Source organism: Zea mays, chromosome 2 (assembly GCF_902167145.1).
Source record: "Zea mays cultivar B73 chromosome 2, Zm-B73-REFERENCE-NAM-5.0, whole genome shotgun sequence".
NCBI lineage: Eukaryota > Viridiplantae > Streptophyta > Magnoliopsida > Poales > Poaceae > Zea > Zea mays.
This window is the reverse complement of record NC_050097.1, coordinates 78,405,701-78,477,789: the sequence shown is the minus strand read 5'-3', so window position 1 is coordinate 78,477,789 and position 72,089 is coordinate 78,405,701.

The following is a 72,089-nucleotide window of genomic DNA, read 5'->3' as shown; positions in this document are numbered from 1 at the left end:
TTTCCTCCAAGGCAATTGTCTTTCATGTGACGAAGCTTATAACAAGAGAATGGAGGCAAGAACAAGACCATATGTGATAATAGAAGGGGAATTGTATAAACATGGAGTTTGTTCACCACTCCTCAAGTGTTTATCAATAACTGAAGATATGGAATTAATGAAACAGATACATGTGGGTCTGTGTGGATCTCACATTGGATCTAGGCCCTTGTTGGGAAAAGTTTTTCGACAAGGATTTTACTGGCCGAAGGCAGCTTCGGATGCAGCAGAATTAGTCCAAAAATGTGAAGGCTGTCAAAAATGTGCAAGAGACCAGAAGCAACCTTCATCTCTCACTCAGTTAATACAGCCCACTTGGCCGTTGCAAAGGTGGGGCCTCGATTTGCTAGGCCCACTTCCACCAGCACAAGGAAATCTAAAATATGTTGTGGTGGCGGTAGAGTATTTTCCAAGTGGATTGAGGCGAAGCCTTTAGCCACAATAACTTTGGTCACCGTCCAGAAATTCTTCTGGCAAAACATTGTTTGTCACTTCGGAGTGCCGAAGGCTATTACTGTAGACAATGGAACACAGTTCGATGCTGAAGCTTTCAAGGAATTCTGTGAACAAATTGGCACGAAGATTCATTTTGCATCGGTCAGACATCCGGAGTCAAATGGACTTGTTGAAAGAGCTAATGGCATTATAATGACGGGAATAATGAAGTTAATCTTCAATCAGCCCAGAGGAAAGTGGCCAGATGAATTGATCAAAGTGGTGTGGAGCCACAACACAACAATATCAAGGTCAACAGGTTTTACAGCATTCAAACTGTTGTTTGGTGACGAAGCAATAACCCCAGAAGAAGCTAAGGCGGGGTCAATAAGAACAGTGGCTTCGGCAGAGTACGAAGCTGATTATTCTATGGCAAAAGATGCTATAGAAGGGATTAGGCTTTAGGCCGTCGAGAATATCAATAAATATCAAGCCGAAACAATAAAATGGCGTGACAGAAAAGTTCGGCTAAAGAACATTAAGCTAGGGCATTTGGTACTTCGGAGAGTGGCCAACCCAGATACAGTAGGCAAGCTACAACTGAAGTGGGAAGGACCTTTTCTGGTAGTATCTTCGTCAAGACCCAGTTCTTACAGATTGAAGGATATGTACGGCAACGACATTCCTAGATCTTGGAATGCGGATGAGCTTCGGCGATATTATGTCTAGCTTGATGTAATGTTTTTATTTTTCCTATGGCACCATTTTCCTTTCCAAAGTGGGAGAAAGGTTTTTAATGGGGCCATAGCATGTGATTTCTCTTTTTCTTATTCAGCTCTACGAGAGCAAAATCCCCCAAATATGTAAATGTAAAAACTGAGCATGCACCATCGAGTGCAGGGAAAAAGGAAAATACAGGGAGAAGCTCGAAAGTCGTCCCTAAAGGGATGCAGAGCACGACGAAGCTACAAAAAGTTGTTCCTAAGGGAGCGCAGCGTAAGTTTTCTGCTCAAAAATCGTTCCCAAGGGAATGGAGAGCTTACAGCGAAAAGCCAACGCTGATATCGCTGAAATTTAAGGCGAAGCGCGAAAAGTCAACGCGAATACCACCGAAATAGAAGGCGAAGAAGTTCAAAAGACGTTCCTTAGGGAATGCAAAACTTACACCGAAAAATAAATGGTGCAGCCGAAAAATAAACGGCAAAGAGATTTCAGTCATTCCTTAGGGAATGAAGGTTGTGGATGAAGCTTCAGATGTGTGTGTTTGGGCATTCATTTGCACGACACATTACATCATACATTTGCATTCATAAACATTCATTTAGACATACATAGGATCATCATCATCATAACATACAGACACAGGCAGATGCTTCGGCTATAAAGATAAGGCTTCGGCAAAAAGAAAAAGAAGCAGTTTCATGCTTCGTTGTGTACGAAAAGAAGGGAAGTTGTTTTTCGCCTTCGGCTCAAAAAATACTAGTTTTGTCCACATCAAAGCAGTTCATACATGGACGAAAAGGTAAAAATATATTACAAGGTATGCACAAATTTATAGAATCAGTATTTGATTCTTAAATTACAAATATTTTTACAACGATATTACAAGATTTTCTCTAGAATTTTTTCAGCAAGGTCTCCAGCTTTGACATCATTGAGCTTCGGATCATCTGAGCTTCGGAACACTTGTCAAGCTTCAGCTCATTGTTCCTCAGCATCATCATCCTGTACATATTAAAACGGTATGAGAGAAGTGCAGAGTTCAAGGAGAAGGTAAAGTAACATGCACAAATTTTTTACCGGCTTAAGATGGCTTCGAGCTTCGTCGCCAGCCATTTTTCGCCCGCCTTTTACCCAAATTTGAGTTATGAATCTATTTCCTATACTCCGAGCTAGGCTGGGGATATCAATTAAATCTGCCGGTGATAAGCTAAAATTTGGTTTGTTGACAATTTTTCAATGTGTACAGCCAGATTTCATAAAGGCAACAGATGTGCCCCGACAAGCTAGCAGAGCGCAGAAATCGGCGTGTCCAGCTATAACTTCGTCGAGTGCATCAACTTTGCCCTCAATGTGTTCGAAGGTTTCTGGCAGGTTTTCAACCGAAGGACTGAATTTCTCAGCGCTGGCTCCAACCGAGTTGAAAACCTGCTTTAGCCGCTGCAGGCATTGGTTGCCGAAGTCTACGCATTTTTCTTGATGTTCTTTCAATGATTTTCGTAAATTTGAATTTTTTCAGCTTCAGCTTCGAGTTTGGCTTCAAAATTTTCTTTTCCATGGAGAGTTCACTATTCAATCTAGAAATTTCGGCCCGGGCCTCCGCCAGTGAACCTTCCATGGTTTGAAGTGCGAAGTCTTTTTTCTCCAGGGTAGCCTCATGTTCTTTAATCTTCTTCTCCAGGCCCTCAATTATAATTTTGTTCTTTTTGTCCTCGAGGTCTTGTTGCATCCTCAGGACTTTGCTCAGCAGTAAGCTCTGATAAAATAAGCTTCATCAGAAAACAATCTTCATATCAAAGCAATAAAAAGTTAAGAATTTAACCTTAAAGTTAGCATAAAATAGGCTACCGGCGATATGCTGCCGCCGGTACCTGCTGAGGTCTGCCTCAACCTTCGGGAGGCCAACACTCTTCGATAGAGTGCCGACAACCTTCGCCCCAGTGTGGTCCCGAAGGCATCCTAAGCTTTCTTCGTTGACTCCCCCGAAGAGTAACGCACCTGATCTGTACCCGCAAGATATAGCATACTCTTTCAGTTCTTCTTTTTTAGCCTTTGACAATTCTTGCCCAAGTATATCTTGGAAATTGAAGTCATCTTCTTCCGAAGTATCCTCGGCTTTCTCCTTTCCTTTTCCAGCCACTGTGCCCGGGATCTCTTCAGCGGCTGTAGCAGCTTCTTCCGTGGCCGCATCCAGAAGCATGGTATCAATTTCAGAGAGTGTGGCCTCTAGATTTACATTTTGAGTGGTTTCAGTTTCGGCACTTTCGGCTTCGGTGGGTGCAGCTTCAGCAGCAGCACTACTCTCAATAGCTGGAGTCTTTGACGCCGATGCCAGCGGCGGTGTCTGCTCGATAACTTCAACTACATGAATAATTCTTTGTTTTTTCGGCTCATCTGGCTTCTTCGCTACCGAAGGCACCTTTTCCTTCTGAAAAATCTTCGTCAGATGTGGCCCTAGTGGACTTAGCTTGACAGGCAAAGATTCAGTCATTACCTTTAAAATTTATTCCACATCGGCAGTAGGAGGTGTTGAACGAGCTTCATCCTCAATATCAGTCGTTTTTCGCTTCAAAGCCACAGCTTTCCTTTTCTTCGAAGCAGGTATCTTCGGCTCAGGACTTTTTTTTTCTTCAAAGTTTCTTCATCCTTTTTCACCAATTTAGCAGCTTCTTTATCCAGAACGCTAGCAACTCTTTTTCTTTTTTGTCCTTCGGCACCTCTGTCCAATCGCTCATAGTGAGGATACTCAAAATTCAGGGCATTCATCACCCGGTTCAACCTCCGTTTCGGTCGAGTGCCTAAGGCTGCAGTCATTAATTGATCTTCTTTTTTAGAATAGTTACCAAGGATTTCGTTGCACATAACTTCAATCGTGTCTAACCATTCTTGGCAAGGTTCTTTGAAGTGTTTCTTGAATTTATAGTAATAGGGCAGCCGAACAAGTTCCTTAGCTTTCTTTTCCCCTTTGAGCTTCGGCATGTCCCATTCTTTCAAAGTTGGGAATACCCTAAAAGCTAAGAATTATTGCACCAGATCCCTAGTACCAATGTGCTCCGCAATAACTCGAAATTCGCCGAGTGCAACTTGGCATGGACTCTTCGGTTTCATGTCGCACCGGGGCCTAGTCTCTCCGAAGATTAATTCTAATGGGCTTTGAACCAGCTTCTCCTTTTTCTCATCAACTTTGACATAAAACCATTCAGTCTTCCAGCCAGCTGGCCATTTGGTACTATAGCTGATAACTGGAGACTTCGCATCTTTGCGATAAGCAAAATTGTAGCAGCCAAAGTTCTCGTGCAGCCCATCTTTTCTAGCTTTTCTCTAATAATGAAGCTCATGTGCCCGGCAGAAGCCTTCGGCAAGCAGTTCTGCCCCCTAGCTTCGGAGAGCCCAGATGTAGAGGCTAAGCCTAACGATGGTGTTAGGAGTTAGCTGATGAAGATAAATCCCAAACTTCTCCAAACATCCACAATTATCTCATTCAAAGGAAATATTAATCCTGCTTTAAAGAAGCTTTTAAAGACTACCACCTCATCCTTTTCTGGCTTCAGAGTAATTTCATCTCCGCCAAAGCGAATCAACTTCTTTTTTGCTTCACTGAAATAGCCTAACTTCATCAACTTAGGCATATCATCTTCGATAACAGTGGACCTCCCAAACTCCAGGTGGATGGGTTTAGATGGCAGGGCGCTATAATCATCTTCAGATTCACCTTCCTCAGCATCAACCTGCTCAGCTTCAGTGGCAGGTGCACCTTCGTCAGAAACGTCCTCCGGCACTACCAGCCCCGACCGTTTCATCACTTCGGAAATCGGAGCGGTTTCAGCAGCTTCGGCTTCTTCTCCGTCACGTGTAACCCTGGCAGTGGAACGTACCCTTGCCATTTGATGATGAATTCCTTACAATTTTTGATCAAGTTGTTGACTTTTTTAATTTTCCCGAAGCTCTTCCTCTTGTGTCGAAGCAAAACCAACAGCAGTACTTCGGTTGAGTGTGATGAACAAGCTTCGGCTATGGTCAAATTTTTGGTAGTAAAACAGTGCAATAGCAATGAATGTTGTGGTAACTTCACACCTACCCGTCTGTTTATATAGTGCCGCAGGTGGGAAGGTGAATCGTCAAGTCTTCCGCACTGGACGAACAGTCGCCCGCACCCACTGAATGGTGGGCCACAGAACCCGAAAAGGTGAATCGCCAGGATGTGCGTACCCGTTGCATGGTAGGACCATTTCACGCTCGGAATATTGTGATCATTTCTCGGCAACGAGCTCAGGGAAGGTGTTTTTCGGACCTTCGACATTCTGAAGCCTTTGAGATTTTTTCACGGATCAAGCTCGTTACGAAAAACGATCTAGCACCGCGAATGGGCTACTGTTGGGGGTATGCTTCATCGCCGAAGGTCCCATAAGAAGAAACACCTTCGGAAGATTGACACAAAGCCGAAGCTACCAATCAGAAGGCTTCGGAGTACATTTCCAAAGGCACCGACTTAAAGATGAAATGACCAATCGGACCATGATAATTTGTATTATGATTGTAGACCTTTGTAAAGGGCATGAATGTAATTCCCCACAGGCTGCGTCCTATGCCTATAAATAGATGAACAGTACCCCTGTACTGTTCACGCTATCCTGTAATTGCTCATGTGTCACACTTGGATCTTTGCCTTCTGTCAAGCCGATGGTATAAATGTAACTAAATATTATATTTAATGTTCAAGTTTACATAATGATAATATATGAATAACATTATATGTCTGTTCATATAATCTTTCATGTTTCATATGTTTCATCTTTCATTATCTTATAACCGTGATGATGAAGGTATGTCCTTCATGACCTTCGTTTGAAGATCGTTATATCCTAAGGGAAATAATGCTTCGATGGACAAAGGACTTTAACATTTAACACTTTGTGTTGCCTTGTTCTTGATTCATAGCATTTGAGAACAAGTCCCCAACAAAATGCAATTGCAATAGCTCAAAAAAAACAACCGTAAGTCGATGGCGCGAAAAATATTTTGTCACAACCCTCATATATATACGCAAAACACAACTGCAAAGTGCCCCCCACAGTTCAGAAGGTTTCGCTATTCTAGAGAAGGGAAGGTGTTTTTCGGACCTTCAGCAAAAGGCCTTCGTTCATTTTGCAGTGTGAGTTTGTTACAAAGAAACAAACTAATACTGTGAGGGGCTGCTGTTGGGGGCCTTCGTCTTCCGAAGGTCCTCAAAAACACAGACTAACCATTGGTCAGCAACATATTTGTCAAGCATTACAGGAAGCTTCGGAATCATATCACCTTCAGTGTAGAACGATGGAAGAATAACGAAGGTAGCTTCGTCATAATAACAATGTGAAGGTGGTGCAAGGAGAAGGTGTTATCATGAATACTGAAGGCAGAAGGCAATGTTATCCCCATACCATTTGTAAATCTTGTGTGTAAGTCTTGAGGGTATAAATGTAATTTTGTATGAAGTTATATGATTCCCTATAAATAGATGAATAGTGCCCTGCATAAAGTACCTTTTTGGAGGATTGGACAATCGAGATGTAATTCTCACTACAACACCTTCATTGTAATTCTCTCTGAAGAACCGAAGGTATAATTGTAAAGTTAATTTACAAATGGGGAACATGTTATTAATATATCTCAATTGAGCTATCATATTTAAACTATTTTATACCTCTCACATATTTATTTATTCATACTAGTAAACTATAATTTATTCATCTAATAATTAACCTTCGTCTACGAAGGAATTATCCCGAAGGGATAACTCCTTCGTGATGAAGGTTGTCTGTCTTTTTAATACTATGTTGCCTTGTTTTTGATTGTGTATAGAAATCGAGAACGAGTGGCCAACACATACGATCGGAGTAAAAGCGGAATGAGTTACAATAAATTAATATGCATTCATAGGTACAATATAGAAAGAGTCATTATTATAATATACGGGTACGAGTACTACTTAATAGATCACTAGAAGGTAGGCACCTTCCATAAGTTTTATTTAATTTCCATCCTCCTGCTTCGAGACGATCTTGCAACAGAAGCAGCAAAAAACTGCAGTGTCATCACTTACAACAACATGGGTTCAAAAACCCTAAGTACGGAGTGTACTTTCACAAGTCTTACCTGACTAAAAGAAAACACTCTCAAGGATATGCTGGCCTTTAGGAGTCAAGGTAAGGTTTAGCAAGAACCAATGACTCAGTTTGCATGAAGCTTACTAAAGTTGGTCCTTATGGATTCATTTTACTTGTCAGGTTAAGTAGTTACCGGAATCTAGATTTCTTTTCTAATCTAGATCAAGCACTTGGCCTATACTAGCCATCTTTTATTGCACCCAGAGTTTACTTATCACTACGGTGTAGGGCAATGACCAAGTCTTCATATCCAAGAAGTAATGGCGATCCGAATCGATTAATACCTAGTTGGGGATCTCCAACCACACGACATATGTAGCACCTAACCCTTGCATATGTCAACTCGCACCAGGGTTTCTTAAGACCAAAACGGGTTCTCGCTACCTGAGAGTACAGTTAGTCCACCGTCCAGCCTCTTACCACGGAGGGTACACACTACTCTCACCATCTCCCATGCCAGTGCAGGCGAGCCGTTCTGGTATTGGTCCAACCGAGGCAAAGCTTACCCATTACGAGGCATGGGGCCAGTTAAAAAGGTCCTTGATCAACAAGTGTACATCAATTCTGTTGGGGGCCTTCGGCTTCCGAAGGTCCTCAAAAACATGATTTGACAATGTTTTCCAAGTATGCGAGCAGGTATCTTCGGAATCAGGTTTCGGGTATACAAGAGCATGGTCAAGACGAAGCTTGACTAGGACGGAAGGCGATCATGACGAAGGATAAGACGATCATGAAGCTATGCGCAGAAAAGCTTCGGCATGACGGTAGAAAAGGGGAACCGACTTAAAGATGAAAAGCCAAATTAGACCTCGAAGAATTACTATAGAGTTATTGATAAATGTAAAGGGCATTAATGTTATTTTACACGGGCCGCGTCCCGTGCCTATAAATAGATGAACAGTACTCCCGTACTGTTCACGCTGACTTGGCATTCGCTTTTTGCATCACGCCTGTACCTTTACCTTTCATCAATTCAAAGGTACATTTATAATTTGTTTCTATGAATTTGATAATAAAAAGAAGTTAATTGTGTTCTTCTTCATCATCTATCGAATTTACTAAGGTCTTTTTCTCGTAACCTTCGTCCTGAATTCATTATATCCAAAGGGATATAATGTTTATAAGGACGAGGGACTTTAACATTTAACACTTTTTATGTTGCCTTGTTCTTAACTTTTAGTATTTGAGAACAAGTCCCCAACATTGGCGCCCACCTCCGGTGAACTCACTTCCATTTCTTGAGCTTTGAATATCTTCGGCAAGCATCACCTTCGTCATGCCGCCGAAAAAAGCTTCAGCTACAGGGGCTGTCACTCTGCAGCCGCTGGACCCCAATCAGGACGTCCTTTCTCTTTGCCCAAGTATATCTTGGAAATTGAAGTCATCTTCTTCCGAAGTATCCTCGGCTTTCTCCTTTCCTTTTCCAGCCACTGTGCCCGGGATCTCTTCAGCGGCTGTAGCAGCTTCTTCCGTGGCCGCATCCAGAAGCATGGTATCAATTTCAGAGAGTGTGGCCTCTAGATTTACATTTTGAGTGGTTTCAGTTTCGGCACTTTCGGCTTCGGTGGGTGCAGCTTCAGCAGCAGCACTACTCTCAATAGCTGGAGTCTTTGACGCCGATGCCAGCGGCGGTGTCTGCTCGATAACTTCAACTACATGAATAATTCTTTGTTTTTTCGGCTCATCTGGCTTCTTCGCTACCGAAGGCACCTTTTCCTTCTGAAAAATCTTCGTCAGATGTGGCCCTAGTGGACTTAGCTTGACAGGCAAAGATTCAGTCATTACCTTTAAAATTTATTCCACATCGGCAGTAGGAGGTGTTGAACGAGCTTCATCCTCAATATCAGTCGTTTTTCGCTTCAAAGCCACAGCTTTCCTTTTCTTCGAAGCAGGTATCTTCGGCTCAGGACTTTTTTTTTCTTCAAAGTTTCTTCATCCTTTTTCACCAATTTAGCAGCTTCTTTATCCAGAACGCTAGCAACTCTTTTTCTTTTTTGTCCTTCGGCACCTCTGTCCAATCGCTCATAGTGAGGATACTCAAAATTCAGGGCATTCATCACCCGGTTCAACCTCCGTTTCGGTCGAGTGCCTAAGGCTGCAGTCATTAATTGATCTTCTTTTTTAGAATAGTTACCAAGGATTTCGTTGCACATAACTTCAATCGTGTCTAACCATTCTTGGCAAGGTTCTTTGAAGTGTTTCTTGAATTTATAGTAATAGGGCAGCCGAACAAGTTCCTTAGCTTTCTTTTCCCCTTTGAGCTTCGGCATGTCCCATTCTTTCAAAGTTGGGAATACCCTAAAAGCTAAGAATTATTGCACCAGATCCCTAGTACCAATGTGCTCCGCAATAACTCGAAATTCGCCGAGTGCAACTTGGCATGGACTCTTCGGTTTCATGTCGCACCGGGGCCTAGTCTCTCCGAAGATTAATTCTAATGGGCTTTGAACCAGCTTCTCCTTTTTCTCATCAACTTTGACATAAAACCATTCAGTCTTCCAGCCAGCTGGCCATTTGGTACTATAGCTGATAACTGGAGACTTCGCATCTTTGCGATAAGCAAAATTGTAGCAGCCAAAGTTCTCGTGCAGCCCATCTTTTCTAGCTTTTCTCTAATAATGAAGCTCATGTGCCCGGCAGAAGCCTTCGGCAAGCAGTTCTGCCCCCTAGCTTCGGAGAGCCCAGATGTAGAGGCTAAGCCTAACGATGGTGTTAGGAGTTAGCTGATGAAGATAAATCCCAAACTTCTCCAAAACATCCACAATTATCTCATTCAAAGGAAATATTAATCCTGCTTTAAAGAAGCTTTTAAAGACTACCACCTCATCCTTTTCTGGCTTCAGAGTAATTTCATCTCCGCCAAAGCGAATCAACTTCTTTTTTGCTTCACTGAAATAGCCTAACTTCATCAACTTAGGCATATCATCTTCGATAACAGTGGACCTCCCAAACTCCAGGTGGATGGGTTTAGATGGCAGGGCGCTATAATCATCTTCAGATTCACCTTCCTCAGCATCAACCTGCTCAGCTTCAGTGGCAGGTGCACCTTCGTCAGAAACGTCCTCCGGCACTACCAGCCCCGACCGTTTCATCACTTCGGAAATCGGAGCGGTTTCAGCAGCTTCGGCTTCTTCTCCGTCACGTGTAACCCTGGCAGTGGAACGTACCCTTGCCATTTGATGATGAATTCCTTACAATTTTTGATCAAGTTGTTGACTTTTTTAATTTTCCCGAAGCTCTTCCTCTTGTGTCGAAGCAAAACCAACAGCAGTACTTCGGTTGAGTGTGATGAACAAGCTTCGGCTATGGTCAAATTTTTGGTAGTAAAACAGTGCAATAGCAATGAATGTTGTGGTAACTTCACACCTACCCGTCTGTTTATATAGTGCCGCAGGTGGGAAGGTGAATCGTCAAGTCTTCCGCACTGGACGAACAGTCGCCCGCACCCACTGAATGGTGGGCCACAGAACCCGAAAAGGTGAATCGCCAGGATGTGCGTACCCGTTGCATGGTGGGACCATTTCACGCTCGGAATATTGTGATCATTTCTCGGCAACGAGCTCAGGGAAGGTGTTTTTCGGACCTTCGACATTCTGAAGCCTTTGAGATTTTTTCACGGATCAAGCTCGTTACGAAAAACGATCTAGCACCGCGAATGGGCTACTGTTGGGGGTATGCTTCATCGCCGAAGGTCCCATAAGAAGAAACACCTTCGGAAGATTGACACAAAGCCGAAGCTACCAATCAGAAGGCTTCGGAGTACATTTCCAAAGGCACCGACTTAAAGATGAAATGACCAATCGGACCATGATAATTTGTATTATGATTGTAGACCTTTGTAAAGGGCATGAATGTAATTCCCCACAGGCTGCGTCCTATGCCTATAAATAGATGAACAGTACCCCTGTACTGTTCACGCTATCCTGTAATTGCTCATGTGTCACACTTGGATCTTTGCCTTCTGTCAAGCCGATGGTATAAATGTAACTAAATATTATATTTAATGTTCAAGTTTACATAATGATAATATATGAATAACATTATATGTCTGTTCATATAATCTTTCATGTTTCATATGTTTCATCTTTCATTATCTTATAACCGTGATGATGAAGGTATGTCCTTCATGACCTTCGTTTGAAGATCGTTATATCCTAAGGGAAATAATGCTTCGATGGACAAAGGACTTTAACATTTAACACTTTGTGTTGCCTTGTTCTTGATTCATAGCATTTGAGAACAAGTCCCCAACAAAATGCAATTGCAATAGCTCAAAAAAAACAACCGTAAGTCGATGGCGCGAAAAATATTTTGTCACAACCCTCATATATATACGCAAAACACAACTGCAAAGTGCCCCCCACAGTTCAGAAGGTTTCGCTATTCTAGAGAAGGGAAGGTGTTTTTCGGACCTTCAGCAAAAGGCCTTCGTTCATTTTGCAGTGTGAGTTTGTTACAAAGAAACAAACTAATACTGTGAGGGGCTGCTGTTGGGGGCCTTCGTCTTCCGAAGGTCCTCAAAAACACAGACTAACCATTGGTCAGCAACATATTTGTCAAGCATTACAGGAAGCTTCGGAATCATATCACCTTCAGTGTAGAACGATGGAAGAATAACGAAGGTAGCTTCGTCATAATAACAATGTGAAGGTGGTGCAAGGAGAAGGTGTTATCATGAATACTGAAGGCAGAAGGCAATGTTATCCCCATACCATTTGTAAATCTTGTGTGTAAGTCTTGAGGGTATAAATGTAATTTTGTATGAAGTTATATGATTCCCTATAAATAGATGAATAGTGCCCTGCATAAAGTACCTTTTTGGAGGATTGGACAATCGAGATGTAATTCTCACTACAACACCTTCATTGTAATTCTCTCTGAAGAACCGAAGGTATAATTGTAAAGTTAATTTACAAATGGGGAACATGTTATTAATATATCTCAATTGAGCTATCATATTTAAACTATTTTATACCTCTCACATATTTATTTATTCATACTAGTAAACTATAATTTATTCATCTAATAATTAACCTTCGTCTACGAAGGAATTATCCCGAAGGGATAACTCCTTCGTGATGAAGGTTGTCTGTCTTTTTAATACTATGTTGCCTTGTTTTTGATTGTGTATAGAAATCGAGAACGAGTGGCCAACACATACGATCGGAGTAAAAGCGGAATGAGTTACAATAAATTAATATGCATTCATAGGTACAATATAGAAAGAGTCATTATTATAATATACGGGTACGAGTACTACTTAATAGATCACTAGAAGGTAGGCACCTTCCATAAGTTTTATTTAATTTCCATCCTCCTGCTTCGAGACGATCTTGCAACAGAAGCAGCAAAAAACTGCAGTGTCATCACTTACAACAACATGGGTTCAAAAACCCTAAGTACGGAGTGTACTTTCACAAGTCTTACCTGACTAAAAGAAAACACTCTCAAGGATATGCTGGCCTTTAGGAGTCAAGGTAAGGTTTAGCAAGAACCAATGACTCAGTTTGCATGAAGCTTACTAAAGTTGGTCCTTATGGATTCATTTTACTTGTCAGGTTAAGTAGTTACCGGAATCTAGATTTCTTTTCTAATCTAGATCAAGCACTTGGCCTATACTAGCCATCTTTTATTGCACCCAGAGTTTACTTATCACTACGGTGTAGGGCAATGACCAAGTCTTCATATCCAAGAAGTAATGGCGATCCGAATCGATTAATACCTAGTTGGGGATCTCCAACCACACGACATATGTAGCACCTAACCCTTGCATATGTCAACTCGCACCAGGGTTTCTTAAGACCAAAACGGGTTCTCGCTACCTGAGAGTACAGTTAGTCCACCGTCCAGCCTCTTACCACGGAGGGTACACACTACTCTCACCATCTCCCATGCCAGTGCAGGCGAGCCGTTCTGGTATTGGTCCAACCGAGGCAAAGCTTACCCATTACGAGGCATGGGGCCAGTTAAAAAGGTCCTTGATCAACAAGTGTACATCAATTCTGTTGGGGGCCTTCGGCTTCCGAAGGTCCTCAAAAACATGATTTGACAATGTTTTCCAAGTATGCGAGCAGGTATCTTCGGAATCAGGTTTCGGGTATACAAGAGCATGGTCAAGACGAAGCTTGACTAGGACGGAAGGCGATCATGACGAAGGATAAGACGATCATGAAGCTATGCGCAGAAAAGCTTCGGCATGACGGTAGAAAAGGGGAACCGACTTAAAGATGAAAAGCCAAATTAGACCTCGAAGAATTACTATAGAGTTATTGATAAATGTAAAGGGCATTAATGTTATTTTACACGGGCCGCGTCCCGTGCCTATAAATAGATGAACAGTACTCCCGTACTGTTCACGCTGACTTGGCATTCGCTTTTTGCATCACGCCTGTACCTTTACCTTTCATCAATTCAAAGGTACATTTATAATTTGTTTCTATGAATTTGATAATAAAAAGAAGTTAATTGTGTTCTTCTTCATCATCTATCGAATTTACTAAGGTCTTTTTCTCGTAACCTTCGTCCTGAATTCATTATATCCAAAGGGATATAATGTTTATAAGGACGAGGGACTTTAACATTTAACACTTTTTATGTTGCCTTGTTCTTAACTTTTAGTATTTGAGAACAAGTCCCCAACATTGGCGCCCACCTCCGGTGAACTCACTTCCATTTCTTGAGCTTTGAATATCTTCGGCAAGCATCACCTTCGTCATGCCGCCGAAAAAAGCTTCAGCTACAGGGGCTGTCACTCTGCAGCCGCTGGACCCCAATCAGGACGTCCTTTCTCTTAGGGAGGCCCGAAGCCAGAAGAGGAAGGCCACCAGTCCAACGCCTCCGGAGGACGACTTGGACCAGGAAATCCAAAACCTGGAGATGCTCCATCAATAGGTGCAACGAAAGAAGGAGAAGATGGCTCGTCTAGCTGACCTTCAGAGGCAGATAGATGAAGCTTCGGAAGAGGTTCGTCATCTTGCTCAAGATGACCAGAACCGAAGGCCTCCGCGCAGAGAGCTTCATCAGGAGGGCTTCTACAATGAGGACGACTGGTATGAAGGTTTCCATCATGGAAATTTTGCTTTTGATGATGCTTCTCCTCTATCAACAGAATTGCAGGCTACACCATGGCCCTAGTCTTACAAGCCACCCCAGCTCCCCATGTATGACGGTCATTCAGACCCGAAGCAATTCTTGATCAGCTATGAAGCAACCATATCTTCGTATGGTGGCAATACTGTAGTCATGGCAAAGTCTTTTGTCATGGCCGTCAAGAGTGTCGCTCAAACCTGGTACTCCTCTCTTCGGCCAGGGACAATCACCTCATGGCAGAAGCTGAAGGATATGTTGATAACCAGCTTCCAAGGGTTTCAGACGAAGCCAGTTACCGCTCAAGCTTTATTCCAGTGTACCCAGGACCACGAAGAATACCTTCAAGCGTATGTTCGAAGGTTTCTGCGTCTGAGGGCACAGGCGCCAATAGTGCCCAATGAAATTGTCATTGAGGCCATGATTAAGGGACTTCGGCCGGGACCTTCAGCGCAATACTTTGCCAGGAAGCCACCACAAACTTTGGAGAAGCTGCTCCAGAAGATGGACGAGTATATTCGAGCTGACAATGACTTCCGCCAAAAAAGGGAGGAAGCATTCAGGTTCTCTGAAATGACCAGGGGCTTCGGAGGAAGATTTCATCCGAGGCACGTCAGGTCAATTCATAACTCTACTCAAAGTGATGATAGAGGGAGCCAACAGCAAAGGCCACAATACTCCTCGCAAGCTTCGGGGCAGCACCAAAGCTTTTTTCGGCCGCCAGCGCCAAGGGGCAGAGGCTCCAGGGGCTTCGGGGGAAGATTTGGGGATCAGCCAAGAAAAGTTTACTGCCTATTCTGTGGTGAAGACAAGGGTCACACCACCAGGATGTGCCATGTTACCATCCAGAAGCAAAAGGAGATAGCAGAAGCTGCAGCACAACAGAGTCAGCCGAAGCAGGTCATGCATACTGCTTCGTACCATTTGCCTTACATTCCAGAATATGTAGGCAATCACCCTGCAGCTTCTGTTGCTTCGGCAAGCCAACCCCAAGCATCTTGGCAACAGCCTCCACCGCCACCACCAACACAACGAGGTCAGCAGCCAGAAGGGAGTCAGCACACTCACCTTCAGCGGGACTTCAGAGAAGAGTCCGAAGCTCGCACAGTCAATAGCATTGTGCCAGAGTCGAAGCACATTTGCTGACAAATATCCTACCTCGACAGCAACTTTTCGCATTTTCACATTAAGTATTACTTTCTTTTTCATAAGGAACAATTATGGGAAGTCTAAATGTCTTTTATCGTCTTTCAATTTCTTGTAATAGTTTCGCTTTTTACCATAATGAAAATACATCTTCTCCATAGGCCTAAGTTCCCGAAGTATGAGAATTTATGATGGCAAGGAGGATCTTCGAATTATCAAAAATTTGTTTTAAGGAACGCAGTGCAATTTTTTTGAAGCAGCAAAAAGTCGTTCCTAAGGGAGCGCAGTGTAAGTTTTCTGAGCCTACAGCGAAAAATAAGCGCTGATTCCGCTGAAAGTAAAAGGCGAAGAAGCTCCTAAGGGAGGCTTACAGCGAAAAATAAACGCTGATTCCACTGAAAGTAAAAGGCGAAGAAGCTCCTAAGGGAGGCTTACAGCGAAAAATAAACGCTGATTCCGCTGAAGTAAAAGGCGAAGAAGCTCCTAAGGGAGGCTTACAGAGAAAAATTAATGTCAACCTTCGGCAAATATCATTTTGCACAACATTACATCATTACATCATTGGCATAGCATAACATCATACATCATAGTGCATCAACAACGCAAGAAGGGGGTCTCGATATAGATATTCGAAGATTGTTTTGAAGAAATAGTGACAAGGCACAAAAAATAGCCGTTGAAAAGTTATACCATCATCAAACTCTGAAATGGAAGGATCTATTGATTATTGATTTTACAAGGATTGATTATTGATTTTTACGAAGCATGAAAAGAAGGGAAGGTGTTTTTTCGCCGAAGGCTCAAAAATGGTACGTATATGATGTTTCATGCATCGTCAAAAATAGAATTACAAAAAGCTAATATGCTATATCCAAAGTTACACAATGTTACACATGATTCTCAGCAAGCATTACAATATAAATGTTTTTACAGCAGCATTTAATCTTCCTTTAAGACTACTTCTGCAGCTTCGTTTAGAAGCTGATCAACAACTCTATCCATGATGGCTTCGGCCATTTGTCTAATTTCGTCATCCCCCTTCATGTGGGGGCCAGGAGATAGCTCAGCAGGTTCTGAGGGAAGAGAAGATATGGATATATTACTATTACAAACCATGAAGAAATTTGAAATCAAAAGTTACAACGAAGAGCCAGTTATCACTAATTAATACCTATTTGCCCTTCGGGCTCTGAGCTTTTCTCAGCAGCCTCTGCTACCTTCCTAGCATCATGGATGCCTTTTTCGCTTTTTTGAATGATTTCTTGGGCCATTTCTCGGCCGCCATTGTCCCAGATGTCGGTGAAAATTTTTCCACCGACCAGGCTTGCTTCGGCCGAGGGGTCTTTTATATCTTCGGAAGACAAAGCAGTTTCGGATTGCGCTAAAGATTTCACATGCTCACAGCCTTTTCTTTCCAAAACAGTAGCAATCCCCCTGGCGCCCGAAAAAGCACATATGTCACCGCGGCTATTCAAGATTTCCTCGAAGGTCTCAGCTTCGTGACTGATCCATTCAATCGGGCCTTCTGGATTCCCCCTTGTGAAATTTTCTTCGCTAGAGAATGCGCCAACGCTGGCGAAGCTGGATTTTATCTTCTTAACACACTCTATGGATTTGTCATAGCACCTTTTCTTGGATGCATGAAGCTCTTCAACATTTATTTCCAAATGATTTGCCCATTGATCACTAAGTTCTCGTTTTGTTTCTTCAAGTATGCGTTCTTCTTTAGCTCTGGCCAGCTATTTCCGAAGATCCTGAATTTCGCGTTTTTGGGCTTCAGCTTGAGCCTTAGAGGTAGCTTCGTCTTCCTTTATTTTATCCACCAATGTAAGCTGAATTTTATCTTTCTCCAAAGCTTCGTTCCTTAGATTAATAACCTCTGTTCGTAGGTTGTTGAAAGCAATATTATAGCTCTCGTCTTCGGCATTCTTTTGCGCTCTCAAAGCGTTGCTCAGTATTAAACCCTATATGAAAAAAGAATTAGTATAAGAATAAAAGAATGATTCAAAAATTACAAATTTCCAAATATACAATTCTCATACCTTCAGACTATTATATGCAAGGCTATCTGCAAGATCGTCCTTCGTCATAGCGCAGAGCCCAGCTTCAAGCTTCGGAAACCCCATACTTCTAGCCATCTCTCGGCAGACAGATAATTCTTTGTTGTCTGGGAGGCAGTATAAGAAGTCATCTTCATCTGTGCCGTTGAATACTAAGGCCCCTTTCGGATACTTCAGTTCTCGGGCATAGTGATTAGCTTCAAAAATTTCTTCTTCAGATAATTTCTTCCCCGAAGCATGTCACACAATATAATCAAGTACTTTGGAAGATGCTTCGGGGGCAGCAGCGCCAGTTTCTTCAGCCAAAATTTGTTCTGCTATTTTTGTTTTTTCGGCTTCCAAGGATTTCGCCTTAGCGGGCACTGAAGGCCCGGCTTCAATTTCAGACTGTTGCTTTGAAGCTTCGGCGACAAAGGCTTCAGTATGTACTTCGGAAGTTTTAACAATTTTCTTTGGAGGTGTGCTTGAAGATTTGATTGTCTCTATAACATCTAGCACATTAACCATCCTTCTTCTTTTAGGGGTCACTGGTGGACCCTTATGGCTTTTTGTCGTCTCAGTTTCTGCCGAAGGACTCAAGACTTCTGATGTCCTTATTTCTTCAGCTCTCGGTTCTTCTAATTTTTCAGTCGCTGGCACTTCGGCCAGCACTTCAATATTTGGCAGGGGGGTTGGCTCTTTAGCTTCGATGGCCGAAGAGGTCTCACCGGCAAATTCAGGCACTGTGGCCGGTTCAATATAACGTGGCCGGTGTGTGAGAACCTTTACCCTTTTCCTCTTCGACGCCGGCTCACTAGGAGCGGCTGAAGCAGTTTCCTTCGCAGAGGATGGATTATTTCTTTTTTGACCCCGCGCTGGATAGCGGTAGTCGGGGTAGACAAACCCAATTGCATCAAATACTCGATTGAGCCTCTTCCTCTTTCGGCCTCCAAAGGCCGCTGATAATGCAGTATCTTCGGCCTTTGAGTATACACCAAGCAATTCATCACTGATGGCCTCAATACTTTTTAACCAGTCATCATCTGGCTCAACGAATTTATCTCCGTATTTAAATGTGTATTTCAGCCTGACTAGTCCACCTTCGTCAGTTTCTTTAATGGTCTCCTTCGGCATTTCCCATTTTTCCACAAGTGTCCATACTCTGAAGGCAATGTGTTCTTGGACCAAATCCCTTGTCCCAATAAAAGAGCAAACAACACCGAAGGCTCTCTGGCATTCTTCGGCTGCTTCATTCATTTCCACCTTCGGCCTCCGCAGGCCGAAGCGTTGCCAGATGGGACGCATAATGATACTTTTAATATCTTCCCGTGATTTCAAGTCATTCTTCACGTAAAACCATTCCGTCATCCAGTCGCCGGGCCACCTCTTTCGAAAGGTTGGCACGGGGCAGCTTGACCCAGACCGGGAGCCGAAGCTGTAGCAGCCAAAATTGTTGTGATACTGTTCTTTACCCCAGGGCTTTGTCTCGTACAATAACTCATGTATGTTGCAGAAACTTTTCGCGTTAGGTTCCAAACCTTGGCTTCTCACGGCCCACACAAAGATGCTCATCCTTATGATTGCTTTGGGGGTAAGTTGGTGAAGGTAGATTTCAAATATCTTCAGTATTTCCACAACAAAACTGCTTAAGGGAAATCGTAGTCCAGCTTTCAAGAAGCTTCGGAATACCACGACTTCATTTTCCTCAGGAGTCGGACAAGTCTTCTCTCCTTCATCAGCCCTCACAACGGACAAGTCCCGAAAATATCTGCCCCTCATATTGACAAGATGATTTTCTTTAATACTTGATTTACCAAAAACCGCATGGCTTGGTCGCCAAGGTCGATCTTCGGAGTCTTCACCACCACTATCCACATCATAACTGTCACTGTCACCAGTATCTTCAGATAAACCCTCCAAAATTTCTTTAGTAATCTTCTCTGTATTAGACTTTGACATTGATTGAAGAAAGCCCAGATGCATCTCCTCAGAAAGACTTAGCTTCGAATCACCAGCAGCTTTTTTATCTTCAGACATCCTTGCAAATGCTGAGAAGGTGCTCTCGAAACCAAAGCTTAAAAATCTAAAAAGCCAATCAAGTGTTGTTGCGCGCAGGCTAAAAGTTGTGTGAGTAAAAGCAGTTGGCAAGAGAGCGTGCCAAATAAACTCGTGATGAGCTCTTATTTATACACATAGTGCGTTGAAAACTGGAGGGTCCCGCTTGTCAAAGACTGTTGCTATTCTAGCAAAGAGAAGGTGTTTTTTCGGACCTTCGGCTTAAGGCATTCGTCCATGTCGCAATATGAATTTATCATTACAGCAAATTAATATTGCGAGGGGCTACTGTTGGGGGCCTTCGGCTTCTGAAGGTCCTCAAAAACATGATTTGACAATGTTTTTCCAAGTATGCGAGCAGGTATCTTCGGAATCAGGTTTCGGGTATACAAGAGCATGGTCAAGACGAAGCTTGATTGGGACGGAAGGCGATCATGACGAAGGATAAGACGATCACGAAGCTATGCGCAGAAAAGCTTCGGCATGACGGCAGAAAAGGGGAACCGACTTAAAGATGAAAAGCCAAATTAGACCTCGAAGAATTACTATAGAGTTATTGATAAATGTAAAGGGCATTAATGTAATTTTACACGGGCCGCGTCCCGTGCCTATAAATAGATGAACAGTACTCCCGTACTGTTCACGCTGACTTCGCATTCGCTTTTTGCATCACGCCTGTACCTTTACCTTTCATCAATTCGAAGGTACATTTATAATTTGTTTCTATGAATTTGATAATAAAAAGAAGTTAATTGTGTTCTTCTTCATCATCTATCGAATTTACTAAGGTCTTTTTCTCGTAACTTTCGTCCTAAATTCATTATATCCGAAGGGATATAATGTTTATAAGGACGAGGGACTTTAACATTTAACACTTTTTATGTTGCCTTGTTCTCAACTTTTAGTATTTGAGAACAAGTCCCCAACAGATTCGGTCCTTAAACAACTCAAAGAGAGACACTACACCGAGACCTCCTTCTCATGCAAGTCACCCATCCGGTCTCATCTTTATCGTTTATAACCCAAAGTTTGGTACCTGACAGAGGTACACCATCATAAGTTTTCCTTTGTAAAAATTGCCAGTCCAGTGTGAAGCATCACCTTTTTAAAAACAAAACATTTTGTTTTCTAAGCAAGACTAAGCATCATTAAAACTTGTTTGAATAAATCAGGTAACAAGGAATGGTACTCAATTTCTCAAGGAAGCAAATGCAACAATAGTTTACCACACAATTCCTATCACCTAATGCAGCATTCAAAGTTGACAAAACTTTAAAATACAAGGAAAGGTAAATGCACCGGGGCTTGCCTTGTGTTGTAGGAGTATCTGCTTCCTCACCACAGATGTCAAAGTAAAAGTTGTTCTCCACGGGAGGATTCTCAGTCGGAGGAACAACTTCTTCCTCTACTATAGATTCTTCTTCGGGTTCTATACGAAACTGTTGTGGGACTTCGTCTTTCGAAGGTCCTCAAAAAACATGATTTAACAATGTTTTCCAAGTGTAATATATGTAAAGGTACCTTCGAACTCGGAACGAAACTATACACAATATGAAAAGCATGGTTAAGACGAAGGATGATGCAGCTCCGAAGCTACGCGCAAGGCAGCTTCGACTCAGTAGCAGAAAAAGGAACCGACCTAAAGGGGAAAAGGCTATCTAGTCCTCGTTGGATTGTCCTTAAGTCAATAGTAAACATAAAGGGCATGAATGTAATTTTACACAGGCTGCGCCCTGTGCCTATAAATAGATGAACAGTACCTCCGTACTGTTCACGCTGACTTGTATTCATTCGTGCGTCACGCTTGGACTTTTACCTTCTGTCAAGCCGAAGGTATAAATGTAATTCAATATTGTTTCTGTTTATCCATGTTAATATAAAGTAGATATATTAACAATGTCATATGAATATTCATGTTGTTTCTTATATTCCATATGCCTCTTCTTTCATTTAACATATACTGCGATGATGAAGGTATGTCCTTCATGACCTTCGTCTTAAGATCATTATATCCTGAGGGAAATAATGCTTCGAAGGACAAAGGACTTTTAAGCATTAACATTTGTGTCTCCTTGTTCTTAATTCATAGCATTTGAGAACAAGTCCCCAACATTGGCGCCCACCTCCGGTGAACTCATTCGACCACCTTCAGTAAGTTGTGACCTTCGTCATGCCGCCGAAGAAAGCTTCAGGGCTAGGGGCTGCACTGCAGCCACTGGACGTCAATCAGGACACGTTGCGCGAAGCCCGAACTCAAAAGAGGAAGGCTACAAGTCCAACACCCCAAGAGGAGGAGCTGGACCAAGAGATAAGAGATCTCGAAGCTATCTATCAACAAGTCGAAAGGAAGAGAGAGAAGATGATTCGTCTTTCCGATCTTCAGAAGAAGATCGATGAAGCCGCTGAAAAAATACGTCATCTTACTCAAGATGACCAGGACCGAAGACCTCCACAGAGAGAGCTTCGTCAATATAACTCCTACAATGATGATGATTGGTATGACGATTTCAATCATGGAAATTATGCTTTTGATGATGCTTCTCCTCTATTAGCAGAGCTGCAGGCTACCCCATGGCCCTCATCATACAAGCCCCCTCAGCTCCCCATGTACGATGGGCACTCAGATCCGAAGCAGTTCCTGATGAGCTACGAAGCAACTATATCTTCGTACGGGGGCAATACTACAGTCATGGCGAAGTCCTTCGTATTGGCAGTTCGGAGTGTGGCCCAGACATGGTACTCCTCTCTCCGACCAGGGACAATCACGTCATGGCACAAGCTTAAGGACATGCTGGTCACCAGTTTTCGAGGGTTTCAGACGAAGCCAGTTACTGCTCAGGCCTTGTTCTAGTGCACTCAAGACCATGAGGAGTACCTTCAGGCATATGTCCGAAGGTTCCTGCGCCTGAGAGCACAAGCGCCTACAGTGCCCAATGAAATCGTCATTGAGGCCATGATCAAAGGTCTTTGGCCAGGGCCTATGGCTCAATACTTCGCCAGGAAGCCCCCCAGACTCGGGAGAAGCTGCTTCAGAAAATGGATGAGTAAATCCGGGCTGACAACGACTTCCGCCAAAGAAGGGAAGAAGCTTACAGATTCTCTGAGATGACTAGGGGCTTCGGAGGAAGAATCCACCCTAGGCATGTCAGATCAATCCACAGCTCTAGTCAGAATGATGACAAAGGAAGCCAGCTTCAGAGGCCACAGCACACCTCACAGTCTTCGGGATACCAGCAAAGCTCCTTCAGACCACCAGCTCCAAGGGGCAGAGGCGGCAGGGGCTTCAGAGGAAGATATGGGGATCAAGCCAGAAAAATTTATTATTTATTCTATGGTGATGACAAGGGCCATACTACAAGAACGTGCCAAATCACTATTCTGAAGCAAAAGGAGATTGCCAAAGCAGAAGCTCGGTAGAATAAGCCGAAGCAGGTCTTACACACTACTTCGTGCCACTCTCCTTACATACCAGAATACGTGGGCAATCAACTTGCAGCCTTTGTTGCTTTCGCAAGGCATTCACAGGCTTCTTGGCCTCAGCTTCCACCGCCACCACCACTGCAACCTACTTATTCCCGAAGTCAGCGGCCAGAAGGGCGTCAACACTCCCAACCACAACATGACTTCAGGGAGGAGTTCGAAGCTCGTACAGTCAACAGTACTGTACCAGAATCAAAGCACATATACTAAGCAATATCCTGCTTCTTGAATAATTTTATATTTTAGGGTATTTTTGCTTTTTGAATAAGGAACAAGCCATGAAAACTTAGTTTTAATTTCTTGTTATGATTTTGCTTCTATCAGAATGAAATATATCTTCATCACAGATTTACGAAGCTCAAAAGTCGTTCCTAAGGGAATGCAGAGCCAACATAAACGAGGCTACAAAAGTCATTCCTAAGGGAGCGCAGCGTAAGTTTTGTGCTCAAAAGTCATTCCTAATGGAATGCAGAGCTGAAATTGCCGAAGCTACAAAAAAGTCGTTCCTAAGGGAGCGCAGCATAAGTTTTCTGCTCAAAAGTCGTTCCAAAGGGAATGCAGAGCCAAATACCGCGGAAATATAAGGCGAAGAAGTTCAAAAGTCGTTCCTAAGGGGATGTAGAACTTATACCACCGAAATAGAAGGCGAAGAAGTTCAAAAGACGTTCCTAAGGGGATGCAGAACTTGTATCACCGAAATAGAAGGTGAATAAGCTCAAAAGTCGTTCCTAAGGGGATGCAGAGCTTGTGTGTTCCAGTGTGGGCGTGTGGGTGTGTGTGTCTTCGGCATTCTCATCATTTTACATCATATCATCACATCATTTCGCATAACATTACATCATGCATCATATTGCATCAACGGCACAAGAATTGAATATGAAGCCAATCCTCGACATATGCTTCGTCAAAATGAAAATGTGCTAAGGCACGAAGTAAGCTTCGGGAACTACAAATGTATCAGCGTTGTCACAAGAAGGGATTTCTTTCTTTACGAAGCATGAAAAGAAGGAAAGGTGTTTTTTCGCCGAAGGCTCAAAAAACGGTACGTGTGCAAGTTTCATGCATCGTAAAGAAATAAATTACAATAATTTACATATTCGATTCAATGTTACATACATCAAATGTCACATATTTTTGTTACAATAGAAGCATAATCTTACTCAAACTGTTTTTTACATTCTAGCTATTATTACAATAAAACCTATTCCTCTTTAAGAACTTTCTCTGCAACATAGTTCAGTAATTTGTTAATGACTTCGTCGATAATGGATTCAGCCATGTTTATGATGTACAACACTTCCTTCATCTTTGGATCTGCTAGGGGATCGTACAGTTCTGGCGGCGGAGATAGTTCAGCTGAAGTAGGAAAATTGATTAGTTCGAAGCCACAAAAGCAAGCACCAAAGTTAAAAAAACCAAAAAATAGTACCTATACGCCTTTCGCGTTCTGCAGCTTCTTCAGCTTGCTTTGCTACTGCTCTGGCGTTATAAGTGTCTTTTTCACTCTTTTTTATAATCTCATGGGCCATCTCTCAGCCACCATTCACCCAGACTGATTGTAGAATTTTCCGCCCATCAAGGTTGCTTTAGATGAAGGATCCTTCGTGTCATCTACGGAGAAGGCGGCTTCTGCCTGAGCTATGGTTTTAATGTGATCGCATCCGGCCTTCTCCAAGATGGCTGAAATTCCTCGCGCACCGGAAAACGCGCAAACATCCCCGCAGTCACTCATAATTTCTTCAAAGATTTTGGCCTCTCCACTTATTCATTTAATGATGCTCTCGGGGTCGCCTCGTATGAAGTTTTCTTCAGCAGAGTAGGCACCCACTTTGGCGAAGCTAGTTTTCAATTTCTTCACACAATCCAAAGATTTCTCGAAGCACCTTTCCTTGGATTTGCGAAGTTCTTCAACATTTTTCTCTAGATGATTTTTCCAATATTCGCTGATCTCTTGATTAGCCTGAGCGAGCGTGCAGCTTTCCTTAGCTTCGGCCAGTTGCCTCCGAAGGTCTTCAATTTTGGTTTTCTAGGCTTCGGTCTGAGCCTTGAAGTTAGCTTCGTCTTCCTTTACTTTGTTTACTAATGAAATTAAGATTTTGTCTTTTTCCAGAACTTCGTTCCTCAGTTCAATCAATTCTGAACGAAGGTTACTAAGGGCCATTGTATAGCCTTCGTATTCAATATTCTTCTGCGCCCTCAGGGCATTGCTGAGAATTAAGCCCTGCAAAGAGGAGGAAAGAATTGAGCATGGCAAATACATTATTTCACTCTAAAATTCAAAGTTAACTTTTATACCTTTATACTATTGTATGCTAAGCTGTCAGCAAGTTCATCCTTCGACAAAATCGAAAGGTTGTCTTCCAGCTTCGGGAACCCTATGCTCTTACCTATCTCCCGGCAAATGGATATTTCTTTGTTATCCGGGAGACAGTACAGAAAATCTTCTTCGTTAGTGCCATTAAACACTAATGCTCCCTTCGGATATTTCAACTTTCGTGCATAGTGCCTGGCTTCCACAATTTCTTCTTCGGACAACTTCTTCCCCGAAGCGTGTCGAATGATGTAGTCAACATCTTCGATCGAAGCTTTGGGAGCAGGAGTCTCAATCTTTTCAGGAGCAATTTGCTCTGACGCTTTTTCTTCAAGCGTGATAAGGTCCATCTCGGTGGGCACTGAAGGCCCAGCTTTGACTTCAGCTTGAGCTTGCGTAGCTTTGGCTTCTTCTTGCCCAGCTTCGGCTTCAGCTTGCGATTTGGCAGCTTCAGCAATTTTCTTTGCAGGAGCAGGACTCAAGGCCTTTGTAGTCTCCAGCACAGCATCCAGCACGTTGGCCATCCTCCTCCTCTTGGGAGTCGCGACAGAAGCCTTTTGCGCCTTCGGCAGTTTTGCCTCTGTCCGAGGTCTCAGAATTTTTGGCATTTTGATTATTTCTTCAACCTTTGGCTCTTCAGCCTTACCAACCTTATCTTTGACTGGCTCAAATGTATGCATCTTCGACATTACAGTTGGTTCTTCAGCGCTCTGTGTAATCGGAGCAGTCGGTGTTGCTTCGGCTGCTGAAGTGGACCCTGCGCCAAATTCAGGCACTACGGTCGGTTCAATATAACACGGCCGGTGGGTCGGAACCTTCACCTTTTTGCTCTTTGGCACAGGCTCAGCTGGGGTGACCTAAGCGGCAATCTTCCTCTTTTTCTCATACCCTAGCAGCGGATAGCGGTAATCAGGGTATACGAAGCCAATAGCATCAAATACCCTGTATAATCTTTTCTTGCCCCGACCTCCAAAAGCTGCGGACAGAGCATTATCTTCGGCCTTGGAGTATGCTCCAAGTAGCTCATCACTGGTAGCTTCGATACAATTCAGCTAGTCGTCGTTTGGCTCGTCAAACTTTTCCCTAAATCTGAAGGTATACTTCAGTCGGACCAGACCACCCTCACTGGAGTCGGCGATGGTCTCCTTCAGCATATCCCAGCTTTCCACAAGTGGTCATACCCTGAAGGATATATGCTCTTGAATTAAATCCCTTGTGCCAATGAAGGCACACACAGTGCTGAAAGCCCTCTGACATGCTTCGACATTGCCACCAATTTCCACCTTCGGCCTTCAGAGGCCGAAGCGAGACCAGATGGGTCGCTGAATGATTTCTTTGATGTCTTCCCTTGCCTTTAAATAATTTTTAACGTAAAACCACTCTCCCATCCAAGACCTAGGCCATCTTTTCCGGAATGTCGGTACCGGGTGGCTTGCATTGGGGCGAGCAATAAATCCATAACAACCGAAGTTGTTGTGGTACTGCTCTTTGCCAATAGCCTTCGTCTCATATAAAAGCTTGTGCATACTACGAAAGCACATTGCGCTTGGCTCCAGCCCCTGACTTCTTACAGCCCAGACAAAAATCCCCATTCTAATAATAGCTTCGGGGGTGATTTGATGAAGGAAGATCTGGTATATCTTCAGCACTTCAACCACAAACTTGCTCAGCGGGAACCGAAGACCTGCCTTTAAGAAGCTTCGGTATATAACAACTTCGTTTGCCTCCGGAGCAGGGGCGGTGTTGTCTCCGCCAGCTCTCACGATAGACATGTCGCAAAAGTACCTTCCTCTCATGTTGTCAAGATGACTCTGTTTAATAGTTGATTTTCCGAAGAGAGTATGGCTTGGTCGCCAGGGTCGATCTTCAGAGTCTTCGTCTCCACTCTCCACATCATAACTATCACTATCATCAGTATCTTCAGACAAACCTTCTAGAATCTCTTTAGTAATCTTCTCTGTGTTTGTTTTTGACATAGACTCAACAAACCCGATAATAAAAGGATCCACAATTTTCTTTTCTTCAAACAACTTCGTCTCCTCAGATACCTTCGTTTCTGCAGTCATTTTCTTTTCCTTAGTCATCTTCTCTTCAGACATGGTGAAAACACGTCCTTAAACCAAAACTCGAAAAGCTTGAAAATCAGGCGAGAGCTAGTGAGCAAGAGCTAAAAAGTTTGAGAAAATAAAGCAAATGGTGGAAATGGCGTGTCAAATGTTGCCAGTGTGGGTTCATACTTATACGCCTAATGCCTTGCAACTTGGTGGACCCCATCTGTCATTGACTATTGCTATTCTAGCAAAGGGAAGATGTTTTTTCGGACCTTCGGCTTAAGGCCTTCGTTCACGTCGCAGTCTGAATTCGTTGTTATAACAAATTAATACTGCGAGGGGCTACTGTTGGGGGCCTTCGTCTTCCGAAGGTCCTCAAAAAACATGATTTAACAATGTTTTCCAAGTGTAATATATGTACAGGTACCTTCGAACTCGGAACGAAACTATACGCAATATGAAAAGCATGGTTGAGAAGAAGGATGATGCAGCTCCGAAGCTACGCGCAAGGGAGATTCGGCTCAGTGGCAGAAAAAGGAACCGACCTAAAGGGGAAAAGGCTATCTAGTCCTCGTTGGATTGTCCTTAAGTCAATAGTAAACATAAAGGGCATGAATGTAATTTTACACAGGCTACGCCCTGTGCCTATAAATAGATGAACAGTACCCCCATATCGTTCACGCTGACTTGTATTCATTCGTACGTCACGCTTGGACTTTTACCTTCTGTCAAGCCGAAGGTATAAATGTAATTCAATATTGTTTCTGTTTATCCGTGTTAATATAAAAGAGATATATTAACAATGTCATATGATTATTCATGTTGTTTCTTATATTCCATATGCCTCTTCTTTCATTTAACATATACTGCGATGATGAAGGTATGTCCTTCATGACCTTCGTCTTAAGATCATTATATCCTGAGGGAAATAATGCTTCGAAGGACAAAGGACTTTTAACCATTAACATTTGTGTTGCCTTGTTCTTAATTCATAGCATTTGAGAACAAGTCCCCAACAGCAACAATACATGCATATGAATTCTTATGCTATGTCATGGATATGTAAGTGTATAACAAGAAGATAGTAAGTTGTGTCTTGGATACAACTTTTCTTCACAGTGTTTATCAGCCATTAAGACTTCTTAGCTAGATACCCTTTTAAGATTAACTTAACTAAACTTCTTAGGCTAACAAGTGATGGTAAGTTTACTAAGTTCAATTTTTATTTACAAAACTACCTCTAACTTACTTGGTATTAAAATGGTTAATCCTTTGGACTTATTACTGATTTCCTATTCAAACAGTGTCCAAAAAAATTCAAACTTCACTCAAAGTCAATAACAAACATATTAAGTCTACCCAAGAAGTTTTATGATTTTTGGGATTATTAAACTATTTCTAAAATTCTGAAAGGCCTCACTTAAGTACCTTTAAATGCTACATAATTTATGGTTTCAAATAAAGATCTTGGAATTATTTTTATTAAATACTACCTGATTTTAGGAGTCTAGAAAAATTGATCCCATGATTTTCCCATTTTTCTACAATTTTGCACAGATTTCCTAATTGATGAGCAAAAAGAAAAGGAAAACCTTATAACAGAACTGGGTTGAAATCGGCCCAACTGACCCAAGCCTACACAGATATTGAGCGCGTTCGTGCCCGCTGGCGCAATTTACCGCGAGAACCCTAGAGATTTAATTATTCAGGAAAGAACACCGAGCCCTATTCACATTTCTTGATGACATATTACTGAAAGGTCCCGGCTTGTTTCCTTCTTTGCAACATCGAGACCCCGGGAGGACACCAGTCGAACACTTGGCCGCGGCTACCAAAACTCCCGCTGGCGACCTTCTCCAGGGGTAGCGAGCACTTGAGTTCCATCCCTGACCCTAATCGGCAATAGCTTCAAGGATAGTTGGACCCTCTTGGTCTTGGGTCCTATCTATCGGCGCCAATGGCGAACACAGAGAACTAACGAGGCCACGGCTATATGCAATGACACAGTAGAGTTCATGGTTGGGACTAGGTAAGCTCAAGGGACTAACCGAGAAGCAAGTCAACTCGTGAACATGCTCGAAACTCTCTCGAATAATGACCAAGAGGACGTGATGGATCTGAGCGGTGTTCACCGACGACGACTCGACGTTCCGGGGATCCTGCTATGTAACGGAACCAGAAACACACACAAGCTTGACCACGGTAACCTCAGAGAGCACTGGCCACGGTGAAGCGAAGGTGAGCGCGCACGGTAGGGTCAGACATGATCAATGGATGTTGTGGTGAACTTAGGCGAGGATAGACGGTCACGCTCAGGCTATACAACCGTAAGGGATAACATGTTTATGGTGCACAGATAATTTGAGTCAAGGAGGTGAGGGCACGGTGAATTTTAGTTTCTTCCTCGCGGCATTGATCACACCAGAAGGCACTGAGTGCATCACCATTGCTCTCGCTAGGTTTTAAGGGAACGACGGCACGACTGGCTACCCACGGTCACTAAGGTACGACACAAGTGCATGGACACCACGTAATATAGAGACACATTGAGGTAGGGCCGCCGATGACACCGTAGCATGGAGCACTCAAGCAAGTGTCACATGCAGGCTAGATCTTTTTACCTCCCCGGCTTAATCCTCAAGGCAGTGATCCTGCCCAAAGTTATCCTTCCATGACCATCTTTGGCTTATCTTCACTTCACTTGGACACACCTGGATTCCAAAGCGGGCAAGGATATTTTCTTCAGATATTTCAGGCCCTTCTGATATTCATCGTTTGACTGAACTTGCTCAGTTTAGCCCCTCTTTGCTCCCTATTTTTACTAAAGGCAGACCAATCTATGTTAACAAAACTTGTTCACCAAACAAGGTTCTTCAAAGTTACAATAGGGGTCTTGGACCGAAACTGCGTAAATCCCAAGTTATGGCGTCCAAAAATCAGCTACATCACACTGGTGCCATTCCAGCTCTCTAAATTCAGCCTACAGTTACTACCCAAAATCTGCATCTCCCTTCTGACAGAGGTAGTTTGAGAATCTTTTTCTCCTAGGTTTATGTGGTATCAAGCCAAGCCCCCATAAGAAAAATTGTTCACTAATACTATCTCTCCAAGTTTGCTACACAAACATGGCTCCTAATTACACAGGATAGTCTTTATAAGGCCTCAAAATCGAGCCAACAGATAGAAATTCAGAGTGAGTTACTCTGAACGATATTCAGTGATCACGAGTCTGACAGCACAACTTTGAGAAACATTTTCTCTAATTTTTGCACAGGATCAAACCCACCTAGCTTAAGAACATTTAATCACCATCTTATGGTGTTTAATCTGTCTACATAACACCCAGCCTCAAACCCTCTAGACTGATCACAAAAGGACTTTAACCCAAGTACCACACACTGAATTTCAGTGTTCAGGTTACTATTCCCAGTCCGAAATTCAGGAAATCGGTTAGCCTTACTTTGGATATGTTTTGCACTAGGTTCCATATGGTTCTAGGGCTAAGTCACTTAAGTAACTTGATACTGCTATAGTAACTTTATAGATTTGCCATAATTACTTATAGCAAATCCCTTATGGATTAAGAGATACAAGAGCCCAAAGTTGGCTCATCAACAATGTTTTTCAGGGTTCAAGAATAGAGGTGCTTATGAACCTTTACAAATTACTCCAAGGTTCACCACAAAACATGAAAATATCCAAATATAAAAGTTGCTTAGTTTTTGTTACTCTATTACTTTGATATATACACTTTTGGCAAAAAGTGCATAGAATTTGAAATCACCCTATAGGGCACTAATTAGGGTTTTGAGCTCCAAATTAGGGTTTAATGTGTCCTAGGGTACATCAAGTGCTTAACTTCTCCAAGTTGTTATTTCTTGAACATGCCTACCAAACTTAGTAAGTTCACTTCTTAGTGTCCACAACATAAGATCCCATGCTTCTAGTCCTTGGAGAAATTTACTCCCACCTAGAGTTAAGGATTCCCTTACTAGACTATATACTCAAGCAAGCATCACATCACATGTTTTGTTTTGAAATTTTAGCCTAGTAGATGCACTCCAGGTGTATCATACACAATATAATGCCAGTGCACATGATGTCATGTCAAAGTTTTAGTTCTCGTAACACCAGAGGTGTTACATCTGTGCCATTGTCGCTATGTATAGCTCTCATGGCATTCTTAGGAAACTCATTTTGCAACCGAAGAATCAAATCTCGAGCATGAGTAAAAGTCTCATCCTTCACCTTCATGAAGAACACCCAAGAATAGCATGAAAAATCATTAACGACTACAAGCACATACCACATCCCCCCGAAACAAAAACCCGAGCTGGACCAACAGTGTCCATGTGAAGCAGTTCGTCGGGCTGTGTGGTCATCACCTTGGTGACCGAGGAATGGGAAGCAGCAACCATCTTGTCGTGACAACAAGGGTGATAGACAAGATCCTTTTCAAATTTCATCTTGGGCAATCCTTGATCGGGCCAAGTGAGCTCAGTCTACACAAAATATCAAAGCTCAAAAGTCCTAGTCTTATGTGCCACTTCTAAAGCAAAGAAGAGGATCCTACCAGCCAACGAGAAGGGCCAAAAGAATATGAAAAATCAGCACTGAAAACTCAACCAAAAGGGGAAATCTGACAAACAAGTTCCCTTGGGCATCCAAAACCTGAGACAAGCCCTTTTTAAAAGCGCACTTCATAGTCATCCTCAAGGAGTTGCGAAACAGAAAGCAGATTGAAATGCAAATTCCAAACCAAAGCAGCATCCTTGAGGACAAAACTCTCATTCACTCAAACGGTGCCACGAGAGATTACCTTACCTCTTAACTTACCCTCGAATGTGATGTATTCTTTACCAATGACTGGGACGAGGCTAGAGAACCATTTTTTGCTTCCAGTCATGTGGCGCGAACAACAGGAATCCATAAGTCATATGTTCTCCAGGCCTTTGTCCGACATCAATAAAAAGACACAGGGTGAGCAAATTGCACAGCACTGGGGTTAGGATACTGAGAATAATACCAATGCTATGGCATCTGCCCATAAAAAGTGTTAGGAAAAACACCACCCAACCCTGGTCCAGAAGGGAAGCGATCACCATAAGAAGAAAATTGTGGTCCATTAGGGAAGTAAGAACCAAATCCACTGTCACAGGGTCCTTGGCCATATGACACACGACCAGCACCCCATGGGGCACGACCACCATGTGGTCTCACTGCCTGAGGCCTTGCAGCAAGAGGCAAAGCACCTCTAGGCCTCATAGGACGTATTTGAACAAGCTGAGCATGAACACCATGAAAGGGATGGTTCATGTTCTCCTTGCTCGACTCAGAAACCCGTCGCTCATCTCTCTTCCTCCTAAAGCAAAAATCAGCTAAATTCCCATCCCTCTCACAATACTCACAATGGAACCTCACCTCTCTCTTAGGTGGATTTTTCTTATGGGAAGAGGTTTTTGTGGGGGGCCTTCGTCCTCCGAAGGTCCTCAAAAACATAATTTAACAATGTCTTCCAAGCATGGCTTATGGACAGGTACCCTCGGACTCAGGATAAAAGCATACACGATGGGAAGAGCATGATCATGACGAAGGTTGTCGTTGCTCCAAAGCTGCACGCAAGGGAGCTTCGACTCAATCGCAGAAAAAGGAACCGACTTAAAGGGGAAAAGGCTATCTAGTCCTCATAGATTTATCTATAAGTCAATAATAAATGTAATGGGCATGAATGTAATTTCTCATAGGCTACATCATGTGCCTATAAATAGATGAACAGTACCCCCCGTACTGTTCACGCGGTCTTGTACTTGCTTTTGCGTCACGCTTGTACTTTTTGCCTTCTATCAAGTCGAAGGTACTTTTATAATTCAATATTGTTACTGTCTTTCCATGATTATATAATAAGAATGAATTAATAATGTTATATGATTGTTTATGTTGTCTTTTATATGTCATATGCTTCTTCTTTTATTTAACATATACAGTGATGATGAAGATATGTCCTTCATGACCTTCGTCTGAAGATCATTATATCCTAAGGGAAATAATGCTTCGAAGGACGAAGGGCATTAACATTTAATATTTTTTGTGTTGCCTTGTTCTCAACTCATAGCACTTGAGAGCATGTCTCCAACATTGGCGCCCACCTCCGGTGAACCCTTTTTTCGACCACCTTCGCCGAGCACTGACCTTCGTCATGCCGCCGAAGAAAGTTTCAGCACCAGGGGCTGCCGCACTGCAGCCACTGCACCCAAACCAGGAGACCCTCTCTCTCCGAGAGGCCCGAAGCCAGAAAAGGAAGGCCACCAGTCCAACACTCTAGGAGGAGGAGTTGGATCAGAGACATGGAAATAATCCATGAGCAGGTACAAAGGAAGAAGGAGAAGATGGCGCGGTTGGCTGATCTTCAAAGGCAGATCGATGAAGCCGCTAAAGAAGTACGTCATCTTGCTCAAGATGAACAAGATCGAAGGCCCCAACACAGGGAGCTTCGTCAAGAAGGCTTATTCAACGAGGATGGATGGTATGATGATTTTAATCATGATACCTTTACCTTTGATGATGCTTCTCCTTTGGCAGCAGAACTGCAGGCTATCCCATGGCCTCCATCATACAAGCCACCTCAGCTCCCCATGTATGATGGGCACTCAGATCGGAAGCAGTTTTTGATGAGCTACGAAACAACTATATCTTCGTACGGAGGCAATGCAGCTATCATGGCTAAGTCCTTTGTCATGGCATTTCGGAATGTGGCCCAAACATGGTATTCTTCCCTTCGGCCAGGGACTATTACTTCGTGGAAGAAGCTCAAGGACATGCTGGTGACAAGTTTCCAAGGCTTTCAGACAAAGCCAGTCACAACTCTGGCCCTGTTCCAATGCACGCAAGATCATGAGGAATATCTCCAGGCGTATGTCCGAAGATTCTTGCGTCTGAGGGCACAAGCGCCTACAGTGCCCAATGAAATTGTCATTGAGGCCATGATCAAGGGGCTTCGTCCAGGACCTACTGCCTAGTATTTCGCAAGGAAGCCCCCGCAAACCCTGGAGAAGCTGCTTCAGAAGATGGATTAGTACATCCGAGCTGACAACGACTTCCGCTAAAGAAGGGAGGAAGCTTACAGATTCTCCGAAATGACCAGGGGCTTCGGAGGAAGAGTCCATCCGAGGCACGTCAGGTCAATCCATAACTCCACTCAAGGTGATGATAAAGGAAGTCAGTCTCAGAGGTCACAGTATACCTCACAATCTTCGGGGCAACAACAAAGCTCATTCAGGCCACCAGCTCCAAGGGGCAGAGGCGCCAGGGGCTTCGGAGGAAGGTTTGGGGATCAACCTAGAAAGATTTACTGCTTATTCTGTGGTGAGGACAAGGGCCGTACTACAAGAATGTGCCATGTAACCATTCAGAAACAAAAGGAAATAGTAGAAGCCGAAGCTCGACAGAACTAGCCGAAGTAGGTCTTACACACTGCTTCGTGTCACTCTCCTTACATACCAGAGTATGTGAACAATCATCCTGCAGCTTCTGTCGCTTCGGCTAGCCATTCACAGGCTTCTTGGCCACAACTCCCGCCTCCGCCACCACTACAACCGACCTATTCCCGAAGCCAGCAACCAGAAGGGCGCCAGCACTCTCAACAACAACGGGAATTCAGGGAGGAATCCGAAGCCCGCACAGTCAACAGTACTGTGCCAGAATCAAAACACATCTATTGAGAGATATCCTACCTTTGGAACATTTTTACATTCATTGTCATTTTCTTTTTAATATGGAACAATCAATGTAAACCTAGTTTTATTTTTTTGTAATAGCTTCGCTTCTGTCAGAATAAAATATATCTTCTTCACAGACTTACAAAGCTCAAAAATTGCTGAAGCTCAAAAGACATTCCTAAGGGAATGCAGAGCTAAAAATCATAGTGCAGGTTTCACCGAAGCTACAAAAAGTCGTTCCTAAGGAGCGCAGCGTAAGTTTGCCAAAGCTACAAAAAGTCGTTCCAAAGGGAATGTAGAGCCAAATACCGCCGAAATATAAGGCGAAGCGCGAAAATTCAACGCGAAAAATACCGCCGAAATAGAAGGCGAAGAAGTTCAAAAGACGTTCCTAAGGGGTTGCAGAACTTACACCGAAAAATAAGCGGTGAAGCCGAAAAATAAGCGGCAAAGAGATTTTGATCGTTCCTAAGGGGACGCAGAGATTGTGTGTTTCAGCGTGGGTGCGTGTCTTCGGCATTAGCATCATTCTTTGCATCATATCATCGCATCATCTTGCATATCATTTCATCATACATCATAGCACACCAATGACACGATCTTCGGAGAATGCTTTACAAAAATGAAAAGGTGCCAAGGCACAAAATAAGCTGAGAAGCATTGATGTTTTTACGGAAGAAGAGGTCTATTGTTTACGAAGCATTGATGTTTTTACGGAGCTTGGATGTTCTTTACGAAGTATGGATTTTCTTATGAAGCATAAACACTCTTCTTTACGAAGCATGAAAAGAAGGGAAGGTGTTTTTTCGCTGAAGGTTCAAAAACGGTATGTACACAAAGTTTCATGCATTGCAAAGAACTGAATTACAAACAACTTACATATTAGATTCAAAATTATAAACATCAAATATTACAGACTTAGTTCAGCAAATGTTACATTAATAGCCTAGAAATGTTTTTACAATAACTACTACTCTTCCTTCAGAACTTTCTCTGCAACTTCGTTAAGCAGTTTGGTGACAACTTCGTCGACAATAGCTTTGGCCATATTAATGATTTATATTGCTTTCTTTGTTTCTGGGTTAGCCAGTGGGTCGAATGGCTCTGGTGGAGGAGGTAGTTCAGCTGCCGTAGAAAACATCAATTAGTTCGAAGTCAGGAAAACAAATGACGAAGCTAAAAGTTATTAAACGATACCTATCCGTATCTCGCGTTCGGCAGCTTCTTCAGCTTTTTTCGCTGCTTCTCGAGCCTCATGAATATCTTTTTCACTTTTCTTCATTATTTCATGAGCCATTTCTCGGCCTCCATTTTCCTAGATGTCAGTGAAAAAATTTTCCACCCAAAAAACTTGCTTTGGCCGAGGGATCCTTCGTGTCATCCACGGAGAAAGCAGCTTCAGCCTGGGCCAAGGTTTTAACATGATTGCAACCCGCCTTCTCCAAGATAGCTGAAACTCCTCTCGCACCAGAGGACGCGCAGACATCCCCACGATCACTTGAAATTTCCTCAAAAGCTTCGGCTTCTCCGCTGATCCACTCGATAACACCCTCAGGGTTGCCTCATATAAAGTTGTCTTCGTTTGAATAGGCGTCCACGTTGGCGAAGCTAGTCTTCATCTTTTTCACGCACCCCACAGATTTTTCAAAACATCTTTCCTTGGATGCGCGAAGCTCTGCAACTGTCTTTTCTAAATAATTTTTCCAATATTCACTGGCATCTCGATTAGCTTCAGCAACAACACATTTTTCTTTGGCCTCAGCTAGTTGTCTCCGAAGGTCTTTAATTTCACTCTTTTGGGCCTCAGCTTGAGCTTTGGAACTAGCTTCGTCTTCTTTTATTTTGTTTACCAATGAAATTAATATCTTATCCTTCTCAAGACCTTCGTTCCTTAGTTCAATCACCTCCGAACGAAGGTTGTTCAAAGCCATTGTATACCCTTCATCTTCAATGTTCTTCTGTGCTCTAAGGGCATTACTAAGGATTAAGCCCTGCAAGAGGAGGACGACATTAAACACAAGCAAATAAAACAACTCGTTTTCAAAATACCAAATTAACTTTTATATCTTTATGTTATTATATGCTAAACTGTCAGCCAATTCATCCTTTGATAATACTGAGAGCCCATCTTCCAGCTTCGGAAATCCGAAGCTTCTACACATCTCCTGGCAGACGGATATCTCTTTACTATCTGGGAGGCAATACAAAAAATCTTCATCCCCGCTGCCATTAAACACTAATGCCCCCTTTGGATATTTTAATTTTTGGGCATAATCATGAGCTTCTCGTTCTTCGTCCTGAGAAAGTCTCTTTCCTTAAGCATGGCGGATGATGTAATCAATGCTTTCTTTTAAAGCTTCGGGACCAGGAGTTGTTATCTTTTCTGTCGAAATTTGCTCTGTGATCTTTTCTTCTGTTGCCACTTCTTCAATTTTGGCATATTCTTTCTCAGCAGGCTTTGAAGGCCCAGTATCTATTTCAGCATCAATCATTGCAGCTTCAACTTCTATCTGCTTAGTATCAGCTTCGGTTTGCGCTTTGACAGCTTTGGCAACCTTCTTTGTGGGAGCGGGGCATTTGGAATCCGTTGTTTCCAAAATATCTAATACATTTACCATCCTTTTTCTTCTAGGGGTTATGGCAGAACTTTTTTCTGCCTTCAACACTATTGCTTCTGTTGAAGGACTTAGAATCTCGGGCATCTTTGTTGCTTCTTCAGTTTTTTACCTTTCAGCCTTATCTTCGTCAACCTTCGTTTCAATTAGCTCAGTCGAAGGTGCCTTCAGCATTACAGCTGGCTCTTCAATCTTCTGCGTGGGAGGAGCAGGTTCTTTCGGTTCAACAGCTGAAGAAGCCTCCCCGCCAAACTTAGGTACCACAACCAGTTCAATATAATGTGGCCGGTGGGTAAGGACTTTCAACTTTTTGCTCTTCGGCACAGGCTCATCTGGAGTGGCCGAAGCAACAGTTTTGGCTGAAGCAACAGTTTTCCTCTTCTTTCCCCATCCTTGCAGCGGGTAGCAGTAGTCGGGGTAAACAAAACCAATGGCATCAAAAACTCTGTTCAATCTCTTTTTTCCCTGGACCCCGAAGGATGTGGATAATGCATTATCTTCTGCTTTGGAATATGATCCAAGCAGTTCATCACTTGTAGCTTCGATACATTTCTGCCAGTCGTCATTTGGTTCATCAAATTTATCTCCATATCTGAATGTATATTTCAATCGAACCAGGTCACCTTCGCTAGACTCGGAGACAGTCTCCTTCGACATTTCCTAGTTCTCTACAAGCGGCCATACTCTGAATGCTATATGTTCTTGAATCAAGTCTCTTGTACCAATGAATAAGCATACAGTACCAAAGGACTTTTGGCATGCTTTGGCGGCTTCATCGATTTCAACCTTCGGCTTTCGAAGGCCGAAGCGGGACCATATGGGACGCATAATAACCTCCTTAACATCCTCCCTTGCTACCAAGTCGTTCTTCACATAAAACCATTCCTCCATCCAATTTCCGGGCCACCTCTTCCGAAATGTTGGCACTAGGTGACTTGCGTTGGGATGGGCGATAAACTCGTAACAATCGAAGTTGTTGTGATACTGTTCCTTCCCTGTGGCCTTCGTCTCATACATAAGTTCGTGCATGTTGTAGAAGCATTTTGAGCTTGGTTCTATCCCTTGGCTCCTTGCTGCCCAGACGAAGACTCCCATCCTCAATATGGCTTCGGGGGTCAGTTGATGAAGGAAAATTTGGAAGGTTTTCAACACTTCAACTACAAACCTGCTCAGTGGGAACCGAAGCCCAGCTTTAAAGAAGCTTCGGAAAATCACAACTTCATTCTCCTTAGGCGCATGAGTGTTATTGTCTTTGCCAGCCCTCACAATAGATATATCTCGAAAGTACCTCCCCCTCATGCTCTTAAGGTGACTTTGCTTGATGGTTGACTTTCCGAAAATTGTATGGCTTGGCCTCTACGGTCGATCTTCAGAATCTTCACCCCCACTTTCTGCATCATAGTTGTCACTATCACCAGTATCTTCAGACAGGCCCTCCAATATCTCTTTAGTAATCTTCTCTGTATTTGATTTTGCCAATGATTCTAAAAACCCAGCTATATAAGGATTCACAGCCTTCTTCTGTTCAAAGAGCTTCTCCTCTTCGGTTAGCTTCGTCTCAGCAACAACCTTCTTGTCTTGAGACATTTTTCCTTCAGCAATGACGAAAACGTGTCTTTTTAACCGAAGCTCAAGAAGCTTGAAAAACTAGCAAGCATTAGTGAGCAAGAGCTATAAATTGAGCAAATAAAGCAAGTGGCACAAACAGCGTACCAAATGTGGTCAGGGTGAGTTCTTATTTATACGCTCGGCGCGCTCCAAATTGGACGGTCCCATCTGTCATTGACTGTTGCTATTCTAGCAAAGGGAAGGTGTTTTTTCGGACCTTCGGCTTAAGGCCTTCGTCCATGTCGCAGTCTGAATTCGTTATCCTAAACATTAATACTGCGAGGGGCTACTGTTGGGGGCCTTCGTCCTCCGAAGGTCCTAAAAAACATAATTTAACAATGTCTTCCAAGCATGGCTTATGGACAGGTACCTTCGGACTCAGGATAAAAGCATAAACGATGGGAAGAGCATGATCGTGACGAAGGTTGCCGTTGCTCCGAAGCTGCACGCAAGGGAGCTTCGACTCAATCGTAGAAAAAGGAACCGACTTAAAGGGGAAAAGGCTATCTAGTCCTCACAGATTTATCTATAAGTCAATAATAAATGTAAAGGGCATGAATGTAATTTCTCATAGGCTAGGTCATGTGCCTAAAAATAGATGAACAGTACCCCCGTACTGTTCACGCGGTCTTATACTTGCTTTTGCGTCACGCTTGTACTTTTTGCCTTCTATCAAGTCAAAGGTACTTTTGTAATTCAATATTGTTCATGTCTTTCCATGATTACATAATAAGAATGAATTAATAATGTTATATGATTGTTTATGTTGCCTTTTATATGTCATATGCTTCTTCTTTTATTTAACATATACTGTGATGATGAAGATATGTCCTTCATGACCTTCGTCTGAAGATCATTATATCCTAAGGGAAATAATGCTTCGAAGGACGAAGGGCATTAATGTTTAATATTTTTTGTGTTGCCTTGTTCTCAACTCATAGCACTTGAGAGCAAGTCCCCAACAGTTTTCTTTTTGGAAGGTTGAGTGGCTCTATGAACGGGATCACTAGAGATGTCGAGAAGGGTGTCAAGTGTGTTCCTGAGATGATTTGGTTTTGGAAGCCACATTTGTTTCCGAGGAGGGGCTCTCATAGGCTTCTCAATCACACCATCTCTCATAGGGGTGATAGACTTAGGGCTTGTTCGTTTCGCCGATAATCCATGTGGATTGGCTGGTATTGAGTCGATTTAAATCCATAGCAAGTCAAAATATATCCCAATACACACCAATCCACATGGAATTGAAATAACTGAACAAGGCCTTAGGTGGGGTGATTTTTCTTGGGAGTGGTTGTAGGTTTCTCTGATGGTTTCAATCCACTCCACTCACCAACCTTTCCAAAGTAAGCAGCACTTCCATCCTTAGCAGCAAAGCTTAAACCCAGGTCTGCTAGTTCCCCTCTTGAACTGACTGACCGCCATGCCCAAATGGTGCCCACTGCACGACATAAAGATCAAGACCGACCGAAGGTATGTGTTTTATTCCTCGATCTGGGTCTTGTCGTGTCTGTAGGACTCAAGAGCAGACTCCAAACCCTCACATAGCACACACTATGCAGGTGCAGGGGCGCTCACTGAGCTAGCCTTCTCAAGCAAGGCTATCCTAGCTTCTCTCTTAACTAGTTCATTTTGCATGCCAGGACAAGGAATCATGCAACTAACAAGCTAGACCTAGATCTCAACTCGTTGCTCTTATCTAGCAAGGTGGCATACTTGGTCTGCAAAGTTGTGATGTTCAACATGTGTAGAGCGCACTCATCGCATTCAGTCTCATCAGACACCACAACTAAAGCTATAGCAAACACAAGCTCTATAAGCATGCCCTCATACTTGAATTTAAAATCTTTTCTCTCATGAGCAGCAAGCCTAAGCAATTTGTCCTCACTAGACAAAGCAGTTGTAAGCTCCTCTATCTCACAGTGAGACCATCGGTGGAATGTGATACATCAGACGTAGAGCCATTGTCGATGTCCTGGCCATCACCGCCCACTGCATCATCACCAAGGGCCATGGTGCAAAGGCTGCCTATGGTGTTGGCGAGGAACCAGAGTCTATTTAGCTTGTCCTTGACTCGCATGTCGATCTCCTCGTCGCTCGAAGAATACGTTGTGTCATCGGAGTCGTGGTCCGAAGGATGGAGGCTTCCTTCAAAGGGTTTTCAGTAAAAATTATCCCCAGGCTAGACAATGAGTATGCTGACATGTTGGCCAAGTCCATGGCCTAGGGGCCCCCCTCTTCCCCCCGAAGTATTCTTCAAAATATTAAAAGCATTTTCGGTGGAATTGACGGAGAGAGCTATCCTACCTGTATCTCCTACACATAGTGAAGACTGGAGAACAAAGATCATAACTTTCCTTCGGGGGAATCATCCACTTGATGACGAAGCATACATTAAGAGAATGCAAGCAAGGACAAGACCGTACAAGATCATAGAAAGGGAGTTGTACAAGGAAGGTGTATGTTCCCCTCTGCTAAAGAGTATTTCTAGAGACGAAGGCTAAGAGCTGATAAAGGAAATTCACTCCGGCTTATGTGGATCACATATTGGCCCTAGAGCTTTACTGGGAAAAATCTTTCATCAAGGCTTCTACTGGCCGAAGGCAGTTTTGGACATAGCGGAGTTTGTGCAGAAGTGTGACAACTTTCAAAAGTGTGCAAGGGGCCAAAAACAACCTTCGTCCCTGACCCAGCTCATACAACCAACGTGGCCCCCACAAAGATGGGGAATGGATATAATATGCCCAATGCCAGCAGCACAAGGAAATCTAAAATATGCAGTGGTGGCAGTAGAGTACTTTTCCAAATGGATTGAAGCTAAGGCCTTGGCAATAATAACTTCGACTACTATCCAAAGGTTTTTCTGGCAGAGCATTATTTGCTGCTTCGGAGTCCCAAAATCTATCACTGTTGATAAAAACACTCAATTTGATTGTGAAGCGTTCAGAGCATTCTGTGACCAAGTGGGAACAAACATACATTTTTCTTCGGTCAGACATCTAGAGTCTAACGGATTGGTTGAAAGAGAAAATGGCATAATTTTACTAGGAATCATGAAGTCTCTAATTGGATTGCTAAAGGGCAAATGGACAGAAGAACTCATAAAAGTTGTGTGAAATCATAACACATCAGTATCAAGATCCACTGGCTTTCCACCATTCAAGCTTCTCTTTGGCGATGAAGCTATTACACCCGAAGAAGTCAATATGGGTTCTACAAGAGTTACAGCCTCGTCCTAGGATCATGAAATTGAGGAAGTTTCCAAGGATGCAATAGAGAAGTCAAGGCTCAAAGGAGTCAAGCACATAAGGAAATATCAGGCAGAAACCCTAAAGTGGCAAGACAGAAAAGTAAAACTCAAGAACATAGCACCAGGCCATCTTGTCTTTTGAAGGGTAGCTAACCCAGACATAGCGGGAAAATTGCAAGTAAAGTGGGAAGGACCTTTTCTTGTAATATCTTTGAACAGACCAGGGTCATACAGGCTCAAAGACATGAAAGGAAATGACACTCCAAGATCTTGGAATGCAGACAAGCTCCAAAGGTATTATGTCAAGTTAACAAGCTTCGTCACCCTTTTCCTTATAAAGGAGAGCAAGGGTTTTTAACAGGGTCGAAGATGTAGCATCTCGCACGAGTGCCTAAGAAGCTAATAAAGGTGCTCTATTCCCCAGGCATCACTACATGGCACATCGGCTTATGTATGCACTAGAGCTAAAAAATTTATCACCAACTAAAGGTGAAAAAGCTCCAAAGTATTTCCTAAGGGCATGCAGAGCTATGATCTAAAGAAAAAGCTCTAAAACTGTTCCTAAAGGAATGCAGAATTATGATCTAAAGAAAAAGCTTTGAAGTCATTCCTAAGGGAACGTAGAGCCATGATCTAAAGGAAAAGCTCTAAAGTCATTCCTAAGGGAATGCAAAGCTATGATCTAAAGGAAAAGCTCCAAAGTCGTTCCTAAGGGAATGCTGAGCCATGATCTAGAGAAAAGGAGCTGAAGCTAGGGCAAAGCAAAACCACAATTTGTTCTGAGTAAAAAGAAGGGAAGGTGGTTTTCGCCTTCGGCTCAAAATACCGATAAAATATCAGTTTCACGTGCAACAAAACAAACACACAGAAGAAAAAGGTAAACGACGAACAGCTAGGCATTAAAATTACAAGAGTAGCATTAAAGTTACAAGAGTTTGTTTTTACAAATCAGAATCTATTTACACTAACAACCTATCTAGGCTCCGGCCTCATTGTTTTACTTCACCTTCTTCATCTTTTTTCTCTACAGGAAAAGAAACAAGAAAAGACATGTTGATCAATTGGAAAAATCCATGAACAAGACTTCAGAAGTACATGTGTAAAGGCAAACGTTTCTAATCTATTCTTTGGCCTTCGAAGCAGTTAGCTCTCGGCCTCCTTTGTTCCATAGTTCGAAGAAAAATCCCTTCACAGCGTTTAGCACATTCTTCGAAGGAGTTTTGATATCATTAATGCCTATGCCGAAGCTAGCTTCTCCAACAATCTTGACAAGGTCGCAACTTGCTTTTTCAAGCACCGAGGCCATTCCGTGGGATCCAATGATGGTGCAATAGTCACTGCGTGCGGTGATTATTGACTCAACTTCCCCTAATTCTTTCTCTTAAATTTTCCAATAATTTATGATTCTCCACATCTCTGTTGGCAATGTTTTTTTGCAGCTTCGAGGTTGGTCTGAAGCTCCTTGATCGATTCATCTTGCTTCTTCATCTTCAAAGTGTCGGCATTGTGCATTTTCGTTGCTTCATCATTCTTCTTTTCAACTTTGTCAACCTTTTCTTTCAAAGATGTTATCTCGGCTTCTTTTTCCTCTAAGAATTTCTGAAGTCCTGCGACTTTGTCTTGAAGAGTGGAAATCTCCTTTTCCTCTTTCTCTTGTTGCATCCATAAGGCCTATTCAACATCAGCCCCTATATAATCAAAACACAAAATAGTTTAGTCAAAATATGAAAATATGTGGGAGAGCTTCTTCTTTTTTACCTGGCATAGCTTCTCTTCAATATCTAGAAACCCGATGCTTCGGGTTATATTCCGAACAATCCTCGATTCATCGGCATCCGATATGCACATTAGCTTCCGATCTTCTCCACCAAACAGCAAAGCACTAGGTGTGGCGGAACCGCCTGAATTATTCCAGCTTAAGTGCCCAAGTCGCACCCTTAAGGGCAGCAACACACTTAAACAGGAATAACCCGTCAGTCCCTCGGATCTAGTCCGATAAAGCCACTTACCAGGATCGAATACCACTAGCTCACACGAAGGTGAGGCACAGAAAAATACAATAAAACATAATACCACAAATTTAATAAGTATCATTAGTGATTACATTATCGAAGTTTCAGAAATAATAACCATAAATTTTAATGCAGCGGAAATAACTAACGGAGAAAACCGAGTAACATGGCGAAGCCTGGCCACGCTACTCCTCCTGGTCCTCTCCTGCGGAAGCAGTAACCCACTCGACCATCTGTCCCGGTGACAGGGACGAAGGCCAAGTCACACCATCAACCAAATCAAGGAGTACCTGCAAAAATTATGCCACAAGCAAGGCTGAGTATACTAATACTAAGCTAGACTTACCCGGTGTGAGGAGTCTACTCCTCTACCTCTAGACAATGCAGCTATTTGGCTGAGGGGTTTGGTTTGCCAAAAGCACTAGCTGAGTCTAAAAATCAAGTTTTAGCTTTTCAAGTTTTAGTATGATCCTTTTAAACTAGATGAGTACCTAGCTACTCATACATGATATCAAACATTTTTAAGCAATCAACCTTTTTGCCAGTCAACTCATTTCCACTTATTACTCAATGTAGCAGCATGGATCAAGCAGTCTCATTAGCTGCGAGAAGCAGACTATTCGAATCGAGTTTTTAAACCTTGCAAGGTAAACCTAAACACACGATGTGGCGAGGCACTCCGTCCCCACACACATCAACCATCCCCATCGATTCCCCGTCAACAGAACAGGGCTCACCTCATTGGTGTACAATGCCTCACTGACCCTGACTGCCGTCGTGCAATTACCGCACTTGTACCCACCATAACCGGAATGGGAGACCACGTCTCAGGTCGCGTAAGGGGTAGAGTCTGCTGCCAGGTTCACTCAGGTACTAGGCTTACCGATTTACTATATTTCTCGGCATGTGCTTAGTACGTTCAAACGCTTGACACATGGTACCACACCTTAATCCTTATTCCGATTTCCGTCTCGTAGACAACGCATCCCCATGGATCGTTGTCCACAGACCATCATCATTATGATATAAAAATGGATACAACCAATTTCTGACCTCGCGCGAGTGCTAGAAAAATCACTCGTCTTCTACCGAGATCCTGATTTAGCAAAGCAGCTACTCGACCTAGCATACTAGTATCCATCTCAAAAGGAATCCTGAGTTCATGCAACTATGGTTTCAGGCAAATCCTACACTTAAGTGCAGAGTACAAGCCTACAAACATTAAGTGCAGTAAAATAGCAAATATAACGGTCATGCATAAAACCGGGGCTTGCCTTTAATTTAACATTTAGATAGTGTTTGCTGGGGGAGGTGCTCGCTTGGCGAGCATCCACTGGTTAAGTCCATCCTTCCATGGGTTGTCCACCAACTACATCTTGTGGTTGGCACCACATCACGTGCATGATCAACATCTCTCGGTTCTAAATGAGATGCAAGATGCATATGGATGAATATAATGAAAGTAGCACAAAGTAGTACAAGATATACAAAGACACAGTGGCGAACTAAACATTAAATTGGAGGACACCGCAAGCAACCACATGTTAGCTTTAGTTATCTACACGTCGTCGGGCACACCACATCAACACCACTGGAAGAACGACGATTACTACCTATAATTAACCAACACAACACGACATCATGAGTACAAGCATTTATTTAATTGGAAACGACTTTTCATTAGTCCATCCATTGATCGCACACAAGCATCCCAAACACAAGTTTAACAGAGGACCTATGCATCAATGTCGATGGACTCCTATATCACAATCAACTACAGCAAGCAAGCACATTAATCATGGAACACATGTTAACCTATGTTTAGCCATTACAAGTCTATGTCTGCTAAGTGCTAACTAAGAATTTTTAGCCAAAAGGGTGAACTCAATCATCAAATGGGCACTTGCAGATTTTTGGGACAGCAACACAGCAGCTACTTGTTTTAATCATAACTTTCAAATATTAATCCAAAAATAGCAAACTAAAACTTTCTGGAAAGTTCAGAAAGTGCTCTACAACTTTGGTATTGTCATCACAACATGATTTAACACTTAGCAAGGTCAAAACGTGCTAATACAACAGCTCTGTCCAGATTTGGACAGATTCAGACTTGCAACTTCAAAAATTCACAACTAAAGATTCAGACATCCAAACAAAATGATCTTAGACTTCCTGGAAAGCTAATGAAATGTTCTACAATTTATTTATAAACATCCCTGGCTGGTTTAATAAGTATCAAGGGTAAAATACACTATGAGGGCTGTGCTGTCCAGAACTGGACAGATTCAGTCTTCACACTTTAAACATCCATAACATAATCTTCAGACCACCAAAAAGAGTGATCCAAGACTTTTTGGAAAAATTGGTAAAAGTACTATATAACTTTTATAATCACCAAGAAGTGATTCCATGTTTAACTAACTCAAACAACACAGTTTTCAAAATCTGTTCTGACGGTGGACAGAACACAGCAACCAAATTGTAAACTTCATAACTCTCACAATATCGGGCCTATGGTTATGCAATTTTAACAGAAGCAAGATAAGAAAGGCATCTACAACTTTCTTATAACGTTCATGAACAGATTGTAAAATTAACTTAAGCAAACAATGCAGTTTCTGAAATCTGTACAGAATTTCTACAGATTGAGTTACTGAATTTGTAAAAAGCATAACTCCTAAACGATCAGACCTATGCCTGTCAAATTTTAACACAAGTAAGATAATAGAGTTATATACAACTCTTCTATATGACTTTTCTACAGAAAACATGATTTAGTTCATCAAACATACAGCATGAGGAAATCACTGTGTGCAGTCCAAAACAACAACTAATAAATTTTAGCTCCTATACAATTCAAGAATTGCCGCGTTCTAGAGACTTAGATTATTCTAACACTTTAACATTTGTTAGAGTTAACATAACCAAGGGAGAACTAACAAGTAGACTTACTAAATTTTTATCCGTGTCATTTCGAGCACTAGAAGTACCATACTTAATTAACAACGCATTTTCTACGATAATCAATATCGAAGCACTTTTCACCCAATAATTTGCATTTTAACTTAGACATCACATGAGCACTAATACTTTTCTTCCGCGACCATAACCATGCGCAATTGGGCTACAACATCCGAAACAGGTGCAAGAACACTAGTTTCTAATTTTAACCCCATGATTATTCCATTAATCATTTTAACTACTTAATCGGCGTCGACCGACTTAACCTTCATCTCGACGGTCTGAGCACCACAATTCACGAAAGTCTACCTAGACATCTAGCATCACATAGAGAGCCTACTACTTCACATTGCAATTCATACAGACCCGCAAGGTGACAATAATAACACACAGGTAATCGACCCTTCTCTACGACCTTCAGTTAGGTCACCAACAGACGACATGATGACTAAGAAGGCATGTCACCATTTCATCACACCCATTCATCGCCTTTAGGCGCACTAATTCATTTCTTGCGACACATGCACTTAAAATCAATCCACACTACACAAAATACACTTATCTCTTATTTATGCGCAGACTTAACACCTTTCGGGATAAAGCGTCACTATAAACACCTTACACATAATTGCCTTAGGAACCTATTAGTTCACTCGAAGACAACTATTCAAGTCATAAACACAATCATACACTTATTTGTGAAGCACAATTTAAGGAACGCCTAACGCGTATAGACTCGACTTATAATTATAGAGAAAGTGATGACTACTTACGGCATGTCATCACCTCTATACTTAAGCCGAGACTAATTTCTACCCACAACGACCAAACATTTATGTCGAACACACTTTATTTTACCCTGTCTGGCATACAACCATATTGTGGCGTGCACCCGAGACATTACCGTTTAATTTAACGCAATCACTACTACAACACATTTCGATACACACGTTCTACAACAAAGTGCTCAAACAACCCACACTTCCAATTTACTTGTCACATCCAACCAACACCATGTTTGATAACACACCTTTCTAACTAAACATATCTCGTCTTCTAAACACCCATCATATGTCACATAATTTACATTTCTCACTTAATCTAACCTACACCAATGACAAATACATAAAAATATAATTAATATAGACTAACTCATTAGCCGAGTGCGGAAGTCACCAAGCATGCTTTAGAATTTATCAAATTTTTGCCGCACTAACACATTATTTTACGATGAAGCATTCTAGCAAACAATTAATACATCCGCGACCAATCCCTACGACGTATAAAAGAACTATCGCATCCACATATATATCCGATCCAACAACAAAATAACACATCAGCTCACCATATCCAACCTCAGTCGTGGTTGTTGCACATGTGGCGTGAAGACGAACGCATCGTCGCGCATGGGAGACTGAAGCGAAGTCGTAGGAGCACGACGGGCACCGTAGGCGTGGCAAGGGGAGCACACGCCACGAAGGGACTGCTGCGGCTGCCGATTGGTGCAAGAAAACAACAAGAACGACGGTGTCTTGAGCACGGTGTGAAGGGGATGCGCCGTCGAGGTCGACGGTCGGCTAGGCAGCTCGTCGAGCACCTAGCTGAGCGCGTCGCTACGCGGGACAACTTGGAATAATTCGGCTGCGCAGGTCGACGGTGGAGCTCGCTGCGCAACGAGGGAGCGAGGTAGTAGCAGCGACGTCCGACAGCAATGCAAGGGAGGAGCTCGCTGCAGGGGGGCTGCTCGCCATGGGTGCAGAGCTAGCAGTAGGGGGCATCGGCATGGAGCAGGGGCGCCCTGCATAGAGAAGAAGGACACGACTTCCTGCGCTTGAGCTCCAGGAAAAACAGAGGGGAGGGAGGGCGCATCCATGGAAGAAGAAGAGTGCCTGCTCGCCATGGAGAAAGAGCGCGGGGGAAGGTGGAGCTGCTGCTAGAATTTCTAGGCGCCGTGGAAAGGAAGGGAGCTCCTAGAGCGCGGCCATGGGGGAGGAGTAGCGCCTCCATGGAAGAAAAAAAGAGGGCGCTGGGGAGGGGATGGAGCAACGGCGTAGTGGATCTCGGGCGTGTCATGGGGCTTGTGCTCGCGCGCAAGGAATCCTCGGCGCCGTGGCTGCTGGCCGGGGCTGGAGAAGACGACTCCCTGCTGCAGCCACTCGCCATGAGGAGGAGCAGGGAGGGCGTCGCGCCCTGGCAGAGAGGGCGCAGGGAGCTTGGACGCCACGGGAGAGGAGGAGTCGAGCTCCCTGCTGGAGGAAGGAGCTCGCCGCAGGGGAAGGCTGGCGGCCATGGAGCTCCTGCGCGCTGGCTGCTGTTGCCGTGGAGCAGGGAGGAAGAAGGGCGCCTGCTGCTGCGCGTGGGAGGAAGAAAAGGCTGCTGGCGGCTGAAAATTTTTGAGGGTTGGGAGTGCAAAATAGCCAAGTGCAAGGGGAGAGGACTCCTATTTATAGGCATGTGGTAGGGTTAGGGTTTCTTAGTGGGCCTATTGGGCTGGGTTGGGCTGGCCCAAACACTAAACTGGGCCGCGATAATTTATTTCCATTTTATTTTATGGCGTTTTGATTAAACACGGATTATCGAAACGCTAATTATTTCCCAGAATACAAATGCTCCTGCGGAATTCGTCTCTACGGAGAACAGAGCGAATAGAGTTCGGACGATCGGAAGATTGAGCAATTATATTGGCCAAGAGTCTGATCTGACTTCTCTCAGAGATAATTCCCTACGCATGATTTGAAAATAAATCGTCTCGGGATATGACTGGCTTTTGGATTTATGATTGAAAGAGACAAATCGCAACCTTTTAAAGATCACCGACGATGATGATTTTTGAAATCGGATTGGATACAGAGATACTAAGCTGCGTCGGATAGAAATAATTAGAGGACAACATATTGAGTATTCCGTTTGAGAGTACGGACTCGGATAAAATAGTCAGACATAGCTCAAGGTTCAAGGAATTGGATTCGGACACAGCTCGACTAGCAACTGTCGAGCGTTGATTAAATGAGCTTTAGACGAGATTTAAAAATCGATATTGATTTTCGAGTTTGCATTTGCGTCAAGAATAAAAGTTTTAACAGGCTCTAAATTTGGCCTTCTATGAGGCTGAATAAATCCAAATTCGGTGAAATGAGAATGAATAGTCTGGATAGTCAGAGACATACGCGAGCGAGAAATAGAGATTTTCATTGAGTATCCAAGATTAGGATAAATCTCCCGACATAACGCGAAAGTGACACCTGGGGTGTCATAGACTTCCCCCCTTAAAAGAATCTCGTCCCGAGATTCAAATGAGGATCTTCAAGTGTGGAGAAGCATGTAAGTCCTAGGCTGAAGATAGATGTAAATTCATGAGATGGTATCTTACAAGATATTGAAGATAGATTTGGGTTAGAATATCGCGACATATCGAGACAAAACGCAGCGATCATTCTGAGAGAATGTTCACAAAAGACATCACATCGGTATGGTCTCGTAATGGATCACGGCTATTAACCGCGATACCAGCGCGTGCCGAGCAGCTCAACCATGTGTGCACCATAGTAGGCTCTCAGTTTCGTCGTGGCACCATGAGTTGTTAGCCATAATACCATTACCAAACGTAACCAATAAGAAATTCACATAGCATATATAGATGGAGCCCGTGAGAATATGGCTCAGAAATTAAGAAGGTGGCCAGAGTTGAAGCAGAGGTTGCTGACAAAAGAGCGTCATATGAGAATTTTCTTCAACTTAGGGAACTATTTCTTGATCATCATGGAGATTACCAGTCCAGAGACTTGTATGAGATGGGATATGATGAGGAAGCAACCATGAGATCAAGATTAACCACTTGCTGAGACATGAGAGAACTAAAGCCAAAAGCAAAATCCATTGAACCGAATGGACACACTGTTTATAGATAAAATTGATAAAACATCGTCATGATTCTTGGAGGAAGAGCATGAGATTGACCAGAAATAAGATATTAGGCTGATTCACATCTGATACATGAGAACGGGTTATACCAGACAGCAAGACGACATGGCAGATTTCGATGAATGATCTAGAGATCCGGACGATAAAGCCACAACATGATTCACAAGGAAAAAGATTTCCCGGTCCAAGTGGAAAGAGAGGTAGTCGCATGAGATCGATTGGGATGAGTAGCAGAAAGCTTATGAAGATTTGGGATAGGATCTATGGAAGGAAACATGGCCTTGATAGGGTTTGGGCAACTAGACACCAAACAACAAATTTTTTTGACGTAACAAGTGCACAAGGAAGCTTTAGTCGATTTAGGGGTCAAGCTATGGGAATCTACAAGTTGTGCATGTGTAATTTCAAGGATGAACACACAAGGGCTAGAAAACACTGACATAGCATATGATTTTTTTAAGGTTTCACTAGGGAACCACTAGATTATTTGGGGAAGGGGGTCTTTTATGGGCAAAACAAGCAACTTTTTTTTTGGCAAAAAAGACTAAACAATTTCAATACCACCTTGATAGCAAGACAAGAGAAACACATAACACGACCTAACAAGACTTACTAATTAGAAGAGATAAGGCATTTCTTATAGTTCATAACATAGCAATACAACACATTATTCAAAATTTCTTATTTTTGGAATAAAGGTGAGAGAAGCATGATGGTGCACAAGAGACAAATATAATGCGACAATCATGATGCATGCTCATTCTAGTCGTCTTCTCAGACCTAACTAATTTTTCGGATGCTTGCTATAGCATCCTTCCTAATAATAATAATAGTAGCCTTTATGGCCTATATACATAGCCACCTAGCTACCCATCTATTTCCTAAGGCTTCACGTCCTATGTCTATCCTTATCGTCCTGATATCTATCCAACTTGGTTTTTAAGCAAGTTTTACTTTAGAAAAGGTTGGTAAGCATGACTTGTTGACTTCTCTGTAATGGTATTCGCTCTGATACCAGCTGTGGAGGAACCGCCCGAATTATTCCAGCTTAAGTGCCCAAGTCGCACCCTTAAGGGCAGCAACACACATAAACAAGAATAACCCGTCAGTCCCTCGGATCTAGTCCGATAAAGCCACTTACCAGGATCGAATACCACTAGCTCACATGAAGCTGAGGCACAGAGAAATACAATAAAACATAATACCACAAATTTAATAAGTATCATTAGTGATTACATTATCGGAGTTTCAGAAATAATAACCATAAATTTTAATGCAGCAGAAATAACTAACGGAGAAAACTATGTAACATGGCGAAGCCTGACCACGCTACTCCTCCTGGTCCTCTCCTGCGGAAGCAGTAACCCACTCGACCTTCTGTCCTAGTGACAGGGACGAAGGCCAAGTCACACCACCAACCAAATCAAGGAGTACCTGCAAAAATTGTGCCACAAGCAAGGCTGAGTATACTAATACTCAGCTAGACTTACCCGGTGTGAGGAGTCTACTCCTCTACCTCTAGACATGGAGCTGTTTGGCTAAGGGGTTTGGTTTGCCAAAAGCACTAGCTGAGTCTAAAAATCAAGTTTTAGCTTTTCAAGTTTTAGTATGATCCTTTTAAACTAGATGAGTACCTAGCTACTCATACATGATATTAAACATTTTTAAGCAATCAACCTTTTTTCCAATCAACTCATTTCCACTTATTACTCAATGTAGCAGCATGGATCAAGCAGTCTCATTAGTTGCGAGAAGCAGACAATTCGAATCAAGTTTTTAAACCTTGCAAGGTAAACCTAAACACATGATGTGGCGAGGCACTCTGTGCCCACACACATCAATCATCGCCATCGATTCCCCGTCAACAGAACAGGGCTCACCGCCTTGTCGTACAATGCCTCACTGACCCCGACTGCCGTCGTGCAGTGACCGCACTTGTACCAACCATAACCGGAATGGGAGACCACGTCTCAGGTCGCGTGAGGGGTAGAGTCTGCTGCTAGGTTCACTCAGGTAATAGGCTTACCGATTTACCATATTTCTCGGCATGTGCTTAGTACGTTCAAACGCTTGACACACGGTACCACACCTTAATCCTTATTCCGATTTCCGTCTCGTAGACAGCGCATCCCCATGGATCATTGTCCACAGACCATCATCATTATGATATAAAAATGGATACAATCAATTCCTGACCTCGCGCGAGTGCTAGAAAAATCACTCGTCTTCTACCGATATCCTGATTTAGCAAAGCAGCTACTCGACCTAGCATACTAGTATCCATCTCAAAAGGAATCCTGAGTTCATGCAACTATGATTTCAGGCAACTCCTACACTTAAGTGTTGAGAGCACCTAGAGGGGGGGGGGTGAATAGGTGATCCTGTAAAACTTCAAAACTTAAGCCACCAAAAACTTGTTAAGTGTTAGCACAATTATGGCCAAGTGGCTAGAGAGGAGTCAAAACACAATAACCACAAGAAATCAATCACAGAGATGACACGGTGGTTATCCCGTGGTTCGGCCAAGTACAAAACTTGCCTACTCCACGTTGTGGCGTCCCAACGGATGAGAGTTGCACTCAACTCCTCTCAAGTGATCCAATGATCAACTTGAATACCACGGTGTTCTTGCTTTTCTTTTCTCAATCCCGTTTGCGAGGAATCTCCACAACTTGGAGCCTCTCGCCCTTACAAAAGATGTTCACAGAGAATCACGGAGTAAGGGAGGGATTAGCAACACACACAAATCCACAGCAAATTGCGCACACACACGGCCAAGAATCGAGCTCAAAAGACTATCTCCAAATTCTCACTAGAACGGAGCTCGAATCACTTAGAATGACAAACAAATGCGCAAAGACTGAGTGTGGATGATCAAGATTGCTCTAAGGTTGCTTGGTATACTCCTCCATGCGCCAAGGGGTCCCTTTTATAGCCCCAAGGCAGCTAGGAGCCGTTGGGAACAAATCTGGAAGGCCATCTTTGCCTTCTGTCTCGTGGTGCACCGGACAGTCCGGTGCACACCGGACACTGTCCGGTGCCCGATTTGTTTCCATAAAAAGCTCATCCGACCGTTGCTTTCTGATGCAGATCTGCGCACAGTTGGCGCACCGGACATGTCCGGTGCACACCGGACAGTCCGGTGTACCTTTCCGACCGTTGGCTCGGCCACGTGTCGCGCGCCGATCGCGCGGCCGACCGTTGGCCCGGCCGACCGTTGGCTCACCGGACAGTCCGGTGCACACCGGACAGTCCGGTGAATTTTAGCCGAAGTCGCCGGAGAAAAACCCGAGAGCGGCTGGTTTGCTCCGCGCTGGTCTGGCGCACCGGACACTGTCCGGTGCACACCGGACAGTCCGGTGCCCCAGCCCGAAACAGCCTTTGGCTGTACACAGCCACTCTCCACTTCTTTTCTTTTCTTCTTCTTCTTCCTGTTTCTAACACTTAGACAAGATATTAGTACACAAAACCAATGTACTAAGGCTTAGAAACATACCTTTACTTGTGATTTGCACTTTGTTCAACCATGGGCACATTTTCACATTTAAGCACTTGTGTTTGCACTCAATCACCAAAATACTTAGAAATGGCCCAAAGGCACATTTCCCTTTCAATCTCCCCCTTTTTGGTGATTTATGCCAACACAACATAAAGCAACTAGAACAAGTGCAAAATCACTTCAAATAAGAACTAACTTTGAGTTTTATCCAATTTTGGCATATATGGATCATCTTTTGCCACCACTTGGTTTGTTTTTGCAAATCAAACTCAAATCTCTATCTCTAAGTCAAACACACATGTTGAAGCATAAAGAGAGTCATTTCAAAAGAGATTGACCAAAGATTTCAGAAACTCCCCCTAAATCCCATAATCAATACTTCTCCCCACAAGAAGCCAACTTTTTACAAAAGAGACAATAAGAGAGTTTTGACAAAACAAAGGCTCTACTCTACTATTTTCAAATCTCTCAAGTGGTAGCTGATCCATTTATTGCTTTGGCCTTTATTTTCTCCCCCTTTGGCATCAAGCACCAAAACGGGATCAATCTTGGCCCAGGAACCCCATTGCCTCACCAAAATCTTCAATGAAGAGCAAATGGCAATAAGAGTTCATGAGATGAACTTGGAATAAGTTACCCTCTCATCGGAGTGCAGTGGAAGTCTTTCGTGGTCCAAGTCCACCTTTTCCCTTTCAATTCTCCTTCGAGACTAAATCAAGCAAACTCAAGCATATGGTTAGTCTCAAAGGGTCAAGTTGTAACACATCTCCCCCTAAACATGTGCATCACTTTGCAACGGACTTGTGAGGTCCAGGGAGTGTTTATACAACTTGAGCACCATAATAAGCAACAAAATGCAGAATGAACATGATCAAAGGCATAAACACATGTATGCTACAATTCAATCCAAGTTCCGCGAATCTAAGACATTTAGCTCACTACGCAGCCTGCAAAAGGTCTTCTCATCTAGAGGCTTGGTAAAGATATCGGCTAGCTGGTTCTCGGTGCTAACATGAAACACTTCGATATCCCCCTTTTGCTGGTGGTCTCTCAAAAAGTGATGCCGGATGTCTATGTGCTTTGTGCGGCTGTGCTCAACAGGATTTTCCGCCATGCGGATAGCACTCTCATTATCACATAGGAGTGGGACTTTGCTCAGATTGTAGCCAAAGTCCCTGAGGGTTTGCCTCATCCAAAGTAGTTGCGCGCAACACTGTCCTGCGGCAACATACTCGGCCTCAGCGGTGGATAGGGCAACAGAGGTTTGTTTCTTAGAGTTCCATGACACCAGGGACCTTCCTAAGAATTGGCACGTCCCCGATGTACTCTTCCTATCGACCTTACATCCAGCATAGTCGGAGTCTGAGTATCCAACCAAGTCAAAGGTAGACCCCTTTGGATACCAGAGCCCGAAGCAAGGCGTAGCAACCAAATATCTAAGAATCCGCTTCACCGCCACTAAGTGACACTCCTTAGGATCGGATTGAAATCTAGCACACATGCATACGCTAAGCATAATATCCGGTCTACTAGCACATAAATAAAGTAAAGACCCTATCATTGACCGGTATGCTTTTTGATCAACGGACTTACCTCCTTTGTTGAGGTCGGTGTGTCCGTCGGTTCCCATCGGAGTCTTTGCGGGCTTGGCGTCCTTCATCCCAAACCGCTTTAGCAGATCTTGCGTATACTTCGTTTGGGAGATGAAAGTGCCGTCCTTGAGTTGCTTCACTTGGAACCCAAGGAAGTAGTTCAACTCGCCCATCATCGACATCTCGAATTTCTGCGTCATCACCCTGCTAAACTCTTCACAAGACTTTTGGTTAGTAGAACCAAATATTATGTCATCGACATAAATTTGGCACACAAACAAATCACCATCACATGTCTTAGTGAAAAGAGTTGGATCGGCTTTCCCAACCTTGAAAGCATTAACAATTAAGAAATCTCTAAGGCATTCATACCATGCTCTTGGGGCTTGCTTAAGTCCATAGAGCGCCTTAGAGAGCTTACACACGTGGTCGGGGTACCGTTCATCCTCAAAGCCAGGGGGTTGCTCCACGTACACCTCCTCCTTGATTGGCCCGTTGAGGAAAGCGCTCTTCACGTCCATTTGGTACAGCCTGAAAGAGTGATGAGCGGCATATGCTAGCAAGATACGAATTGATTCTAGCCTAGCCATAGGAGCAAAAGTCTCCTCGAAATCCAAACCTGCGACTTGGGCATAACCTTTTGCCACAAGTCGAGCCTTGTTTCTCGTCACCACCCCATGCTCGTCCTGTTTGTTGCGGAACACCCACTTGGTTCCCACAACATTTTGCTTAGGACGAGGCACCAGCGTCCAAACTTCATTCCTCTTGAAGTTGTTGAGCTCCTCTTGCATGGCCAACACCCAGTCCGGATCTAGCAAGGCCTCCTCTACCCTGAAAGGCTCAATAGAAGAGACAAAGGAGTAATGCTCACAAAAATTAACTAATCGAGATCGAGTAGTTACTCCCTTGCTAATGTCACCCAGTATTTGGTCGACGGGATGATCCCTTTGAATCATCGCTCGAACTTGGGTTGGAGGTGCCGGTTGCGCTTCTTCCTCCATCACATGATCATCTTGTGCTCCCCCTTGATCATACGCCTCCTGTTGATGAACCTGTTCATCGTCTTGAGTAGGGGGATGCACCATAGTTGAGGAAGAAGGTTGATCTCGTTCATTATGTTCCTGTGGCCGAACTTCTCCAATCGCCATGGTTCGAATAGCGGCCGTCGGAACATCTTCTTCATCTACATCATCACAATCAACAACTTGCTCTCTTGGAGAGCCATTAGTCTCATCAAATACAACGTCGCTAGAGACTTCAACCAAACCCGATGATTTGTTGAAGACTCTATACGCCTTTGTATTTGAGTCATAACCTAATAAAAACCCTTCTACTGCTTTGGGAGCAAACTTAGAATTTCTACCTTTCTTCACTAGAATGTAGCACTTGCTCCCAAATACACGAAAGTAAGATACATTGGGTTTGTTACCGGTTAGCAGCTCATACGACGTCTTCTTGAGGAGGCGATGAAGGTAGACCCTGTTGATGGCGTGGCAAGCCGTGTTCACGGCTTCCGTCCAAAAGCACTCGGGGGTCTTGAATTCTCCTAGCATCGTCCTCGCCATATCGATGAGCGTCCTGTTCTTCCTCTCTACCACACCATTTTGCTGTGGTGTGTAGGGAGCGGAGAACTCGTGCTTGATCCCTTCCTCTTCAAGGAACTCCTCCACTTGAAGGTTCTTGAACTCGGACCCGTTGTCGCTCCTTATCTTCTTCACTTTGAGCTCAAACTCATTTTGAGCTCTCCTGAGGAAGCGTTTGAGGGTCCCTTGGGTTTCGGATTTTTCCTGCAAAAAGAACACCCAAGTGAAGCGGGAAAAATCATCTACAATAACTAGACCATACTTACTTCCTCCTATGCTCAGATAGGCGACGGGTCCGAAGAGGTCCATATGCAGCATCTCCAAGGGTCTTGATGTCGTCATCACATTTTTGGTGTGATGAGAGCCTCCCACTTGTTTCCCTGTTTGACAAGCTGCACAAGGTCTATCTTTTTCGAATTGAACATTAGTTAGACCTATTACATGTTCTCCCTTTAGAAGCTTGTGAAGGTTCTTCATCCCCACATGTGCTAAGCGGCGATGCCACAACCAGCCCATGCTAGTCTTAGCAATTAAGCATGCATCTAGACCGGCCTCCTCTTTTGCAAAATCAACTAAGTAAAGTTTGTCGTCTAATACACCCTTAAATGCTAGTGAACCATCACACCTTCTAAAGACAGACACATCTATATTTGTGAATAGACAGTTATACCCCATATTGCATAATTGACTAACAGATAGCAAGTTATATCCAAGAGACTACTAAAAACACATTAGAAATAGAGTGCTCATTTGAAATTGCAATTTTACCTAAACCTTTTACCTTGCCTTGATTCCCATCACCGAATATAATTGAATCTTGGGAATCTTTATTCTTGACGTAGGAGGTGAACATCTTCTTCTCCCCCGTCATATGGTTTGTGCATCCGCTGTCGATAATCCAGCTTGAACCCCCGGATGCATAAACCTGCAAGGCAAATTTAGGCTTGGGTCTTAGGTACCCAACTCGTGTTGGGTCCTACAAGGTTAGTGCAAATATCCTTAGGGACCCAAATGCAAGTTTTGTCTCCCTTGCATTTTGTCCCTAACTTCCTAGCAACAATTTTCTTATCCTTTCTACAAATAGCAAAGGAAGCATCCAAAACATGATATATTGTAGAAGGCTCATTAACTTTCCTAGCAACATTTCTCCTAGGCATATTATGAACAACATCCCTTCTACCAACATTTCCATCATGCACATATGAAGAACTAGAAGCAAACATAGCATGAGAAAAATCATCGTATGCATTATAACTCCTATAAGCATTTCTAGTTTGTCTCCTATCATGATACAAAAAGGCATGGTTCTTTTTAGCACTAGTAGCCATAGGGGCCTTCCCTTTCTCCTTAGCGGGAATGGGAGCCTTATGGCTTGTTAAGTTCTTGGCTTCCCTTTTGAAGCCAAGTCCATCCTTAATTGAGGGGTGTCTACCTACCGTGTAGGCATCCCTAGCAAATTTTAGTTTATCAAACTCATTCTTGCTAGTCTTAAGTTGAGCATTAAGACTAGCTAATTCATCATTTAATTTAGAAATGCAACCTAGGTGTTCACTACAAGCATCAACATCGAAATTTTTACACCTAGTGCAAATCTCAACATGTTCTACACAAGGATTAGATTTACTAGCTACTTCTAGTTTAGCATTTAAGTCATCATTCACACTCTTTAAAGTAGCAATAGTTTCATGACAAGAAGATAATTCACAGGAAAGCATTTCATTTCTTTTAACTTCTAGAGCATGAGATCTTTGAGCTTCTACAAATTTATCATGCTCTTCATACAATAAATCCTCTTGTTTCTCTAAGAGTATATTCTTTTCATTCAAGGCATCAATTAATTCATTAATTTTGTCTATCTTAGATCTATCTAAGCCCTTGAACAAACATGAATAATCTACTTCATCCTCATCACTAGATTCGTCCTCACTTGAAGAAGCATAGGTAGTGTTGCGAGTACATACCTTCTTCTCCCTTGCCATAAGGCATGTGTGACGCTCGTTAGGGAAGAGGGTTGATTTGTTGAAGGCGGTGGCGGCGAGTCCTTCATTATCGGAGTCGAAAGATGAGCAATCCGAGTCCCACTCCTTGCCTAGATGCGCCTCGCCCTTGGCCTTCTTGTAATACTTCTTCTTTTCCCTCTTGTCCCCTTTTTCCTGGTCACTTTCATTATCGGGACAGTTAGCAATAAAATGACCAAGCTTACCGCATTTGAAGCATGATCGCTTTCCCTTGGTCTTAGTCTTGCTTGGCTGTCCATTGCGACTCTTTAGCACCGTCTTGAATCTTTTGATGATGAGGGCCATCTCTTCATCATTAAGACCGGCCGCCTCAATTTGCGCCACCTTGCTGGGCAACGCCTCCTTGCTCCTTGTTGCCTTGAGAGCAATGGGTTGAGGCTCATGGGTTGGGCCATTCAACGCGTCGTCCACGTACCTCGCCTCCTTGATCATCATCCGCCCGCTTACAAATTTTCCAAGAATTTCCTCGGGCGACATCTTGATGTACCTAGGATTTTCACGAATATTGTTCACCAAGTGAGGATCAAGAACGGTAAATGACCTTAGCATTAGGCGGACGACGTCGTGATCCGTCCATCGCGTGCTTCCATAGCTCCTTATTTTGTTGATAAGGATCTTGAGCCGGTTGTATGTTTGTGTCGGCTCCTCGCCCCTTATCATCGCGAATCGTCCGAGCTCGCCCTCCACCAACTCCATCTTGGTGAGTAAGGTGACATCATTCCCCTCATGAGAGATCTTGAGGGTGTCCCAAATCTGCTTGGCATTGTCCAAGCCGCTCACCTTGTGATACTCGTCCCTGCACAAAGAGGCTAGCAACACAGTAGTAGCTTGTGCATTTTTATGAATCTGTTCATTAATAAACGAAGGACTATCCGAGCTATCAAACTTCATTCCACTTTCCACAATCTCCCAAATGCTTGGATGGAGAGAAAATAGGTGAGTACGCATTTTGTGACTCCAAAATCCGTAGTCCTCTCCATCAAAGTGAGGGGGCTTGCCAAGTGGAATGGGGAGCAAATGAGCATTTGAGCTATGTGGAATGCGTGAATAATCAAAAGAAAAGTTTGAGTTAACCGTCTTTTGTTTGTCGTGGTCGTCGTCCTTTTGGGAAGAAGAGGATTCGTCGCTGTCGTAGTAGACGATCTCCTTGATGCGCCTTGTCCTCTTCTTCTTCCCATCTTTGCGCCTGTGGCCCGAGCCCGAGTCGTTGGACTTGTCATCCCTTGGCTCGTTGACGAAGGACTCCTTCTCCTTGTCGTTGATCACCAATTGAGAGCACCTTTCCCTTAGGATCCATTTCTTCGGGCGGTTAGTCCCTTTCTTGAAGAGAACGGCTCTGATACCAATTGAGAGCACCTAGAGGGGGGGGGGTGAATAGGTGATCCTGTAAAACTTCAAAACTTAAGCCACCAAAAACTTGTTAAGTGTTAGCACAATTATGGCCAAGTGGCTAGAGAGGAGTCAAAACACAATAACCACAAGAAATCAATCACAGAGATGACACGGTGGTTATCCCGTGGTTTGGCCAAGTACAAAACTTGCCTACTCCACGTTGTGGCGTCCCAACGGACGAGAGTTGCACTCAACTCCTCTCAAGTGATCCAATGATCAACTTGAATACCACGGTGTTCTTGCTTTTCTTTTCTCAATCCCGTTTGCGAGGAATCTCCACAACTTGGAGCCTCTCGCCCTTACAAAAGATGTTCACAGAGAATCACGGAGTAAGGGAGGGATTAGCAACACACACAAATCCACAGCAAATTGCGCACACACACGGCCAAGAATCGAGCTCAAAAGACTATCTCCAAATTCTCACTAGAACGGAGCTCGAATCACTTAGAATGACAAACAAATGCGCAAAGACTGAGTGTGGATGATCAAGATTGCTCTAAGGTTGCTTGGTATACTCCTCCATGCGCCAAGGGGTCCCTTTTATAGCCCCAAGGCAGCTAGGAGCCGTTGGGAACAAATCTGGAAGGCCATCTTTGCCTTCTGTCTCGTGGTGCACCGGACAGTCCGGTGCACACCGGACACTGTCCGGTGCCCGATTTGTTTCCATAAAAAGCTCATCCGACCGTTGCTTTCTGATGCAGATCTGCGCACAGTTGGCGCACCGGACATGTCCGGTGCACACCGGACAGTCCGGTGTACCTTTCCGACCGTTGGCTCGGCCACGTGTCGCGCGCCGATCGCGCGGCCGACCGTTGGCCCGGCCGACCGTTGGCTCACCGGACAGTCCGGTGCACACCGGACAGTCCGGTGAATTTTAGCCGAAGTCGCCGGAGAAAAACCCGAGAGCGGCTGGTTTGCTCCGCGCTGGTCTGGCGCACCGGACACTGTCCGGTGCACACCGGACAGTCCGGTGCCCCAGCCCGAAACAGCCTATGGCTGTACACAGCCACTCTCCACTTCTTTTCTTTTCTTCTTCTTCTTCCTGTTTCTAACACTTAGACAAGATATTAGTACACAAAACCAATGTACTAAGGCTTAGAAACATACCTTTACTTGTGATTTGCACTTTGTTCAACCATGGGCACATTTTCACATTTAAGCACTTGTGTTTGCACTCAATCACCAAAATACTTAGAAATGGCCCAAAGGCACATTTCCCTTTCAAGTGTACAGTACAAGCCTACAAACATTAAGTGCAGTAAAATAACATATATAACGGTTATGCATAAAACCGGGGCTTGCCTTTAATTTAACACTTAGATAGTGTTTGCTGGGGGAGGTGCTCGCTTGGCGAGCATCCACTGGTTAAGTCCATCCTTCCTTGGTTTGTCCACCAACTACATCTTGTGGTTGGCACTATATCACGTGCACGATCAGCATCTCTCGGTCCTAAATGAGATACAAGATGCATATGGATGAATATAATGAAAGTAGAACAAAGTAGCACAAGATATACAAAGACACAGTGGCGAACTAAACATTAAATTGGAGGACATCGCAGGCAACCACATGTTAGCTTTAGTTATCTACACGTCGTCGGGCACACCACATCAACACCACTGGAAGAACGACGATTACTACCTATAATTAACCAACACAACACGACATCACGAGTACAAGCATTTATTTAATTGGAAACAGCTTTTCATTAGTCCTTCCATTGATCGCACACAAGCATCCCAAACACAAGTTTAAAGAGGACCTATGCATCAATGTCGATGGACTCCTATATCACAATCAACTACAGCAAGCAAGCACATTAATCATGGAACACATGTTAACCTATGTTTAATCATTACAAGTCTATGTCCGCTAAGTGCTAACTAAGCATTTTTAGCCAAAAGGGTGAACTCAATCATCAAATGGGCACTTGCAGATTTTTGGGACAGCAACACAACAGCTACTTGTTTTAATCATAACGTTTCAAATATTAATCCAAAAATAGCAAACTAGAACTTTCTGGAAAGTTTAGAAAGTGCTCCACAACTTTGGTATTGTCATCACAACATGATTCAACACTTAGCAAGGTCAAAACGTGCTAATACAAAAGCTCTGTCCAGATTTGGGCAGATTCAGACTTGCAACTTCAAAAATTCACAACTAAAGATTCAGACATCCAAACAAAGTGATCTTAGACTTTCTGGAAAGCTAATTAAATGTTCTACAATTTATTTATAAACATCCCTGGCTGGTTTAATAAGTATCAAGGGTAAAATACACTATGAGGGTTGTGCTGTCCAGAACTGGACAGATTCAGTCTTCACACTTTAAACATCCATAACTTAATCTTCAGACCACCAAAAAGAGTGATCCAAGACTTTTTGGAAATATTGGTAAAAGTACTACATAACTTTTATAATCACCAAGAAGTGATTCCTTGTTTAACTAAATCAAACAACACAGTTTTCGAAATCTGTTCTGACGGTGGACAGAACACAGCAACCAGTTTGTAAAATTCATAACTCTTACACTGTCAGGCCTATGGTTATGAGATTTTAACACAAGCAAGATAAGAAAGGCATCTACAACTTTCTTATAACGACCATGAACAGATTGTAAAATTAACTTAAGAAAACAATGCAGTTTCTGAAATCTGTACAGAATTTGGACAAATTCAGTTACTAAATTTGTAAAAAAGCATAACTCCTAAACGATCAGACCTATGCCTGTCAAATTTTAACACAAGTAAGATAATCGAGTTATCTACAACTCTTCTATATGACCTTTCTACAGAAAACATGATTTAGTTCATCAAACATACAGCACGAGGAAATCACTGCGTGCAGTCCAAAACAGCAATTAATAAATTTCAGCTCCTATACAATTCAAGAATTGCCGCGTTCTAGAGACTTGGATTATTCTAACACTTTACCATTTGTTAGAGTTAACATAACCAAGGGAGAACTAACAAGTAGACTTACTAAATTTTTATCCGTGTCATTTCGAGCACTAGAAGTACCATGCTTAATTAACAATGCATTCTCTACGATAATCAATATTGAAACGCTTTTCACCCAATAATTTGCATTTTAACTTAGACATCACATGAGCACTAATACTTTTCTTCCGCGACCATAACCATGCGCAATTGGGCTACAACATCCCAAACGGGTGCAAGAACAATAGTTTCTAGTTTTAACCCCATGATTATTCCATTAATCATTTTAACTACTTAATCGGCATCGACCGACTTAACCTTCATCTCGACGGTCTGAGCACCACAATTCACGAAAGTCTACCTAGATATCTAGCATCTCATAGAAAGCCTACTACTTCACATTGCAATTCATATAGAACCGCAAGGTGACAATAATAACACACAAGTAATCGACCCTTCTCTATGACCTTCAGTTAGGTCACCAACAGACGACATGATGACTACGAAGGCATGTCACCATTTCATCACACCCATTCATCGCCTTTAGACGCACTAATTCATTTCTTGCGACACATGCACTCAAAATCAATCCACACTACACAAAATACACTTATCTCTTATTTATGCACAGACTTAACACCTTTCGGGATAAAGCGTCACTATAAACACCTTACACATAATTGCCTTAGGAACCTATTAGTTCACTCGAAGACATCTATTCAAGTCATAAACACAATCATACACTTATTTGTGAAGCACAATTTAAGGAACGCCTAACGCGTATAGACTCACCTTATAATTATAGAGGAAGTGATGACTACTTACGACATGTCATCACCTCTCTACTTAAGCCGAGACAAATTTCTACCCACAAGGACCAAACATTTATGTCGAGCACACTTTATTTTACCCTGTCTCGCATACAACCATATTGTGGCGTGCACCCGAGACATTACCGTTCAATTTAACGCAATCACTACTACAACGCATTTTGATACACACATTCTACAGCACAGTGCTCAGACAACCCACACTTCCAATTTACTTATCACATCCAACCAACACCACGTTTGATAACACACCTTTCTAACTAAACATATCTCATCTTCCAAACACCCATCATATGTCACATAATTTACATTTCTCACTTAATCTATCCTACACCAACGACAAATACATAAAAATATAATTAATATAGACTAACTCATTAGCCGTGTGCGGAATTCACCAAGCATGCTTTAGGATTTATCAAATTTTTTCCGCACTAACACATTATTTTACGATGAAGCATTCTAGCAAACAATTAATATATCCGCGACCAATCCCTACGACGTACAAAAGAACTATCGCATCCACATATATATCCGATCCAACAACAAAATAACACATCGGCTCACCATATCCAACCTCAGTCGTGGTTGGTGCACATGTGGCATGAAGACGAACACGTCGTCGCGCATGGGAGACCGAAGCGAAGTCGGAGGAGCACGACGGGCACCGTAGGCGTGGCAACGGGACCACACGCCACGGAGGGGCTACTGCGGCTGCCGATTGGCGCAAGAAAACAGCAAGAACGACAGTGTCTTGAGCACGGCGTGAAGGGGATGCGCCGGCGAGGTCGACGGTCGGCTAGGTAGCTCGTCGAGCACCTAGCGGAGCGCGTCGCTGCGCGGGACAGCTGGGAATAATTCGGCTGCGCAGGTCGGTGGTGGAGCTCGCTGCGCGACGAGGGAGCGAGGTAGTAGCAGCGACGTCCGACAGCAATGCAAGGGAGGAGCTCGCTGCAGGGGGGCTGCTCGCCATGGGTGCAGAGCTAGCAGTAGGGGGCGTCGGCATGGAGCAGGGGCGCCCTGCGTTGAGAAGAAGAAGGATGATGCTTCCTGCGCTTGAGCTCCAGGGAAAACAGAGAGGAGGGAGGGCGCATCCATGGAAGAAGAAGAGAACCTGCTCGCCATGGAGAGAGGGCGCGGGGGAAGGTGGAGCTGCTGCTGGAATTTCTGGGCGCCATGGACAGGGAGGGAGCTCCTAGAGCGCTGGCGTGGGAGAGGAGGAGCACCTCCATGGAAGAAAAAAAGGGGGCGCTGGGGATGGGATGGAGCAGCGGCATAGTAGATCTCGGGCGTGTCATGGGGCTTGTGGTCGCGCGCAGGGAATCCTCGGCGCCGTGGCTGCTGGCCAGAGCTGGAGAAGACGACTCCCTGCTGCAGCCGCTCGCCATGAGGAGGAGCAGGGAGGGCGCCGCGCCCTGGCAGAGAGGGCGCAGGGAGCTTGGACGCCATGGGAGAGGAGGAGCCGAGCTCCCTGCTGGAGGAAGGATTTCGCCGCAGGGGAAGGCTGGCGGCCATGGAGCTTCTGCGCGCTGGCTGCTGTTGCCGTGGAGCAGGGAGGAGGAAGGGCGCCTGCTGCTGCGCATGGGAGGAAGAAAAGGTTGCTGATGGCTGAAAATTTTTGAGGGGTGGGAGTGCAAAATAGCCAAGTGCAAGGGGAGAGGGCTCCTATTTATAGGCATGTGGTAGGGTTAGGGTTTCTTAGTGGGCCTATTGGGATGGGTTGGGCTGGCCCAAACACTAAACTGGGCCACGATAATTTATTTCCATTTTATTTTATGGCATTTTGATTAAACACGGATTATCGGAACGCTAATTATTTCCCAAAATACAAATGCTCCTGCGGAATTCGTCTCTATGGAGAACAGAGTGAATAGAGTTCGGACGATCGGAAGATAGAGCGATTAATTTGGCCAAGAGTCTGATCTGACTTCTCTCAGAGATAATTCCCTACGCATGATTTGAAAATAAATCGTCTCGGGATATGAATGGCTTTCAGATTTATGATTGAAAGAGGCAAATCGCGACCTTTTAAAGATCACCGACAATGATGATTTTTGAAATCGGATTGGATACAGAGATATTAAGCTGCGTCGGATAGAATTAATTAGAGGACAACATATTGAGTATTTCGTTTGAGAGTACGGACTCAGATAAAATAGTCAGACATAGCTCAAGGTTCGAGGAATTGGATTCGGACACAGCTCGATTAGCAACTGTCGAGCGTTGATTAAATGAGCTTTAGACGAGATTTAAAAATCGATATTGATTTTCGAGTTTGCATTTGCGTCGATAATAAAAGTTTTAACAGGCTCCAAATTTGGCCTTCTATGAGACTGAATAATTCCAAATTCAGTGAAATGAGAATGAATAGTCTGGATAGTCAGAGACATACGCGAGCGAGAAATAGAGATTTTCACTGAGCATCCGAGATTAGGATAAATCTCTTGACATAACACGAAAGTGACACCTGGGGTGTCACATCAGGGTCGTACCCCAAGGCTTCGCCTTTTCTCCCAGCTTCGAAACTTCTTCATTCAGCTCTTCGCCACTAATATGTCTTGTGAAGAAGCCTAACTCCTCATCCTCCTCGGTGGTTTGCGTAGCTTCGGTCACCTCTGCTTCGAGCATAGTTTCCTTCTCCTTTTGTTCCACCTTCTCCCGCCTCGAAGAGCCACCACCTTCATCACCATTCTTACCAAAAGAGGATGAACCGCCGAAGGCGGCACTGCTGGGTCTCACAATACATGGGCTCTCCACTTCTTCATCAGAGCCCTTCGAGGTCGGCATAAACAGAGTCAATGAAGGTCCTAAGGGACTCAAGGGGGAAAATGGCAGAGGTTGAGTCATTACCTCAAGAATTCAGGTGCAGTACAATGACGAAGTTATCATTGTGCTCCCCTTCCCCGGTTCTTAGGTAACCACAGCTTTTGTTGGAGATGAATCCTTCGCTATGGTTGCGTCCTTCTGAATGACTTTGACTTTGTTTTTCACCTGGCCCGAAGATGGCTCTTCGGCCTCTTTCTTAGTTGCCCTTTTTCTCTTTTCCCCGACCCCAGTATTGGCCGAGGGATCCTCGTAATCTAGGTATTCAAACCCAATAGCATCCATTACCCTATTCAATCAAAGTTTCCACACATCTCATTGCACTTCTCTTCAATAAACTTTAACCAGTTAGCCGAAGGAGATTTGTATGTAGACTGCTCCTTGAAATCAAAAGCCAAGGTAACAAGCCCTTCATCACTGCTCTTCACTTCCTTCGGCAGCTTCCACCCAGTCCGAGTTAGATAAATATTGTACGCGAGTGCTTCTTTAATCAAGTCTCGGGACCTAATCTTCTTCACAACCTCACCAAAAGCCTTGAGGCATTCGTCAGCAGCTTCGCTCGCCTCACACATCGGCCTTTCCATAGCAAAGCTTATCTTCAAAGGGCTCATTACCATCCACTTGAAGTCTTCACGTTGATCTAAGTCTAATTTGGCATAAAACCACTCTTTTGTCTAGTCGTTGTGCCACTTCGTTTGGTAGGCTAGGACTGGACCACTCGCATCCTTGCGATATGCAAAATTGTAACATCCAAAATTGTTGTGAAGGCCTGACCCCTCTTTGGGCTTCGTCTGATAATGAAGATCATGAACCTTGCAGAATGCATCGGTATCAGTGCGCCCCCTGGCTTCAAATGGCCCAAATAAAGACACTCAGCCGAACCATGGCATTTGGAGTTAGCTGGTGCATAAACACTTTGTAACATTGTAATACCTTGGCAATCATCTTGTACATTGGGAGCTAAAGTCCAGCCTTGAAGAAACTCTTGTACACAACAACTTCATCTTTCCTTGGCTTCGGCGTTGTTTCATCCCCGGGAAGACGTACCTTCACTCTGTTACTAAAGTATCCAAGTCTCCTCATGGATTGCAAATCTTTCTATTTCAATGTAGATAGCCCGATCTTAATATAACTCGGCTTCGAAGGCCTGTCCTTCAGCATTTCCATAGCTACTCTTAACGGTGAGGCCTTCATCGCATCAACGATAGCCAAAGTGTCCTGTCGCACCTCTAAGGAGGTAGGGCTAATCAACTCCCTAGTGTCACCAATATAGGCCATAAGAGTAGAGGCAATGATCTTTCACTAAGACTGATTCAGCCAAAGTTAACTCTCGAAGTGCTCCTAAACAAATAGCTTTGATGGCACAACAAACTTTGACAGCGGGTAGGTGAAGGCAGTAAAAGTGATCTGCCCTCACCTCCTCGGTCGCTTTTATACTGAAAATGCACACGAAGCAACGAGGGTCATGAAAATTTTTCCCGTGCAGCGTCCCAAGCCCCCCAAGCGATTTAACTTTCGTGTCACCCGTTTTTACTTCAAATGTGTCACCTTCTTCTTAAACGAGCTTCAGGAAGGTGTTTTTCAGATCTTTGGCATATGGCCTCCAAGTTTCAATTTTTATGATCTAAGCTCATTTGCGAAGAAAACGAACTCATACCGTAAGGGGCTGCTGTTGGGGGCCATCTATGCCGAAGATCACTTACTTAAACCTTTTACTTCAACACAAGCTAGTATGTTTCAGGAATATCTCTACTGATGGACAAAGCCAACCTTCAGCCGAGAAGGAGCGCAGAGAAGCTTCGCAGATGACTAAGAGAAAGGGTATTAACCAAAGTCGATAGCTTCGGTGACAGCAAAGGAGCTTCAGATACAAGCCAAAGGAAAAGGCAACGAAGGCCTAAACTCGCGCAACAGAAAATAGGGGAAATACGCTACTGCCCTAATAGCATTTGTAAACAGTGAGGGGTATAATTCTAATCTTGTACTAAGTCGGTTCGTCTCCCCTATAAATAGATGAACAGTATCCCGGATAAAGTACCTTTAGCCAGGTGCTACAACTTCGTATAGCTCAGCCTCCGAAACACCTTTGTGCTATCTTGCATCAAGAAACCAAATGTATGATTGTAAACTTACTTTGTATAAGAGCAATGAAATGCTAAGGCACATGAGATGAGTTCTCATATCTTTGTCATACTTTTATGTATTCCAATCGATTACATCTAACCTTTATCCTTGAATAGTTATCCCGAAGAGATAACACTTCAAGGACAAAGGATTCTACTTTTTAACATTGTGTTGCCTTGTTTGATTTCATTCAGCAATTAAAAACAAGTGACCAATAGACCACCTGAAAGGCCCCCGATAAGTCATCCAAGAGACACATCGTGGGCCTCGTTAGGAGGTAATTGAAGACGACTTAAACTACCATGCACCAGATTAGGGAGGCCAACTAAATTCCGCAAGACTTGGTCCACACATGCAGATGGGCGCGAGCTTTGCGAAAGAGGCCAACTAAATGCTTGAAGATTCAACACAATCACAGTAGATAGTGGATAGACTCATGTAATGGCTCTGATCTGTACAGAGACATCTCCTTAGTCGGCTGTATAATGATGAGTGGTACCTCTACAAAAAGGTGAGACCCCGCTAGATCGCTAGACCACATTAATCTCCTACCTTTAGCAATCACTTGTAAACCCTCAAACACAAGGCAAAAGAACCTCCAGAATCCCACATGACATAGGGAATTACGCCTCATGGTGGCCCAAACCTGTATAAATCACTGTGTTCCGTCGTACCCTGCATGAACCATCGAGCTGCGATCGACATCGTCGTCCTCCCAAAAGCATTGTGTGGTACGCTCCATAGTGCACTATTAGTACCAAACACCGACAACTGGCACACTAGGTATGGGTGCGGCTTCGATTCCCGATAGCTCTATGGCCGTTGTCTTTAACATCGTCTTCAACTTTGCCACTAGAGAGGTCTTCCACTTTGGATCCCTCTCCCGTGTTGCCGACTGAAGGGGCACTCTACATCACAAAGCGGGCATGGAGAACTACACTCTGAGGTCTTGCATCATCCGCCTCATGGAGAAGGAGCCCTCGTCAAGATCCGGGACAGCCCCGGGGACGGCCTTGATTAAACCTCGATTAATCGCGGCTAGGCCCACGCTGGCAAGTCCGCGGACCCATGGGCCTCGCCTCAATCGTGTGCCGTATTAGGCTACCACCACGCCGACAAAGCACACTGTCCTCCCAGCACCTCCACGTCGTTTGGACGTTACGATAGTCCTGATGCCGTAGACCCCACTACCCACCTTACCGATCCATGTATGCACCCGAATCACTCAGAAGAAGGATAAGACCATGGTCTCCGCCGCTCCTAGGGTCCGAAGGGTGCGACCGACTGAAGTCACGATCGCTCGGCCCTAGGGAGCGGCTCCCACACTCACGACACTAAGATACCCACTACTACCTCGACGTACTCTACATCAACGCAGTGGTGGAGGTTGACCCCGTCTTCGATGATGAGCCAACCGTGCAGGGGGAGGAGCCCCTGCAACAGGAGGCGCGCCACCGGTGAAACTACTGCCACAATGTCCTGCATCACCACACTACCAAGGAACAGGACTCGACCCAACCTATTTCCTGGGATGAAGCATCCGATGTTGGGGACACTCCCGACAAGCGAGGTTTTTGCCTAAAAAGGAGCTCCTGCTACCTCATCCATGAGCATAACGTGAAGTAGCCTGGCACAACTCCGAGACTTCTCACAAGCATCAAATTCTTTTCCATGACTTGCAACCTGAGATCGCACAGGCCATG